Genomic DNA, 72,089 nt, shown 5'->3' on the forward strand with positions numbered 1-72,089 from the left:
TCAATTATATTTACGATTCATGTTTATTATGATTGATCCATCAATCAAATTTCATTATAATTACACCTGTTTTCATTATTGTTTTGGTAAATATGACCTTAAAAGTTTAGTTGAGTTGTGCTTTTAAAGCTTCAATTTGTCCTCCACGCTTTTGAAAGCTTCATGACCATCGGAATCCTTAGGTAAAACCTGGGAAAATTAGAAGGATATTGTCTTTTTAGAAACTATTTAGGAAAATATTATTGTTTTCAAACTATTTGTAAAAATATTATTTTTTTTTTTATAAATAAGTCGAGGGTTCAAAATTCGACTTAGATAAGTCGAATTTTGAACCCTCGACCTTCCTTTCATTACGTCGAACTTTGAACCCTCGACCTTGTCTTTCCTAACCTGCCATTACATGAAAAAAATTTGACGTACCAATTTACGATGTTGATTTGAATCACATGGTTCAAGGATATGAAAACCACGAAACTACCAAAATCAAATTTCTTTGTATCATACAATTCACAAAATTTATTAGCATTTATATTCATAATCTATGATCATGATTTTCCGAAACCAGCAGCAACCTTCCTTGTTCTAAAGTTCTCTATTCTTTCAGGACTTGGTAATCCAGTTTTATCTTCGTACTTCTTTTCTAGGGCCTGCATCAATAGTAAATAAAGAACACCTTTAGCTCAATTCATTTTCAATCTGGAAAAAGCACTTTTCAAATTTTATTTTTGAAGTTTATTAAAATTGTGATCGAGTGACTTGTAAAGAAAAGTGTCATTCTACTTCTAAAACGACAAGATAAGAGTACTAGTTAGGGGTATATAGGTAAGATTAGTATGATATTAGTAAGGGTAGAGTAGTAATTAGCTAGGAGTGTTTTGGTTATTAATAGAGGATGCTAGAAACCTTGCCACTCCCTATTGTTCAAGGACGTTTCTTTGGATCAGAAAGAAGATGAAACAATGGGCAGGGGTTCACTCACCTGCAGCTGAGGGCGAATGGTATCAAGTACTTCATCCGTCATTCTGTCAAAAAACAAAATTCCCTGCAAATTTAACGGTGCTCTTAGAAAAAGAAAAATGTGAGCTAACCCAACTGCTTAGTGGATATTATCACAGGATTCACACCAACATAATCATGCACTGCTAGAATGCCACTTGAGCAATGTTGCTTAAAACAGAGTTATGAGGAAGAATGTGTGTGACACGGTTACATTAAACATTGTGAAAGGGAATGTTATAATAACTGAAATCTTGTACTAATCAATGGACCTGTAAATGGTCAAATTCATGCTGGAAAACTCTTGCAGGAAGCCCTGACAAGTTGAACATGAACCTTGTACCACTAATGTCTCGTGCATCAATCTTAACTGATTCTGGTCTCTGCAATTTCCAAAGAATGAAGTAGCCTCATCACAATCACAACTCAAAGAATAAAGAAAAGAATTTGGTAGCTATAAAGTGTATGGTCCTTAAAAGCAAGCATTGTTTCGCAACTAGAGAAACAGTATTAAAATTTCAATTCCAAAAAAGCATTTGAAGAACAGCTAATTGACCAGTATTAAATACAGGTTAAAGTATAAGTTTAGTTTGTAAAGTTTCAAGGTTGTGTCTAATAGGTTCTTGAACTTTAAAAATATCTAATATATCTCTAAATTTTCAATTGTGTATAAGTCAAACTTTCAATCTTTGTCTAATAGGTCTCTCAACCTTCAATCATGCATAGAAAAAGTCTCTGACCTATTGGACAATTTTTAGAACACCTCAGCATATAAGCCACAAATTGAATTTTCTATCTAATAAAGCTGGCCTATTAGTTCTGCGTTTGAGAGGCATGTGAATTATTATAAATGTCTACGAAATCTATTCGACACAATTAAAAGTTCAGAGACAAACACTTCCGAAGTTCAATGACCTATTAGAAAGACACTTTTTAAAGTTACTAAAGGAGAACATGTTGTAAGTTTTAGACGGAGGAAGCAGTAAAAGAGAATTTAAGCCAAATACTCAGCAAATTGGAATTTAAATTAGCCAAGAGAACGTTATATCAGGGTGGGGTCAGAAAAAGATACTCGGCACCATCCTTAATAAGCATTAAACTAGAAAGAGTAGGCTCTGGGCAGTGAGAGATAAGAGCCAATATACAACAATACCTCTACATCAGCATATATCATTGGGAAGGATAAGCAACCTTCATTAAAGAGTACAGTTTTCTTGGAATATCTGTAAACTCTAGGGTTCACAAGAACAATTTCCTCCCCTTCACCACGTTCACCGACTGGATTAAATACCATTAGTTGAACATTAACTCCCACTTGAGGTGCTGAGAGCCCAATACCATCAGTTCTGTGGACAATGAAGCCAACAAGTATTGTTCACTATCCTGTAAATAACAATGTAATAATGGCGCTAACTCAGAAATCATGATTCATGCATGGTAAAAGCTTTTCATAGATCACCCAGTAAGAACAGATTCAGCTAACAATAAAAGATCATGGTAAAATTATTGAAAAAGATTGAACATGTTTTTGCCTGTTAGCTTATAAAATGTTAGAGAGTGATTTTTCTTTTCTTTTATTTGTGAGTGTCTAGGCGCACCTCAACTAATCTCACGAGTCAACCTGCTTGACCCTACAGTAGAGTATAAATCCTAGGTAGTTGACAACCATTTGAGAGTGATTTTGAACAATACTTGGTCATGTCATTCTAACCAATGTGGGACAAAGGCATCCCATACTACTTGGTTCCTAACACAAACATGTTTTGAATCATTCAAAATCAATTTTAGTTGTATGAAAATGGTGTTTAAAAGTGTAAACCTAAACATTCAATGACCATAAAAAAATCACTTGCAAAACAGATCATCTTTACTATAATCACTATTTACAAAATCACTCCAAAATATGTCCCAAGTCTTTTGGTTTAAAAATAGTCTAACATGGTCTTAGTAGTAGTTTCTGTGTTCATATCTTGTAAATGTGTCGGTAGTCTACTGGTTGGATTTCGTGCTAATTTTGAAGCTCACAAGTGAAGGAGAAGAGTGTTAGGAACAATTTTAGAACTTTTATCCTTAAACTGAAGATTTCATCATTCTTTCATGAAATGATAAAAGTACAGACACTCAACTACCTGAGGCAATGAAGATGAAAGAAGAAGAAATTGGAACAAAAAAATAATTCAGAAACTTACTTATACATTACATCAAACATTTCGCGCACTAACTTCTTCAGATTATCATCAAAGGAATCAATACGCTTATTCTTTGCTCTAAGTATTTTGTCCGGATATTCCACAATTTTGAGCGGAGCCTCAAATTCAAGATCAACAGCTAAAAAACCACAATCTTATTAGCTAAATTAAATAAACCTATGTGAAAAAAATTGAAGAAATGACAATAGAAAAGAGATAGCACTACAAGTTGCAAAACGAAAATTGAAGTTTGAGCTTACACTTGGCTACATCGTCTTCTTTGGCAGAGAAGCCTCGCTTGGCCTGTGCGTAAACTACAGTCGACGGAGGCCTGAATTTACTCCAATGGGAGAAGAACTTGCCGGTTAAGGGAAAACCGCTCAGCCGGCGGAAAACAGCGGGAAGAGACAACCGGCGGGATACAGTAGGAAGAAGAGCGTGTTGGAGAGAAAGGTGTAATCGGGTAGTGTACTCCATGGCGGCCGTAGGAAATTGGCCGGAACGGCCGCGGACGGTGGACCGGTGAGGAGCAAACCTGAGCCAAGGGAGGCGTACTGTTGAATAACGATCTCACAAACTTTCGTGAAGGAGAAGGCTGTGGCTGAAAGTTGTGCCGTAATGTGTAATTTTGCTGAAGATTAGAGAAACAAATTGGAATTATTTTAGGGGTTTAATTGCAAAAGCAAGAAAATAATGAGACGAAAATGGAAAACCAAGATAAAAGAAAAGGGGCTGCCGCTAATGAATATAACGCCCAAATGAAATTTGTCTTGCTTTTTTAAAATGAGATTTTTTTTGACCATTGACACTCTATGACTTTAAATTCGGATAAAATTACTCAAATGAATTTGCACAGGTAGAAAAGCTTGTCTTATTTGAAGGAATCGAATTTTCGTAGAAGAGTGTGAATGCCTTGCATTTAGAAATCTGATTTTTAAAGAAACAAAAATAATAAAATAAAACATGTAATTTTAGGATAAACGTTCAAAGAAAACATAGGCATGCTTGAAAAAGTAAGAATAGGAGAAATCACAACTTACCTTTGTTGATTCCTCTAGTTTTATTCTTCCACCGTTGTCAATAATCTCGAACTTCTCCAACGTAGAAGGACACTACCAACAAGATTACCTTGCTATTCTCTAGTATTCAAAGAACTTGAAAGAAGTCTCCAAAAACTTTGAGGAGAAAAGATCGAGAATTCTTGAGAGAAGTAAGAGAGAAGGTAAAGGCTAGTTTTTTGTGTGATATAAAAAAAATTACCTAAAATGACTATAAGAATGTATTTATATGGAGAAAGATTAACCTCTTCTAAAAAATTTTCTTTTATGCCCTTAGTACTAATTAATTAAATAATCCTTATTTAATTAATTGACACATTAATTAAATAACCATATATTAAATCCTATTTAATACACATTTAATTAATTATCATAAATATCATATATTTATGCTAACATCTGATCTCCATTATTTCTTAATCAATTAATTAACAATTAATTAAGTAATTAAGTAATTATATTAAATTATATTTAATATGAAGTTAATTACACATATTTATATGTATACATTTTTTTATGAATCTAATTCATATGTATCCAATATTTGAATCTTATTCAAATATATCTCACTTACATACTTTGGATTATAGATCATATCTATAATTAACCATTATATATTAATCTCATTAATATAAAATTCCCTCATTTGATTTGAACAATTCAAATCATTCCTCGTTACTATCCTTTGTAAGCTAGTAAAGGGACCTTATGGACCTACATATTAGAAACATGAATGATATGAGATCAATCGATTAAACTCCTTTAATCCAATTAATCAATATTCATTTAACTACCGATCACTCCACGGATAGTGCACTCTTCAATATATTTCTGTGTCCATGGATATAACCACTCAATAGAGCGATGACCCTTCACAAATGCTCATAACTACAATTGAGTCAAAATATCGTTTTGCCCCTGTAGTTACATTTAACTTCTTAAGTACCACTGATTCCTCTAATTAACAAACAATTTATGCTCCAGTTATAAACTAACACCTCTCGAATCAATGAGAGGCTGAGGTCTCATTGTTCAAGACCCAGAACCAGCTATTAAAGGAGCAATTTATCTACTTTCCCAAGAGATGAGAAGGAGTGAATTCCCTCTTGTGTAGTTATGTTCCCAACTCCTTAATCAAACAAATTCCCAAAATGGTAGCTTATTGAGGCGACTATCATGGCCATGAAGGGAACTTGACATGAGGAGATCCTTGAGTGGAAGCGGATTGTCCAAATTCTATTAATTATTGAATACAAAATTTACAGTAAACATACAAGAGATGTGCATTTAACATTAAATTACAGCATGCTTTAAACAAGAAACAAGTAAGAGATATTACCTTTGAAGAACCTTTCTTCACGAATCCCTCGAATAATCACGAACGAAACTCCTTCCTCACGGATCTCCTTCTTCTCGCATGGACACTACCAGTTGAGAACCCTCTATATTCTCTTTTGGGATAAAAAGATTCAAACATGAATTGTGGGCTTTACTTGAATCCTTGGTAGAGGGAAGGAGAAGGAGAGGATGAGATTTTTCTTAGAGAACTCTTCTCTTAAACCGAGAACACTGGAAGGAGATGATCTCTCTACAACCAATTTGAAAAACACATTAGTTATCTTGAGAGAATGTGGGAGGGTATTATAACTCCTTCCCTTTTATTAATTTCAAATAAATTGATAAAATGGAATATATAATAACTACTTTATTATATATACACTATATGTTATATCAAATATAATATATAGCCTATAGTTTTATATTGCATCAAATACAACATAAACTACCAATTTTATTCTCTTTTAACTATACGTGACATTTAATATAAATCTCATTTATATTAAATCTATTTATATGAATCTCATCCATATAAATGATATTTGGATCATATCCAAATATTTTATTCTTCTCAATATAAATCATATTTATATTTAATTACATGAATCTCATTCATATAATTGGTATTTGAATCATATTCAAATTTCTCTCATAATATATTAAATACATTATAATTAATTTATCATATATAATTAATACTCTCAATTAATTTAAACACTTCAAATTAATCCAAATATTAAATCCTTGTAGATATATTTTCGTGTTCATTGGATATAATCAATCAACAGTGCGATGACCCTTCACAAAGACCCTTCACAAATTGCTCATAAGTACAGTTGGGCCAAAATACCATTTTGCCCTATAGTTACATCTAACTTGTACCACTGATTCCTCTAATGAATAATAAGTCATAATCCCACTATGACCAAGTCCCAGGAGAGGGTGTGGCCATTATATTCAAGACTTGGAATCGCCTTTAACGGAATAATTTATCTATTTGCCCTTGTTGGGATTGATGCCCTAAATCTTGTAGGGTCTTGTAGTTTGTAAACACTGTATAAACAAACACTTTGTGATTTATGCTATATGATATTTTATTCACTTCAGTCTATGAAATATTTGATATTTTAGTTGCATTAACCACAAACCAATAAACTAAGATCCATGATTATCGTTGTAACTTAAAACATGTATGTGGAGACATACAAGTGGATCGTGTTTTAAGTGATAACCTAAATGGTCTGTAAGTATATGGATAAGGAGGGATACCTTATCCTAGTGACACTACGAGTATGATCCGGTTTGTAGGTGTTACAAATGTTGTAAAGTGCTACAAATAATCTGATTTCGATCATTCATGTATTAGACATGCGAGCAAGGATATTCTATACAAAGGAGTTTGTATAAGACCGGACCATAAAATGTTTAGTCTCGTTATATATCTCGTTCATAATTGAGACTTTCATTTTACTAGGATGACCATAGGTAACATAACCTTAATCCTAAGTTAGTTGTGAACTCCTACCTATGAGGGCGGTCTTTTGATTTGCATGGGTGAGAGTGGCCAGATCGCCGACTCAACAAGCCTACCATTTTGGGGATTCATTTGATTGGGAAGTTGGGAACTCAACTACACAAAATGAAATTTACTCCTTCCCCGAAGCAGGGGTAAGTAGATAAATTACTCCCTTAAGGGCTAATTTCGGGGCTTGAACAATGTGACGCCACACCCTCTCCTGGCTCGAGAGGGGTTTAGTCATAGTGGGACTATAATCTATTGTTCATTAGAGGAATCAATGGTACTTAGATGTAACTATAGGGGCAAAACGATAATTTGGCCAAGTTGTACTTATGAGCGATTTGTGAAGGGTCATCGTACTATTGATTGGTTATATCCAATTGTCACATAAATATATCTGTAGTGTGAAGAGTGCAGTTGTCAGTCTTTAGTGGAATGCCTGGCAGTTAACGGATGGTGGATAATGTGATTAAAGAGTTTCAGTTATTCACGTACCGTTAGAGCTTCAAGCTATAGGTCCATAAGGTTCCCTTAGTAGCTCAATGTATTCAAGTTGATAATCAGTTTTTGGATTAGTTTGAAATGTTCAAATTAATAAAAGGAAATTTGATTATATATATGATATAATTAAATTAATTCAATTATATATGATACAATTGATATAATGTATTTGATACATTATTGTTTGATTAGAGGAACTAATATTTGAATATGATTCAAATATAATTTCCATGAATTAGATTCATAGTCATTAAATTTAATATAAATCAATAAATATGATTTATATTAAATGCCATAAAAAGAGAAAAAGAACTATGGTTTATGTATTGTATATGATGCAATATTAAAACTATAGGTTATAAATATAATATGATAAGTTAGTTATTGTATTTTTTATAATTTATTAATTATATGATAATGAAATTTTTTTTCCTCCAATAACTACCTTTAGTGGGTGGTTACACGATTTTTTGGCAAATTGAGATAAAAGAAAATTTGATTTCAAAATCTCAAAAAACTGAGATTACTAACTATCGAGTGACTATACGATGGCATCGAGTTTACTATACGATAGTGCTCTTAACTAAACGATCGAGCATTGATGCTATACGATAGACTTCCATCTTCTACACGATAATGTTGCCCATTACTCGATCATCTCCTCTTCCTCTCTAAAACCTTCCCTCAAACCAATATAAGCCAGAGCTCACAACTCCTGGATTCTCACACCGAGAATACCAAGAAAATCTCATGGTTGTGTCTGATTGTTCGAGGATCGAGTTATTACTCATTGGTGTTTGAGGGAGTTCGAGTTGCTCGTTGCATTCGAGTTTGATCGAGGGATACACTTGAAGAAAGGTTCTTCAAAGTTATTGTTTTCTTGATCCTTGTATTTAATTCAAAGCATGTTGTAATTTATGATTAATGCATAATATGTTTAGTATGACTGTGAATGTATGTGTTCTTTCACAATGGAGTTTGAATGATCCACTTTCGTTCATAGGTTCTCTGTAATTAGAGTTCCTTCGGCCCCTGCATCGGGGAAGGAGTAAATTTTGTCTTATGTAGCTGAGTTCCCAGCTCTCCAGTTAGACGATTCCCCAAAATGATAGGCTTGTTGAGTTGGCAATCTAGCCACTCTCATCCATACAAATCAAAGGACCACCTTCATGATCAGAAATTCATAACTCACTCAGGATTCAGGTCATGTCACCTATGATCATCCTAGTGAAATGTAAGTCTCTATTATTAACGATGTTATATAAAGAGACTAATTATTTCGTGGTCCGGTCTTATATAAACTCTTTGTATAGGATACATCTACTCGCATGTCTCCATATGAATGATCATTATGAGATCATTTGTAGCACTTTACAACATTTGTAACACCTACAAAGCGGGCCGTATCCGTAGTGTCACTAGGATAAGGTACCCAGCTTTATCCATCTATTACAGACCATTTATGTTATTGTTTAAACAAGATCCACTTGTATGTCTCTACATACTTGTTCAAATTACATGAAATAACCTCGGATCTTAGTTTATTGGATTGAGTATATGCTTATTTTATTAGATTAATGGTGTGTAGTAAATGTTAACAATAAAATAACATTTATTTTATTGGATTTAGTATATGCTTATAAAATAACATTTATTTTATTAACAATAATATGTTTATATAGAGTTTACAAACTACGAGATTACAAGGAGATTTAGGACACCGTTCCCAACAGCCACTCTTACCCATATAGATCAAAGGACTGTCGTCATAAATAGGAGTTCATAACTCACTCAAAATTAAGGTCAAGTCTCAATGGTCATCCTAGTGAAATATTAGTTTTTTCAAGTAACGGTGTTATAAAGAAAAACTAATTATTTCGCGGTCCGGTCTATGTATAAACTCATTTATACTGGATACACCCACTGACATGTCTTTACATGAACAATATGATTCATATTTTTTTTTTATAACACTTACATCTCATGTAACAATTACAAAGTAGGTCGTATCGCAGTCTTACCAAGATAAGACACCCAACCTTCATCCATTTACTACAGACCTTTTAGGTTATTACTTGAACGTGAACCACCTGTATGTAAACCACATATTGTTTAAGTGACATCATATAACCTTGGATCTTAGTTTTTTGAATTGAATTAATGTGGTCTAAATGTCAAATACCTCTAATTTTATTAGATAAATAATTTGTGTTAACAAAAACAACAAACCACTATATATACTAGATTTAGGACACCAATCCCAACGTTGTTCTCTTGCTTCCTTTTCGCTCTTGCTATCATGCTCTCTTCTCTCTCAATGTATTTATGTGAACCCTTAAACTTTTTTTACTAGCTAATTATGTTGAAGTCCTCTTAATTATGTATTTAAGCTCTTGTAATATGTATTTATAATATTGTATTAGTAACAATGTATGGAAGGCCTAATGTATATGTATGTAGGATTGAATGAGGGAAAATATGCTAAGTATGGAATGTCAAGTACTCAGGTGAAGTAGAAAGAAGTTAGCACTTAGAGGAAAGTCGAGAATTTTATGCGTTGGAGCTATGACACGCCATGCGACCTGTTTTTTTAAACTATGCGGCCAAAAGTCCAAGAAGAGGACATTATGGCTAAGAATAGCTATGTGGTATGTGGAAGGCCATGGAAAAGGTAAGATGGCTCTTGGATGAGGAGGAATAGAACAACTTCGAATACAAATGTTGAGGGCTGAGTTGGAAAAGGAGATGGTTGCGGACCAATGCATCGAAGGTGTCGATCAAAAGATGTGGCAATGGTTAGAAGTATGTGATGACCAAGAAAGGGCTTAAGTGGTTGTAAGTCCATGCGATGGAGTTAAGTTGGAGAGTTCAACTTAATCAACCAATGAGTGGGCTAGATGGCAGTCTTAGGAATGTTAATTGAGGATTAAGATGCCATGTGGCATTTAATTAAGTTAGCTGACTCATGCAAATCCACATATAAATAGAAGTTGAAAAGGGAAATGTTTTGCCAAAATTTTCCTATGCTTAAGAGAAAGGGTTGCTACCATCTGAAGCTCAGAAAGAGTTAAAGAACTCTCGGGCAAGTTTGAGAGAGTTGGGGATTTCCAACCGATCTAAAGGAATTTGATGCTCAAATTCTAAGGTAAGATAGTTAAGATGTCTGTGAGCGAATTCATTAAAGGGAATCTAATTAGTTAATGGCTGCAATTAGAACTATGGAACCTGGAAGATTGAAATCTGAAATCTGAAATGATATTGTGGATGAATAAGCAAGTAGCTGCACATGGAAAACAAACAAGCAGCTGACCAGCCGATGATATGCGTTGATGCATGTAAGTATTAACAAAGTATTCACAGTTAAGGTGCGTTGAATGCATCACAGAGTAGACGCTCATCACATAGGCTAAGAGGGGTGTTCCAGTGCCTACCCGAGCATCGTGAGAGAGGGTTGCCATTTTTCGGCTAAGTTATAAGGTAAAATGACTAGGTGTAGTTGATGCGATGAGATGGGTTAGATACGATGAACTTAGTCACGATGCGATGAAGTTAAGTTTATGCGCTAAGCTCAAAAGGAAGCTAATTATACTAACCAAGGGACCTTTCCTTATTTCAGGGCTGACTTACAGACCCTTGGATAAATAGCTTAAGACAGTGAGCGACAATTTTTTATAAATGTTTTCTAATGACCATTTCTGCATATGATTTCCAACGCATAATCGATTCAACATGCAGTTTTAAAACCATGATTTCTATGACGAATGCTTTACTCATTATTGGATGCATGACCCATGTTTTCAAATAAATGGAATTTCATATGTGAGTTTAGCATGTGATTTCAGTAAGTTTATGCCTATGATTTATACTTAATATTTCCAAGGTACTATGCAATGACATGAAATTTATGAAGTATGGTTAACTTACATGAGTATTTTGTTATTACATTTTAATATGTTTTAAATGTTTAAATCCCTTGTATAAATCCTACTCCAATGTTGGTACCAAAGGCATGGTAAGGTACCCAAATTTCAATTACACTAGGAATCCTCGACACCGAAGGTATGGTAAGGTGGTCAGGACCAAATCCAGCTCTATGTACATGTATAACCCATATTATCGACGTTAATGAGAGTCAAGCAAAATGACTCTCTCTCAACTAAGGTTATGAAGGGTTGAGCAAAATGACTCTCCAATATGCTCAGAAAGAGGAGTAGAGGTGGTTTACAGGTTAATAATGAGCTCCAATTTAGGGTTTAATATATGATATGCTTTCATGTTTCCAGTTTTAATTATAAACTTTGGAAGTGATCATGTAAATATTTTATGAGAAGTCATGTCTATGCTATTTATGTTAAAACATGCTTTATTTTAAATAGTCACTCATTGAGCATTTTAAGCTCATACTTTTAAATGCTTTATCTCCCCAAGTAGCGGTCGACGTCTCGAAGTTGAGTAGATTTACCAATCAATCTCTATCAAAATTCTTCAATAATTTGAAGTTTATGTGGTTTACTTGTCATGTTTTAAATCCTAATTTTATATGCACACGTCTTGGGTTTCGAGGTAGAATTTTGGAGTCAAAAGTCGTATTTATAAATATTTGATATTTGGATGACTATAATATAATGGATATATTCTGAATGGTAGCACTGTGTAGTTAAATGATATATGAGAGTATGTATGTAATTATTATAGGATTTTCAATTGCTATTAGGTCAACAGGTGCTAGGAATACAGGTTCATTAGTACAGGTTGGATAATAGTTGCCATAAGAGAGTTGTCAACTGATGTCTTCACATCCCTTCTCAGGTTAAGAGGGCAATTTGGGAGGGGTTGACAGTTTGGCTCACAAACATGAGTTGAGTTGATATAATATACTAACTCAATGTTTGGCCCACCAACTTTAAATGTTGGTGGAGTTGGGTTGGTATATTTCATCAACTCACTACAACTCTCCGTTCTTCTAATATTTTCAATGACTCCACCCATTTTCCATTACTACTCTCCGGAAACCAACTTTAGGCTTCGACAACCACTTCTAATGACAACTTTAGTAACCAACTCCAACAACTAATTTTTGACTTTGACAATCACCTCCAATGACAACTCTGACGACCAATTTTGGGCTCCGGCCAACAACCACCTCCGAAAACAAACTTCGATGACCAACTCTGACAACCACCTTTGTAGTCTGACTACAAACTCCAACGAAAATCACTTTCGATGATCAAATATTAGAAATTTAATCTATATCAAATATGTAAAACAACATTTAATTTATTAATTATAACAAAGAGAGAAAAATTGACATACCTTTAGAACCTATCTTTACGAGGAAAACGATAGAAGCTCATGCTGATAACGTGTTGTAAACTTGAGGAGCACAACAGGAACACGGATACCAATAAAATATAATATTAAAATTAATATAATATACTATAATAATAAAATAAATAAATATTAAAATAAATTAAACATAATATATAAATATATGAAATTAAAAAAAAGTAAATAAAATAAAAAAAGATGGATTTCTCCACTTTCTCCAATCTTTTTGGATTTTGCCTAACGTGTGTATTTCAAAATCCACCAAATGCCACTATTTATAGACAATTTGGCTCTACTGGAAACCTTTCTTGTCAGCTACCAATTTGATCTTTGATTTGACTTCTACTACCTATGCATCATGTCACCTTCTCTTTCTTCTATTGCATGAGTCTGTGCATCTCCAGTTATGCGATTTCAATATTGACGTCAGGAATTTCCTCCGCGATGAATTGTTGATCGCATGATAGGATTTTTGTATTTCAAAAAGGATAATTTCATAACTTTTAAGAGTTATGAGATAATATACACATGAAATCATGAATTTCTTACCAATTATGTCGCATTATCCATGAGTGTTCGGACAAACTTTGAATATTCATGAGCATCCGAACCAATTTACATACACTTGGACTAATCTCATGAGACAACCTGTCTGACGCTGCTTGATTAAAGAAGGGATAAAACAGTAAAAGTAGAATTATTTTCTTACCTCATTCATAAAACTCTTGCAACAGACCAAAGCTCTGACTTGCTGATCCAGATACAAAATCCATGACGTTTATACACTGTTCACTACAATCACGGGTCACTGCTGATGAGTGATGAGATATATAAGCATCAATATACGAATCCATCGTTTCTTTATACACCCCAGTCTATAATAAAGCTTGATAGTTTGTAAGCTTGAGAGCCTTGAAGCCACTAGCGACCCCAAGAAAAACCACCAACCCAGTTACAATAAAAGAGCTAGAACTGAGATGTAGATCTAGGTAGAATAGAGAGAGAAACATTAATTTCACGAGTATAGAAACAAAGATATCCAAGAGCAACTAATGAGTTGTGGTCGAGTTGAGAAGTCTGAAGGGCCACATTATATATTATGAAGAATCTCAAGCCATATTGGATCAAGATCAACAATAGAAATTAGGTTTCCTTTGATCCAAAGCCTTCCACGAAACTTTATAAACCTGTTCCTTGAAAAGCTAAACTACAGACTTGTTTCAAGAATTAAACTTGACCTGACATAAGCACCCGACTACTTTAAGAACTTATAGAACAGTATTAATTCTCTAAGAAATAGTGAATTACTTGCGTTCGCTGAGCACTAATTTAACAAACAGGCCCAGTAAAAAACTAAAAGCTTACAGGACAACAAAACAGTTCCACTTTTGTTGCATAACAGGGAGCAATTCATTACAGAGGAACGATCTGAGGAAGCTCGGTCTGATTTGGCAGGAAGAAAATTTGCAATCATATCAAGTAATGCTTCCTGACCACCTCTCATATCAAGCTGCAAAAAACACGTCTCATTTCCTTCAGCCTTCAGGAACAAAGAATATTTTGCAGACGATATGCTTGTGGTACCTTCTCACAGAAAGCCCTGTTTCTAAGTTGCTTTGATAAAACAACGCAAAGAAAAATTACAGGAAAAGCTGTACCACCGTGCATACACTAATTTTGCGAAGCTTAAAAGCACCCACGCCTTTCCACTGACCATTGTACGATAATTAAACTGACCAATCATTTTTGACAGGATTAGTGATAATAAGGTGGTACAAGCTGAAAACGCTATGTTATGTCTGATCAATTACGTACTTTTTGAAGAGGCAAATGCACGTTACAGCTATATTCTGTCACTGTTGCCACCCATATTGCTGGTTTCTGTTTCCACCCATCACATTGGAGCCACGGCCAGTACCAGAACTACCAGCATATGGACCATTCTGTGGGTAACTTGAAGCTCCCACACCATAACCACCACCTCCAGCCCCACCTCGGGGACCAGCACCAGAAATGTTACCAGATCCATATGGTGCACCTCGTCCTTGAGTATATTGTGTGTTGCCATAACCACCCACACCTTGACCACCACGACTCGGGTGGTTGTATCCAGAAGAAGGATTTCCACCTGAGGGATACCTACCAGGACCTGGGGGTCCACGAGGCTTCCCCCCAAAATGATGGCTAGGCCCTGCGGCAATTGGAGGTTGAGACCCATGAATAGGCTGGTTAGCTACTGGTCGCATCTGCGCATGAGCTTGCCCCGACTGCTGAATAGGTGGAAGACGTCCACCATGCTGTGCGTGTTGTAACTTCTGTCGCTTTGCAGTTTCTTCATGGTGTCGTTGCTGTTGACGCTTCTTCTTTGTCTGGAACTCGTGCGATGCTTCATACTTGGGTAAACTGGATATGATTGGAAGACTTTTAAAAATATATTGAAAATTAAATGGAACTGATGTCACATCAAATAGAGAAGTAAAATAAATAAAAGTTTACCTCTTAGGGTCGCAAGGTAATGGATCTGTCCAAAAATACTCTGCATCTAGGGCATCCTTCGCAGCAATTCTCTACATTTAATGTGAAGAGGAAGAACACGAGTCTGAATGCAGCTTAAGAATCCAGAATATGGGTTAAGTAAATACTAGATACGAGGGTATATTTGAATTACCGTTTCCAAACCCCCAAAATGGAACATACTGGGACATTTTTAGTTGAATATAATGTAATCTCTGGATCTTTACCCAAATGGATATTTTTATCCCCCATGAAAATAAAAAGGTTTTGGGTATAAGTTAATCGATTACCACTGATAAAAACATAGAAAATCATAGTTACTCACACTTGAATGTTTCATGTTTTGTCCCTTCGAGGACATCCAATAAAATTAAATGTTTCATGTTTTATTTCCCATTCAATCTAAAAATGCATATTTCTATCCACATGGCATGAGAGTTACATTACCTCCATTTTTTCCCTCTGAGGCCGGCACCACAATCATACTGAACTTCTTATTCTAGTTATTCTTTTGTCAACGCAAGGGCCAAATAACCATGCGCAATCATTAGTTCCACCCAACATCCCACAAATTCATGGTGCCTTAGCCCCAAAACCCAACAATTCACGTTGCAACTAGGATTTTATTTTATTTTTTAATTTTCTCACGTCAAAATTTTTCTTCTCCTCGACCCCGTCCCAACTTCTTTTCCAACTTTTAATATATATATAGATAGACAGACAAATAGATAGATAAGAAACCCTCAATTTAAATTTTGATAAAATATAATTTTGGTTTTAGTAGGAAGTTCAGTAATTTTCTATTTAATACAAATTAGGAATTAACTATTTAAATGAAGATTTTTCAAAATAATTTATTTTATTTTATTTAATTAAGATTATAATAATAGTAATAAAAAAAATTCCCATGGGAAATCAGATTCCACAAAATTAAACAGAAAATTTTGCAAGCCAGAGAATTAAATGAGGGCAGGGATGAGGATGGGGACGGAAAATTCATCCCCATCATGGACATCCCTACAAGCAGTAGTCGCCAGGCTGATCCTAGCTACACCCCCACGGCCCAACCATGCAACCATGGAGGGCGATGCAGGATGACATACTAAATCGTAAGAGCATGTTTTGCATTTATGATTTATTCCAAACATATAATGAGCTGAAAGGCATTCAATATCTAGACAAAAAAGAAAGATTTTTTTCTGACAAGAAATGCAGATAGATCAAAGCGATACCTGAGAAGGATCAAGAGTGAGCATCTTCTCCAACAATTCTAAAGCATGACGATCAAAACTACATATGAAATATATATTAAAGACATGAAAATAAAAGGCTGCTGATAAGAACTGCAGTGGACCAAAAGAAGGTAAAGACCAGCGGAACTTACTGCCTGAAAACTTCTCTAAGACGTCTCTTCATCGGCCTTGTGGGTTTCAAATTGTTGTACCAAGGGATTTTTGAAACCCCAGGCCAATTGACCTCATCTGGAGCACCACATAGCTCAAAGATCTTATTCAATTGCTCCGGCTACAATAATTTACGAAAAGGCTTCAGGATGCCTGTTCAACAAACTCATAATAAAAGGCTTTCAAGTCTAATATTTGTTTGAGCCGCATTATATTCCTACGAGCACTGATAAACAAGTTTAAGTACCAGAAGTTTTTTTCACCCATTTGGATGAAGAATCGATCACCAGTTTGGATTCTCCATTTCAAATTATAAACATTTCCCCTATTATATTTTGATGCACAAAATATTCATATCTCTGACCAGAAAAAAGGGGGTTGCAGATAACAATTGCTCCGGGCGAAATTTTCACAGCTTGTTAGTCACATTAATCAATGAACATAAAATCAAGAAACAAATTACTTTTGACTAAAATAAAAATCGAAAGCCCAAACTAATTAATTATATTTGCTAGTATAGATATTTGCAGTCTGATTAAAGAAACATGTGAGGTATACTAAGAATTACATGCACAAGTAAAAATGACTTTATAAATATCTCTTTCTAGTTCAAGAATTGCAGAGGTAAGGGATCAAACAGACCTTTGGAGTGATCATAGGTCTCTTATCCATTAAGCAATGGCTCATATTGGTAAATAACCTTATACATATTATTGATGTACATGATTGAATTCAAGTTGTGGAGGATCAAAATGCTTATCTTGTTTTTTCAGACACAGAGTTCAGCACTCAATAATACAATCATGAGGGCATTACAAATTTATTTAGGGATTTCGATAATACAATCATGAGGGCATTACAAATTTATTTAGGGATTTTCAACTCAGGCAGATGATACAGACACCACACCACATAAATTAATGAAAACAGGAGACCACAGATACTACAAAATCTAAAAACTAAAATATAATGGATTGCAAATCTAGTCAATTGAAGATAGTTTTGTCCAATACAAAATGAAAAAGGATAATTCATGACAAGAGACTATAGTGCAATGTGACAGTCTGAACCTGGTGTAAATATAATAGAGGTGTAAATATAGCTTCTTAAGACAATATTGCGCCCCATTTCACAGGAAAACCCCTACCTCGTCCTTGCCAGGGAATATTGGCTTCCCATGTAGAAGCTCTGCAAAAATACAACCAACAGACCACATGTCTACAGCTGGACCATATTTTGTTGACCCAAGCAGCAACTCAGGCGGTCTGTAAACTGATGATGGTCAAAACTATGTGTAATCAAGATCCTTTTATATTCATTTCACACTTCTAATAATTGAAAGAAGAGTTAGCTACATACGGGAAAAAAATGTGGATAACTGTACTAAGCAATATACCTGTACCATAAGGTAATGACGCGATTTGTTAGATTTGCATTGTGATCATTAGAAAACGACCGGGCAAGCCCAAAATCTGCAAGCTTCAGATTTCCATCATTGTCAATAAGCAAATTTGAGCCTGCAGAACAAACATAAAAACAATAAACCAAACAGCAAAAAGGAAGAAGAAAGAAGGAATATGCATGAATAATGACTTCTTAATTACCTTTTATATCCCTATGCAGTACTTGATTTACATGACAATAGTGAAGCCCTGTGAGAAGCTGCCTCATGTAGCACTGTCAAGAAAAGACACGCAACCACAATTCTCAGAGACCAAAATAGCTATTGAACAATAAAAAGGACACATGCACCGTTTTGTAAATACCTTGATTTGGGGAACTGAAAACCTCATCTCTGGACGATCAGCAAGACCTGTCAAATCATGGTCCATGTACTCGAAAACCATGTAGATGCCACCTTTATACTTGTTACCATCTGCACATCCAGACAAGCTATATAATAAGAAAAACTCATTCCATGCATTCTAAAATACAATTTAAAAAGGAAAGTTTGCAGTAATGCAACTAAATTCTACTAAAATGAAAAAGGACAATTATATGGCATTGAATGCAAATGCTACAAATGAAGACAGAACATGCCTGGCTTCCCTTGTTCATCCTGCTCAGGACCTGAAAACACACACCATAACTTACTAAAGTGTAGAAAACAAGCAAAAACCAAATAGTCACAACAAAACAAATGTAATATCAAAATGATACCTGGAGATGTCACGATCTCTTTCAACTTGATTACATTTTCATGATGGAGCTTCTTTAGAATTTTGATTTCTCGAATGGCAGTAATAGGGAACTACATGGACAAATGAACTGAATGTTACATCACATAACAAGCTTTTGGCTTAAATAGAAGTATTACACTAACATTATATTTTCCATGGCAGGTAGTGTCATACTGTAACAGAGCATATTAAGGCTCCAACTTAAATTTGAGCTATCATACAACTTTCAGAATTTCAAGTCTATAACCAGTACCGGCTACTCTGGTATTCTCAAATGATGGCAGGGTAAACTACACTGCTTACTACCCAAGTAAGCTAGATGGTGAAAAGATTGAGTGAATGAGAAACATACCCCCTCCCTCTCATTATCCATTCGTATTTTCTTCAGTGCAACAATTTCACCTGTTTTTAATTCTCTGGCCATGTAAACTTGACTGCAAGCGGAAAAGCACGTAGATACAAATTACTCCATGCATTATTGCAACTAAATTGACATTTAACTACTAACAAGAGATATACTATCCAGTGTTTTTAAATACCCAAGGCGCCTTAAGGCGCAATGGCTCTTTGGAGCCTAGGCGCAAGGCGCACAAAAAAGCGCGGGCTTTTTTTTGTGAGGCACACTATATATAAAAATATTACATTAAAAAGAGAGAGTATAATTGAAGTGGAAATATGGAAAAAAAAGGGACCCAAAACACAAGAAATTTTGCATTTAGGTTTTGTAAACTTGATCCTTTTAGTTAATAAAGAAGGAAAATCCTTAATTATTACTATGTTTTAAAAATAATTGAAAAGCCCCAAGGCGCAGGGCTTTGATCCTTGGGGCTTCACAAAAGGCGCGCGCCTAAGGCGTGCCTTATTTTGTGAGCCTCGCTTTTCCAAGGCGAGGCGCCAGACCTGCGCCTTGGGCCTAGGCGTGCCTAGGCGCGTGCCCGAGAGGGCTTTTTAAAACACTGATACTATCATCAACCTTGTGCAAGAAAGTAATTAAAATCTTTGATGTAAGGTAAGGGGAAATTCTCATATTACCACGAACATTAATCAGAAGCATGCATATAAACCGTATCAAAGTGAGCAACCTACCTTAGTAGCAACTGCAGCATGCATGGAGCATGAGCTATGACTAAAATAGTAAAGGAAGTGGACGTGGATAGGGGGACTAAAAGGAACAACATTACTATTGGTTTTTAAGTTCATGTGATCTTGGCTCATCGATGAAAAGAAACTCTTCTATTTAGAGGCAAAAAAAATTGTCCAAATATGTCGCAGCATCTTTCCCAATCCCAACAAACATTCTTCTCATTCAGAAGCATTAATTCATTGAAAATGCAATTAATGTGGAAAGAAGAAACTTTGACATGGGACACTGAGAAAAACAGGTGTTACAAACTTGAGCTTGGTTCCATATTTATGTGATAACTCAAATGTTGTTACACGTGAATTCAAATAAATTCTTGTCCACGTAAAACATAGAGGAATAGATCAGTAAAGCATATGGTTTATTAAATTGAAAAGAAATATTTTCCCAGCAAACAATAACTACTGCAGCGGATAATTAAAATAAGGTGGGGAAGGGTATACTTAAAGGCACAAATATCATACCCATAAGTGCCTTCGCCAATCTGCTCCAGTTTTTCAAAGCAATCGACGCTTCTAGATCCCCACGAAGGGGACTCATTAACATTGAGCTGCCCTGGGGCCGTTATAGCCATAGTCTTGCCTTAGGACCCTACTGCAGGATCGAATAACCAGCCATCCAAATGTAACATTAGAGCGTAGACAACAACTGATAACACAAATCGTTTCAACAAAATATTTAAAAAAAGGGAACTCCAATCCAAGCTTTATGAAGGAAAGAAAAGAGAAATCATCTGAATTGGGAATTGTGGTTAGGAACAGAGGGAGTAGCTGGAGAGCTGTAGATTAAAGACGATATGGACAGTTCCATTTTTACCAAGGTGCATTGATATTCACACTACTTACCTGTCAAGACATGAATTCATCTGACCTCTTTTCTCATAGTCTCACCAGAATGCACAAATCATACATCATACTTTTACACTTCATACTCTTAGCAACCAATCTCGACATACAACATCCTTAACATCAATAAATCACGACAAACATCTCAGCATGCTCAACATATAAAAATATATGACGATTAAAAAGTAGCATTCATATCAATTATAATTACGCACAAATAAGGCATAGAACATGCTACCGTACAAGAAACATATTCAACAAGAAGAACAAGATTTAGAGGTTAGAACTCAGTTTGGAATCCTTAATCGAAACTGAAAGGATATTGAGGGTTTCGACAGGGGTTATCAACTAATACTTTACCTAAAGCCAATCTAAAACGCCTTTACAACTTGGCTCAACAGTCCAAGACTACAAACAAGGGAGTTATGGGTGTTTGAAACCAATTCATAACACTTAGAAAGTTCGAAAGGGTGTAACCTGATTGTTACTGCCTCAATCTTGCTGAAAATAACTCCTTGCTTGAAAGTGTTCGAAGGAACCCAATCTTGCAGATCTGAAGTCGTCGGGTCGTGGGTGTTAATATCTGAGATCGATCACAGTGTAAGCCACAGAAAAAGATCGCCAAATATGGAAAATTGCACTGCTATTCAAATGGTTCAGTCACCGTCACGCCGCTATGAGCCTAAACGCGCCGGCTAGGGCCGAAACACGCTGCCGCCGCCGCGATAGATGAGGAGATGGGTCGCGAATCACCGTCGTGGGTACTGCTTCGCCACTTGCGCACGGTACGCCGGAGAAGAAGACGCGCTGTTACGGTCGCAAACCGTCGGACACTGCTGCTCCTGCGTGCTGCAACCGTCGCCGGATAAGAAACAAGAGAGAGTGTCAGAGGGAGAGCAAAATTATCTCTTTCCGGTAAAAAAAAAAAATATCCACAACTATTATTTTTTATTTTAATTAACCCTGGAGTTTAGAGTTAAAAATTCCCTTTTAATTTTGTTTTTACTGATATTGAAAACCAAATTAATTGCATTATATATGTAATTTTTCGGGTAAAATAGGAGTGAGGGGATTTGAACCATATCTTTTGATCGAGAGCACATGTTATATGTTAGTTGAACTACGTGTTATACACATCTATTTTATTCTAATATTTTAAAAGAGACACTCTAAACAAAGGGCAAGATTTCTCTATATATAAACATTTTGAAGGGAATTTATATATATATACCACATTTTAAGTATCATTTGACACAAGGAGTGTTTGGTTCCCAATGTTTCAAAATATACATTTCTAGTTCCCGAGGTTTTAATAACAATATTAAAAGGTCCCTAAAAGGGTGAGTTGAGAGGGACGGTAAGTCTTGGCATTGACGAAATTTGCCTAGGGAGTAAAGATGAAAGAACGAAAAAGAAAATTCCGAGATTGCATGTACCATCATAAAAAAAAACTAGACAAAATATCAATTAATATATACCCTAAAATTTGGAAATTGTATCCATTAAAATTATAAAATTTATATTTGTATTAATTTAAACCTTTAAATTTCATAAATATATTGATTTATACTATCATTTTTTATGTTTCATATGGATACAAATTGTTTGAGATTTGTAATGCTTTCAATTAACTCCTAAATTTTTATATCGTTGATTTTCTTTGAAAATCACACACTATTCTAATGAAAAAAATCTATGCATTTATAAGAACATATGCATTTGATGATTTTCAAAGTTAATGTTAATAATGTGTCTAACTTGATTTAGACATGAAACTTTGAGAGTTTAATCGAAATACTTATAAGTTCCACGCGATAATTTTCAAATAAAATCCAAATAAGATTGTAAATTAAATTCATGATTTAAATCGATATAATTATTAGTTCAAAGTTCTAATAACACAAAATTTATGGATATACATTGATATTTTCCATAATTATCGTGTGTACAATATTCCTGCTAGTCTATAGTTAAAAAATATCTATTCAAAGTTATGATATGAGACTTTGTTCTAAACTTCGAATACTACAAATCTTTTTTCTAAAAAAAAAAAATTGCAAATACTCATTTAAAACTTTAACTAAATAGATGACCAAAAATGTATTCAGCCCAAAATTAAAAAATATGTTACATTCCCCTATTTTAGGGAGTTGATTTCAATTTTACCGTATCATTCTTAGAGTTTCATTTTCACCAGCAAAGTGTGGAGTTTGTCTCAAGAATTCATGTTTGTATTTATTTCGACAAATCTAAACTCAAACTCGAAAAAGAATATAACAAAAGACACATGTCACATACATAAACTACACCCGTTATCATCCTACCCCTTTCAATCCAATGCCCAAATTCTTATATTATTTTCTCTACGATTATTTCATTAACTCAAATTCTAAATTGATTTTTTATATGTTTACATTCATTCACTTGTAGCAACACATAATATCCATCGATGAATTTGATGTAAAGACTTTAAAAAATTGTTTTTTAAAAAAAAAAAAAATTAAAACTTCATTGTTAAACTTCAAACTAGGGGTGAGCATGATAGACCGACCAAAACTGATCGAATCAAAGATGATCGGTCAGAGAAGAGGAGAGACTCGGTCGGTGTCGGTTTGATAAAAATTCAAACAATAAAACCGACCGATCGATTGACAATCAATTTGTATTTCTTAACAGTCAAGGTCAGTTTGAACATTTATTGAACTCACATCAATTCAGTAACGATATGATTGAAAAAACGACTCTAATAGACCATTATACACCCTACTTTAAACTTAAAAAGTTAGATTTTTTTTTTAAAAAATGTAAGTTCCAATTGAAAGTTGAAACAAGCTCCCTAGTTGAGAGTATTTATGATAATTTTATTTAACCTAAGTTCCTAAATTTATATTTGAACGAAAAAACTTGAAGGAAAAAGGGTAAAAAAAATAAAGCCACTATAAGAAAGGAAAAAGGCTTGCGGTACGATCTTGTGATCCCTTTCCCTTCAGATCTGTCTCCTGAAAGCCCCAAATTCGAGAGGTAACCTACTCTGGCTCCATTTTTGCTTCAATCTTCAACTTTCGAATTCCATTCTATACAAACCTTTCTTGCAGATCTCAATTGATCTTTAATCCATTTCATTTGATTCATTTGCTCGTACATTGCTAAATCTTTTCGATCTTCTTCATTGTTGGTTGGTAAAGCAAAATTTGAATTTCACACTTGTTCAGTTTAAATTTCTCATTGCGTGATTTGAATGTCATCAGGAGGCACAAAGTGTTTTGGGAAAGTGAAGTTTTATGATGGTTGTTTGTGGTTCACTGCCTTTTGTGTGTCCTTGTTAGGTCGTAATTTTCTATTTATGACAATCGCTAGGAGTTTTTCTTGGAAGATCTTTTAAATCTATGTTAAGACAAGCTGAAAATTATTTTCAAATCTTCGAGTTTCTAATTTTGAATGTTTTTGCTCGCCAGTCCTGTGATTGTTGCCCATAAAAGGAAGCAGAAATGGGGTTGACCTTCACGAAGCTCTTTAGCAGGCTCTTTTCTAAGAAAGAGATGCGCATTTTGATGGTGGGTCTCGATGCTGCTGGTAAGACGACGATATTGTACAAGTTAAAGCTCGGAGAAATTGTTACCACCATCCCCACTATCGGTAAGTATCTGTATAAAGTGCAGATTTAGTTGCAACCATTTTGAATTTCTTCTTTAATTCATTGATATTGTTGTTGAGATTTTTAAACAGAGAGGATTTAAGTGGCAAAGTTAGGTAAAACGAATTACATCATTGTTTAATGACCTCGTTTAGAGAACAGAGCTCATTATTTAATTTCTTTAACTTTGTCTCCACCTCTCTTTAATGAGGAGCTACTAAGGTCTTTATTTTCTGAGGTACTCCCACCGTGCATCAATTTGTTGTTTGCCAGCAAATAGTATTCTAATCAGACCTCGGAGTCCTTCTAACCTTTTTGATCAGTCCTCGGGGAAGCTATAAGATTATCATTTCTCTTGCTGCTTAGCTCCTCATCGATCTCTAAATATGAATACCTTGTTTGAAATTTCCTCTATCCCCAAACATCCTTCTTCCATTCCCTTTTTCCTGAAAACTTTGAAATTTCCAAGATTGAGCTGCAGTTGGAGAATGTGCCTTGTATCCAACCAATGACCGAAGGGAAGTTCAAGTTTTATAGAAATGACAACCTTGATCCGTATCCATTTTTACCCCTAAAGCCAACTGAGAAGAACTGCTGTTCAATTCCACTCTTAACACGTGAAAGAGCAAACGTCATTAGAAAAAATCCCAATAGCTTTCTAACTGCAATAGTTTAGAATTTAGATCACTGAGAGCTAGGGAGAGAATGTGAACATTTTTTTTTTAATTTAATTTTATTATTGCAAATAATTACTTGCAATAGTTAAGTTAATAGGGATGAGTGACGTTTTTCTTCAAAGCATTACAGTTGCTGCATTAAGATTCTCACCAAACCATTACCTAAATTTTTGTTAGGTACTTAAGCACGTTGGAGAACCACACCCCAAAAGCTAGCTATTGGGGTGGGAGAGCCAAGCCACTTAAGTACCACATTGGTCATTTTATTCTAACCAATGTGGGACAAAAGCATTCCATACTACCTTGGTTCCTAACAAGACCCCCATTCTCGGAAAGCCGACGTCCTAGCGGCTACTCCGACGGTACTTCACTCAGCCATACCCGGTCAAAATCCTCCACCGGTTGCACTCCGGAACGTCAACAATTGGCTCTGATACTGTTGTTAGGTACTTAAGCACCTTGGAGAACCACACCCTAAAAGCTAGCTATTGGGATGGGAGAGCCAAGCCACTAAAATACCACATTGGTCGTCCCATTCTAACCAATGTGGAACAAAGGCATCCCAAACTACCTTGGTTCCTAACAATATCCCATCTTTGAAAAGCCGACGTCCTAGCGGTTACTCCGACGGTACTTCACTCAGCCATACTTGGTCAAAACCCTCCACCGGTTGCACTCCGGAACATCAACAATTGGCTCTGATACCGTTGTTAGGTACTTAAGCACCTTGGAGAACCACATCCCAAAAGCTAGCTATTGGGGTGGGAGAACCAAGCCACTTAAGTACTACATTGGTCATCCCATTCTAACGAATGTGGAAGGCATCTCATACTACCTTGGTTCCTAACAATACCCCATCCTCGGAAAGCCGACGTCTCGATAGCTACTTCGGCGGTACTTTACTCAACCAGATCTAGTCAGAACCCGCTGCCGGTTCCATGTGGGTTATTTGGGCATGCTGTTTGGTAGACTTCATCAATTTGGGTGGTTGGCAGTGGGCTGGCTCTAATGAGTCAATGTAGGCCCATTTGTTCACACAGAAAGAAATGATGGTTATGATATTAACATTAGTTTTTGGCTGTTTTTTAGTAATTTAAAAAAAAAAGTATCTTTTGTTTGTACCCACACCTTGAGGACAAGGTGTGTTTTAGGGGCCGGTAATGATAGGATTGGTATTAAGGGTACATTAGTAATTAGTTAGGGAGCTGGTTAGGGAAGTTGGGGTTAGGGAAGTTGGTTGGGGTGGGGGTGGGGGTGGCGGTGGGGGCCAGGAAAGAAAGGTAAGCAATATTTTGGGTGAATGATTCAGGACTTGAGAGTTATCTCAAGATTGGGAGGGTCCAAGTACCTCAACATTTGGTTTATCTTGTATTTCTTTATCGTTTATATTTCAATATATTCGGGTTCTATCAATTTCACCAATATACGCATTAATTGATTTTTTTCTTTAGGATTTAATGTGGAGACTGTAGAGTACAAGAACATCAGCTTTACCGTTTGGGATGTTGGTGGTCAGGACAAGGTATGCATTTCTCTCTCCCCTACCTTCCTTTCTATGTGTGAGGCTGAAAAGAGAAATAGTTAATTTATTTTGAGATTGGCTTTCCCTGTTTTTATATTTTAAAATATACAGAAGTAGTTGATTTAATTGCTATGTCAAGTGTGAAGCACAAAAACTTTAGTTTGGGCGATGCATACATTATCTCGTTTCAGACACTCACACTCCAATGCTTGTTAGAAATGTTGTAACTTGTTATAAAGGATAATAAGTAAACCATTGTGGATTGACTTAGTGGTAAAAAGGAGACATAGTCTCAATAAATGACTAAGAGGTCAAAGATTCAATTCATGGTGACCACCTATCTAGGAATTAATTTCCTATGAGTTCTTTTGACACCCAAATGTTGTAGGGTCAGGCGGGCTGTCACATGGGATTAGTCAAGGTGTGCGTAAGATGACCCAACGCTCACATATATTAAGAAAAAGGACAATAAGTACATGTTTACTCTTGTTGAACAAATTGAATATAACTACACAAGTTTGACATATGACGAGCATTGTACAATAAGCACCATAACAGCATGTTGAAGACTCTTTTGACATTGACAAACAAAGTGCTCAAACTTTTCTTTTTCCTTGTTCTTTCGACAATTATAGCATGTCGGTTATATCTCATTCTTATGAACAAAAGAGGAGGATTGGTATTCACGTAAATGTCCTAGGGTTTGCACCATCTGTTGATTGATCAAATTAAAAAAATGATTGGCATTTTTTGCAATTTCTTTATCCTTTTTTACATGAGTTTTGTATAGTATTAAGTGAGGGTAAAATACGTTTTCCTCCCTCCACTAAATGGATACACAGTATGCTTAATGTTCTTATTCTATTAGACGTTAAATTATACATTTCTAGCATTTTCAAGAATAAGATACATATATATGTGCAGTATATAAAGAATTATGCATCGTAAGTGCCCACTTTAATTGTGTCATTTTAGGCCTTTGCGCTTTATATATTTGTGAGGGAAAAAAAATTGTCCAGAAATGTTATGATTCTTTAAGTTTGACTGTGGCTTCTTTTTTTGTAAAGATCCGTCCACTTTGGAGGCACTATTTCCAGAATACACAGGGCCTCATTTTTGTTGTGGATAGCAATGATAGGGACCGAGTTGTTGAGGCAAGAGATGAGTTACACAGGATGTTGAATGAGGTATGTTAATACTTGTATATATCTTTCCACTCTACATGTTAATACTGCATGAGTTAATTTCTATTTATACTTTCACTCTAACTTTGATAGTCTATTGCTGTTTGTACTTTGTTCTTACTATATCCTTATTCATCAGTATATTGGCCCTACATTTTAGTTCTTGTAACCTTATCTCTCAAGGGGGGAGTGAATAGAGTTTCTACAATAATTGCATAGCGGGTTCAGCTCATATGAGTATGTTTAGTATAGTTTCAAGCTTCCAAATGGAATAGTTTTGTACATGAGATTCACAAGTGTATCATAAATCAACGCAGTTTGAGAGAGAAGTGTGGTAGGGTTGGGTGTTGGTATTTGTCATAGCAGTAGTTGCTGCAGCTACTGTAGCAGTGGGATTAATGGTTGGAGTAGCAGCAGTGGACTGGCCAATGGTAGCTGGTTTCACCTGCAACCAGTTGATGTTCTGTTGCCGAGTTGGGGTGAGAAAGGAAAGACAGGCTGGCACTGATATTTTGGAGGCTCAATGATCATGGAGTGAGAAAAGGAATGATTTATATATGCGTCAAAGTACTAACCTAGAGAGCAATGAGAAGATATGAGAGATGGTGGTCAGTATATGAGCCTTTATGTGTACAGACTTACAGTGATGAAGGAGCGTAGAGTTACAACTTACAATTAATTCATGAACTAGCACATAAAGATCAATGTATCTGTTGCCTAAAATTAAACAATTCGATTCATACCGTTATGTTTTCCTGTATGGCTGTATCATTATGCATTTTTTGTTTCATAAGTATAGCCGGATGGTGGTGGTATTATTGTTATACATTCCAATTGTTGCAGGATGAGCTTAGAGATGCTGTTTTGCTTGTATTTGCTAACAAGCAAGATCTTCCTAATGCCATGAATGCTGCAGAAATAACTGACAAACTTGGTCTTCACTCTCTTCGTCAACGCCACTGGTAAATTACTTGCTCTTGTTTCCTGTGAGACATCTTCATTGATTAGATCTGGTGAACAGTATTTCTTTTGTTAAAGTCTGTTACATTAAGCAAACCTCGAAAGCTTGCTTGAAAGATGGTCTAAATTTTCGTTTAAATATATACCATTTTCCCTAGTCAATTGCTTTATAATTTCTTATCCTGAAGTTGGAAAAGTGAAATGGCCAAGCCTCAAAATGTTGCTCCAACTCTGTCAGGAAACTGTAGAAAGTTGAGATAAAAGTTGCTTGCACTGCGATTAATATACTTATTCTACATTGTGTTTTGTTCCAGGTACATTCAGAGCACATGCGCGACATCTGGTGAGGGTTTGTACGAAGGTCTAGACTGGCTTTCCAACAACATTGCTGGCAAGGTAAATGCTTCTTGAATTAGATACAAAAAGTAATTGTTTTGCTGGGTTTTGAGTTTAGTTGCATTTAGCTTCTAATTTCTTCACATTTCTTTTTTGTTCTTTCTAATCACACGAAACCAACAAAAAGGATTTTTGGGGGCGTGGATATATATTTGATTTGTTTTCCTTCTTTTAACTTGTTGAAACCCTGTACTCCTCAGGCCTGAAGCGGTAAATGATTTTGATGGATGTTCAAGAATTTGTTCAGAGTTTTCATCATTCTGGGACCAATAGTTTCGTTTAATTTCAGTGATAGTTGGGAAACATTTGGCTATACCTTAAAATGTACTCCAAGTTGTTAATTGCTTCTTTAAGCTTAAACTCCTTAGCTCCTAGAAGTCCATTATTGTACTGTTTTCCATTTAATACCCAATTTTTATCTGATCAATTTGATTATTATGAAATGTCATTATTCGATGTGCCACATGGATCATTTATTTGGTTCTGGAAAGACCAAATTCTCCCTCATATAGAAAGGATTTCCATCTCCTTTGTGAGCCTGAAACGTTTAGATCACTCGTTAACCCTTGTAGTAGAGAGGGAATGACACTTTGAACTGGTGGAGATCTTTTTGAGAGCCTTCCAGATTTTTTCTTTCTTTCATTTTTTGTTTTGTTTTGTTTGGGGGTTTGTTATGACTTGTGAGATCTTGCATTTTTAGTCTGATTTGACAGAGATGTTTTAGGGTAGTTTTTGAATTATATGAAGGATTAGCTGAGTAGAAATTTGGTAAGGGACGTTCTTACCAAGAAAACATTGCCTATAGTGGTAGAGGTTATATAAAATGACAATCATTCCTTTACGCTTACTCCTTTTAGTTTCTTCAAGCAAATAAAATACGGAAGTGAATACTTTGTGGTTTTTGGTGTCAGATTTTGTGTTAGAATCTTGTGTTCAAAAAGTTATTTCTAGAGTATACTTTATCAAGTTTGTTATGAAATATGTTTTAGTCATGCTCTTGCAATAGAGGATGGGTGATGACTTCATTTGTGAAGTGGTTGAAAGTGGGAAAATGTTGCTTGAAGACAATAGATTGGCAAGTTCAGATATTTACTTTTGAGATATATCAAAGCCGGTTCCTTTTAAGTTCATGTCTTGGTCGATGATACATGTCTAAATCAATTTTTTAATTTGTATTATTTATTTTCCCTTTCTAAGTTCAATAACTTGTATTATTTATTTTCCCTTTCTAAGTTCAATAACGACAAGAGAATTTGAACCAAAGACTCTGTTGCTGACATATTCACATGATAGCTTACTATATGCCTAAATCAGTTAAAGCTATACTAAGTTGGCATGCTCAAAACTAGTAGAAATATGAAGATATTGGAAGAGTATTAAAAAAATAATAAAATGATGCTTTTTTTTTTAAAGGAAGAAATAATATTCCTCATTTTATAGGTAATAATAATTTTATTTTTAAATTTAAGATGACTAGCCTTGAAGAAGTATGGGATTCTATCGAATTCTTTGAATCCATCCGGTGTTTCCTTTTCTAGTCTTTTATTTTTCTTTTCTTTTTTCATTATGTTCTTATGCAAGTTTAACACATTTTCAAGTTACTGATATGAATATAGTTTAATTGGCATTAAGCTTGTTACATTAGTATAGTTCAAGGGGATAATTGTTAATGTTACTTAGTCAAAATTAAGTTGTCACCTATATTGTTAAAATTTTTCTGAAGTGTTTTGAAATACATTCAATAGAATCAAACGTTTGGTGCCAATGTTAGCGATGTGAAAAAAAAAAAAAAAAATCATGCAAGATTTCGACACATAGCATTAGGAATGTTTTCTTAGAATAGTAGCAATTTGGGAGCCATGTGAATGGACTTGTAATCTCAAGTATTTATTTTCATCAAACTTATAAACCAATTAATGTTAAGCTCCAAATAGGGAAAAAGAAATGCATGCTTGATCTATAATATGGGATTGTCTATTAAATTTTGTTCATATTTATAGACACCCTAATCACTTATTAACCACAAATGGTTTATGTGGTTGGGGTTCTTTAATTATTAACATTAATTTTTCTTTGCTATTCTTTTCTACCGATAAAAGCCTTTTATGAAGCCACCTTCTCCCTCTCATATTTGAGGTTATTATTAGTTTTAGGCACATGGTAGTGCTTAAACATCCAAAGATAATACATATTCAAAGTGGGGACAAAAGATAAGGGTAAAAGAGAGGAAAATTTGTGGCCATTAATCTTCAATTAGCATAGCCCAAAGCATTAAGCTTTCTTTTCAACTTTCATTATTTGGAAGAAGACTACAAATATTTTACCATTTAAGGTAAGGATTACAATGTTTAGTTGGCCTATAATCAATTCTAGATAGTAAACACATGTGATTGATTGTGTATTTGTCTTGTAATGATGCCTAGCTTAGGCTAATGAAATCATAATTCATTGTATAGAATTTTTTTTTTCTTTGAAAGTTATTATTAGAGTTAGATCCTCATTGTGTGGTGTGGTATAGAGAACAGATAGGATACCCAAAAAGTTGTTCATAGAAAAATATTTTTTAGATTTTATTTGTCTCCAAAATTTATTGTTCTGTTTACTTTGCTCCATATTATATTTTCGAAATACAAATTGTCGTTTTGATCTCTATTTGCCAAATTCTAACACAAGTTTTATACTCAACAAAACACTTTATAATTCAACCATGACAATATTTCAAGAAATGTGTTATGCATAATGTCGTGTTGAAAAAAAAAAGCGAAAAACAAATAGTTACCAATATTGTTATTTGATTAAGTAATATATGCCTATATAGACAAGTGTTTAAAGCTACATATAATTGATCAGGTTTCCTAATAAATTTGAAAATTGTTAAATAATTAATGATAAAACTAAAATATTGGCGTTACCTTTTAGTGGAAAATACATTTGTTTTTTTACTTGTGTTTGATAATCATTTGATTTTTTGTTTATATTTTTGAAAATTAAGTCTATAAACATTAGTTCCACCTCTAAATTTCTTCTTTTGTTATCTACTTATTACTAATGACTTAAAAAAATAAGCCAAAATCCAAAAACTAAAAAAAGTACTTTTTAAAAACTCATTTTTGTTTATGAAATTTGGCTAAGAATTCAACCATTATACTTAAATATGTAAATTATTGTAAGAAACGGCGAGAAAATAGACTTAATTTTAAAAAACGAAAACAAAAAACGAAATGGTTACTAAATTTGGACTTAAATATTAGCCATGATCTATAACCATTTGACTTTGGGTTTTTGGTTTTTGATAAATAAACTTATAATTACAACTTCACCCATAAATTTCTTTATCTCCCATCAAACAATATTTTCAAAATCCATGCTAATTTTTGAAAATCCAAAAAGTAATTTTTATTTTTAGAATTTAACTAAAGATTCAAATGTTACTTCAAATAAAGATATGAATTATTATAAATAAATGATGAGAAAATAAACATCATTTAAGGAGAAAAAATAGTTATCAATTTTGTCCTTAACTATCAAAATTGAAATAAGAACTTGTTTAAAACGACTTTTTTTCAATTACCTCGAAAAAGTGTTTAGGAGTCAAAAAAGTGTTTAAGCAATTGAAACTAATTTCAAACAAACCTAAATATATCACATGAAAATTAAAAATTGTTTAAGCAATTGAAACTAATTTTCAACAAGCCTAAATATATAGTATGAAAACTAAAAAGTGTTTAAGCAATTGAAACTAATTTCAAACCAGCCTAAATATTTAATATGAAAATTGAGACAATTAAGACTAGAAAAGAAAATTAAATAACTCTTAATTGAAGAGAAAAGGTTAGAGTTTGGTGTATAGTTGTGGTGCTATTGGATGTGCAAATCATGAGTGTAGTCATCATAAACATTGGTCCCAACCAACAAAGTTTTTTTCTTCTCTCTTTTTCAGCTTCTATAACAAGTATTTCTTCCACCTGGCTTTCCCTTAAGTGATTAATAATTTTGTATTATAGTTAAAGCAATTTTAGAAAAAGAAAAAGAAAAGAAAGAACAACTTTTTTTTTTTTTTTTTGATAAAACTATTATTGTTCTTATTTTTTTTTTAATAATTCTTTCAACTCAACTCATAAATGAGTGGCTAATATTTGCTTGGATTTAAACATGTTAGGAATTTGTCTTTTAATTTAGATTCATTAGTATTTTAGACTAAACCCAATATCATGCCTTTCCTCTTCTTGCATTTAGAGTTTTCATTTCATTTATGTCACCCCAAAGTGTGTGGATCTCACTTCTTAACCCCATCACACCTAATTCTATTTATTTGTGGTCTTCAATTTCTTTGATTTTTATTTGTATTTCCCTTCAAATTATCCTTAAAAGATATTGAGTATATAAGTAAGAACTATAACTTTATTTGTATGAGATATTTTCGAGTCGATTATGCCTATTTTTTCACTTGACTCACTCCTGGTTTATTTAACAATAACATACCATCATAGTAGAGATAAAAGATTAAGAACTCGTAATTCGTGATTTTTTACCATAGTTTGATAAATGAAAGGAAAGAAAAGAAAAGAAAAGAAAATGAACCCTAATGCCTTTTTTGCTTTTGGATTGCCCTCTTCTTCCCCCTTGTTTATGTGTTGTCCATTTCATACTCACAATTAGTACTAAGCATCATTGTACCCTATACAGTCTCTTGTTGAAGATTTCAATTTGTCTTGAAAACTCATTATGTGAAAAGGGGCTTGTGGATTTTCTTTTTCTCTTTCATGGTTTTATTGTCTACTTTTTTATTTTTCTATTGTTTATTATTGTTTGGTTAAAATACCATTTTAATTTCTATACTTTGAAGTTTGTTCTTTAGGGTTTGTACATTTTTACGTGCTTAATTTAAAAAATAAATCATTTTGAAAGAAATTGGAGGGTTCGATAACTACTTAAAGTAGTTTTTCAAGTATATTTTAATCACTTTTTATTAAAACTATTTAAATAAATAATGAGTTTTTTTTTTAAAAAAATATATTTTCTTTTTCTCAAATCAATTCAAACAGGCTCTTAGTTGCTGTAGTTTCAATTGTCCAATTTTAATTTCTATTCTTCAATAAATCTTAAATTTAATCCCAATTGGCCGTAGTTTATTGTTGATTTTTATTTTTTTTTGTTATCTATTTGTACTATTACTATAAATTTTGAAACATATTCGCATTTTTTTTATTTTATTGCATGAAAGTTATTATTATTTAACAAATTTCGGTAAAAAAGAATTTTATGAAACTAAATTTAAGAATGATAACGTACATGGAGTAAAATTGGACCGTTGAAAGTATAAGGACTAAAATTGAACAAACTTCTAAATATAGAGACTAAAGTGGTATTTTAATATTTTTTTTTTTTTTTTTACAACGAGTCATTACAAGATTTGTCATACTCCCTCCCAAGCCTTGTCTTCCAGACCCGGAAGAAGACGTGAAGACAGCTGATACCACCCTTGTGATACCAACTCCCCAACTTCATAACATTCCACAACTAGCTAATAAATAAAAACTTAATTTATTTTTAAAGAGCAGTTCAAAGTTTGTACTATTATACAATATTAGCTTTAACAATCTTAATAACTTTCAAAGGTAACCCCAATCCGAGTCTCGCACTGTGAGAGAGTAGCAGTTCCAGACCTTGGGTGACTTTTCTCATAACGTTTTGCTATCTGCTACCTAGGAGGAGGAGGAGGGGAGTAAAACATTGGAAAACGTGAGCTAGAAAGCCCAATGAGTGGTACCTTTTAAGAACATATAAAAACAAGTTTGATTTAAGGAACACATTTATGGGAAAACAATTTTTACACAAGATAACCATCACAATAACAATGCAATCCTTCTAGAACTGGATAACCCTGGCATGATCATATATCTCCCCAGGTATTCCCATGAAATTCTGATATAAATGATGTGGAAACAATTCCAGTACCTTTATAGCCCGTCGAATGTGCACATGTTGACATTATCCCGCTAGACGTGCTGTGGGCACGCTAGCAATTTCTCCAGGGTACAATCCCAATTTCCACTGCAAATTACAACAACAATATATCATGAATGTAAGTCAACCAATAAAATCCAAGAAAACACATTTCCCGATCATGCTAATTTTCCAAACAATATATAATAACATATATATATGGAATTCAACATAACAAAATAATAAAAACCACTCACAATCCTCCTGTTTATCCTTCAAGATTTTTCCTATCACAACTCCTGGCCCGATTTCCTTGAATTTCACTTCTTTTCAAGAAATCCCAAATTAGTCCAAGAATTCCTCCCATAATTCTATTTTAATTAAAAAAAAAAACTTAAAAATAGAATAACCAGCTTACTCCTTTAAGTAATTTAGGATTTCACATTTACCACCTCCTTAAAAAAAATTTCGTCATCGAAATTTATCGAACAAAGATACACACACTTGAAACAAAAACTTTTTATTTACTAACAAAGTTTAATTACAAAGCATATCTCTATACTATTCCTCTAGATTCTTACCCTTGCTTCTTCTAACATCGGGCATCTTCTCATCCTGGGTAAAAGTATACAGTTTTCCCTGTGGTCGGTTGTGCTCTCCGGTCTCATTTTTCGTTGTGCCACCAACATGTCCTCCTCCTGAACCTGAGAGTTTGATCCCTTGATTTATAGTTTGTGACACATTTCCCTCTTCACGACCCACTACTTGGGGACACTCCCTCTTAAAATGTCCTAGTTGTCCACACCTATAGCAAGTAAGTACTTGCTCTAGATATACCAAGTAAACATCGGGGTATTTGGTGGCTACCTATAGCAAGTAAACATCGGGATCTTTGGTTAGCACTTGCCACAAATTCTCTTAATTGATCCAGATAGGGTTGTCCAAATGTTTTCCACATTTGGCTTACTCTTTCGGAGCTTGATCCTGATTTTAGGGTTCCCTTCCATTTAAACAAATTTTCATTTCCTACTGATACCAAAATATGAAATCCAGAATTTCACCTAAGTGATTTGGGTTGGAACTTGATTAATAAGGAAATTTGTAGAGTAATAAAAGAGAAGGAAAATGCCTTAAGTATTGGAAATTGGACCTTAAAGGCTAAAACTTAAGTTGTGGTTAAGTGAAGATTTAGGTGACAAAAGTTTGACTAAGTGTTGAACACATGAAGGCTTAGATAACAAGGTTGGATGCATACACCACGCATTGGTAAGAGTTGCACAACCAAGCTAGGACAGCAAGCATTGAGGCATGGTGCTTGACAAGGTAAGGATTTGAGCATCAAGTAGACACCATGCGTGAACGAGGAGGCGCTGGTCGAAGGGCATGTGGCCAGGTGTGGCGTTGGTAGACGCACACGAGCAAATCAGTAAACGCCAAGCGATGCACGCTAGGTTGCACGCAAGGCGCTGAACGCGGGAGCATTGAGATGTGCGTTGAGGCCTGCGGCTGGTGAGCTATGCGATGCTAAGACCATGTAGTGTCGGAGAGCTATGCGATGAGGCTGGTGAGCTGTGCGATGCCAAGGCTGTTAAGCTATTTGTTGATGTAGGCGTTGGTGTGAAGCTTGTGGCCAAGACATCAAATAAGGGTTATTGTGCTTGGCAAGACCATGGTGGACACATGGTGTGGGTGGCCGAGAGAAAGGACAAGGCATTGGCCAAGGTAATTAAAAGTTGATCACATGAGGAAGGCAAGACAATGCCTATGCGTTGAAACCATGCGATGGCTTGGTCATTGAGAGGTTAGGGAAGGCTCATGGATGCATGTGACAAGGTTGGCCTAGGCAAAGAGGTGTGCATGCGTTGGTGGTGTTGTATATGTTGGAGAACCATGTGATGGCTTAAGTATGGTTGATGAGCGCATGGGGATACGTTGGCCAAGGAGGGCATGCACCAAGGGAAAGTCATTCGTGGGGAAAGAGAGTATGACCAAGAGAGGTTATGCGATAGACTTGAGGTAGGTGAGGGCCAAGGAAGAATCAAGCGTTGGAGATGAGACCATGTGATCAAGGAAGTATGCGATCATTTGGTTGAAGTGTTCGTTGACAAGTTATATCTTGGAAAGCAAGGCTAAGTTGACAACTCATTTCGACATGTGGCTGAACAAGGGAGAGTTAGGATTAAGCCAAAGCTAGGTGGAGGCTTAAGAGGGGTGCAAAGTTGGGATTTTGCGTTGGCTAAAGGAGATGAAGTCTCTTTAGGACAACAGTGGCAAGGGTAGGCATTAGTAGCACAAGAGGAAGGCACATAACATGCAAAGAAGCTTGAGGTGTCAAGAAGAGGGGAGTTTTGGACACTTATAAATAGGGCAGGTTGGGAAGTTTAGTTCTCACAATTTACTTGTTCCTTTTGAGTGATTCTAGTGTGAGAGTATCCCAAAGGGAGTTAAGTGAAAGGCCCGGGCTTCCATTTGAGTTGGAGTTGTGAGGAAAGAGGATTTGGCGTTGGAAGGCTGAAGGCATGGTCAGATGCACAGCACAGTGCAACGCCCATCACTTGACACCGTGCTTGTGTACGAGTGTCCAACAGCCCATCGCCTAGCCCTGCCCATGCATCATCGCCAACGCGCAGACGCTTCACGCCAGGCGTGCATAGACATCCCAACGCACACTTGCGCGCGTCCCACCGCTAACCTTGCGCGCGCAATCGACCAGGTGCACACCTAGCCCAGCGCTGACGCCTAGCGCTGCGTCTCTTCCCACCCTGTGCAATGCCTAACGCCCACCTTGCAGCCCCAACGCTCGTGACTTGGCAAAATAACCTCCAAATGCTGTTTTTTGGGAAATTTAGGCCCATTTTGGTATTTTTAAAGAGGGTAAGCTGATTATTCTATTTTAAGTTATTTTTGGATTAAAATAGAATTATGGGAGTAGTTTTTGGACTAATTTGGGATTTCTTGAAACGGAGTGAAATTCAAGGAAACCGGGCCAAGAGCTATGCTAGGCAAAATCTTGAAGGATAAACAAAAGGATTGTGAGTGATTTTTATTATTTTGTTATGCTGAATTCTATATATATGTAAAGTTTGGAAAATTGGCATGATAGGGAGATGTGTTTTCTTGGATTTTATTGGTTGACTTACATTCATGATATATTGTTGTTGTGATTTGCATTGGAAACTGGGATTATACCCTGGAGAAATTGTTAGCGTGCCTACAACACGTCTAGCGGGATAATGTCGACATGTGCACATTCGGCGGGCTATAAGGGTACTGTCACATCATTCATATCTGGAATTCACGAGAATACCCGGGGAGATATATGATCATGCCAGGGTTATCCAGTTATCAGGCTGGAAAGGTTGCATTGTTGTTGTGATGGTTATCTTGTGTGAAAATTGTTTTCCCACAAATATGTTCTTTAAATCAAACTTGTTTTCATATGTTCTTAAAAGGTACCACTAATTGGGTTTTCTAGCTCACGTCTTCCAATGTTTTACTCATCCCCTCTAGGTAGCGGATAGCGGAACGTTCTGAGGAAAGCCACTCAAGATCTGGAACTGCTACTCTCTCACAGTGCGAGACTCGAATTGGGGTTATTTTTGAAAGTCATTAAGATTGTTAAAGCTAATATTGTATAATAGTACAGACCTTATAATTGTTCTTTAAAAATTAATTAAGTTCTCATTTATTAGCTTGTTGTGGAAAGAATGTTATGAAGTTGGGCAGTTGTATCACAAGGATGGTATTAGTTGCCTTCATGTCTCCTTCCGGGTCTGGGAGACAAGGCTCGGGAGAGAGTATGACAAGATTTATCTTAATAGTTGAATGTGAAGCATTCGAAGTAAGAAAAGTTCGTGTCCAACTTATTTTACTCATCATTTTAGTAAATATATATATAGAGAGTCTCAACCTCAGCACATTGTGTGAAAATGAGCTTAACTAAGTGGTAATTGACTTGTGTTTCATTCTTTAAAAACAACGGTGCAATCTCTCATTCTACAGTTGTTTAAAAAAGAAAAAAAAATCAGGCTATTATATTTTTATTTATCCATCATTTGTATAATTTAATTTAAAATTAAAATACCATTTTGGTGCATGCACGAAGTTTTATTCTATTTTGATATTTGCACTTTCAATTGCTCAATTTTTGTCCATGTATTTTCAATGAGTCTTAGATTTAGTTCTTCAAATTTAATTTCTACCAAAGTTAGTTACATAATAGTAATAATTTTCATGTAAGGGAACACTTATAATGTTTTTTTTTTTTTATAGAAAAAAATCAACAAAAAAACTAACTACAATGACTCTTTTTAAGATATATGAACTAATTAAAATTGAATAATTGAAAGTGAAAAGACTAAAATAGAATAAAAACCAAAGTACAATGATGAAAATAGTAATTTTAACCTCAATTTAACATTGTTGTAAGTATATTTATTTATTTATTATTTACTAAGACCCCATTTGACTACCATTTGACTAATACCCACGTAAATATCCCGTCAAAAGTCGATCTAGCAGGAGTTTAATTAAGTTCCCTAACAGGAGGTATATACGATCGTTTCCATCTTTGACTTTCAATTTTTTTAAATAAGCGTATATACTCTTCTTCCACCCAAGTTATTGAAAACTAAAAATAAGCACTTTTCAGAATGTTGTTTTGTTTTTAGAATTTGACTAGAAATTCGAATGTTTAGAAATTAATAATTGAAAAGACGAAAAGAAAACAAACATAAATTTAAAAAATAAAAACGAAATAGTTATCGAACGAAATTTTCACTTGCGATTTTTATATTAAATAATACTTATTCTTGTAAGGATGTTGTAAATAAATATTGTACCTTAACTTTATTTATCTATTTTTTTCCAGGAAGAAAATCTCAAGAAAATAAAAAAGATCAGCTCAATAATGGTAGACTTTTGAGATAAATGTTTGTGCGAACTTATTATAATCAATGTGACATCATTCTCATGATATTTTCAGGATATCAACGTCTTAAAAGGCTGGTTTAATAAAGTGTGTCACTTCTAATCTTATCTAAATGGAATTTAAGCACATAACTTTCAATGGTACAAAAAATAGAGTACAATGTCACTATTTTTACTCTAAATAATTCTATAATTGGAGTCGAGTTTGCATTCTCATTTTTTTAAATAAAAAATCTTTTTCGCAGAAAAGGGCATTTATTTACCATTTCCATTAAGTACAATATTAAGCCTTAATTTATATTATCCATTTATATCCTATTTTAATTTCCGAATTTTAAATCTGATTTTATTTTAATTCATAAATTTAAAAGTGCTTACTTTGGTCATTGTTATTAAAATTCTGTTAACTCTTAAATATGAGGGTGAGATGACTTATATTTTTAAATGATTAGACTGTCAAATAAATTAGATATACTAAAAATTCATTTTGAATTAGGTGGTAAAACGATTTTCTATACGAGATCTCAAAAGTAATTTTGTCTTCAAAATTTTGGCAGTTCACTATTTTAGCACATTGGTTGTTGATGTTTTATTTTATTTTCATCTTGCTCAACCTATTCTAGATGTAATTTCATGCCTAAACAGATTTCATCTTTAAAGAGAACATTATCTTAACAGTAGAGATCAAAATAAACACACTTTTAAAAGTTCAGAAACTAAAACAGACGTTATTGAAAGTTAAAGACCAAAATATAGAATAAGGTTCAAAATTTAGAGACCAAAATAGGATTTAAACCTATATTATATCTAGATTAAGATCAATGAGAACAAAAGTGACATTTCTTATGTGAATCATGTATAATATAATTACTGAAATACCCTTTTCCCATTCGAATGTCATATTTAATTAAAAGTGACAAATCACGCTGCATGTATGTCAATATGATAATACAAATTATTCAAAGTAACACAATAAGAAATAAATACAAATGATTGTTGAAAAGGTACAATTGTAATTCACAACTATTATAGTATAATCTAAAAATTGTAACATATGGGCAGTTGATATATTATTGTAAATTTGTAATTATTACATAAAAATAGGGCTTCATCTTAAAAGTAATTAGCAACGAATCAAATAGTATAGGAGTCATTTAGTTATTGAAAAGGATGACGAGACTCTTTCATCCATTAATTTCTTAACGGGTGACATCTTTCGATTAACAACTCTATGATTATTTCAATGATTCAAGAATATCAGACGCTTGCTTTACAAATTGGGTGTCCCAAAGAAACTTAGATTCCAAACTTTGGGGTTTCTAATTTTTTGAATTGGCTAACGGCAATTATGGATTGTGATTGGTTTCTTTTTTAAAAAAACAAAGCATTAGAGGGTAAGATTAGTATGTACACCTAGGCAACTCAACTAGGTTGAGACACCCCTGCATGTCCTCATCATGCCCCGGTTCCAAAAGTGTTGTATAGATATAAATATATGAACAGAGAAACACAGAACTTAGAGTTTTGATCTAGAGCTCCAATGCCCAACGGATATAAAATATCCTCCCAAAGGTGTGTCTAGCATGTTTATCCTCGTCTTGGAACGTCCTATTGTTCCTCTTCGACCAAATGCACCATGGACAAGTCACTATCAAGTTACTCCATAATATCTTCTTTCTAGAATTTTGCTGAATATGAGTATGAACATAAAGAAGTTCGGGCAGGGTGGTAGATAAAGGGTGAGCAATCACGTCATTAAGAGTAGATCATATATTAATGTGTTCAGCTATTTCACCATGATTTTTACGAAAAATGCACCACTGTGAATTAAGAAGATGATTTGTAGAGCGGGTTTGACACTTGTTATTGGTTATGAGACCGTTACTTGAACAAGATCATGATCGATTTCTTGATTTTGTTTTTCGAGTTTGTAGTTTAAAAAAAATAATGAGAAAAGTAATTCATATGAATTCTCTTCATTTTTCAACGTGGAATCAATATAATGTTCCTTCAAATAGACAAAAATTTTATAAATAAAAAATATATAAAAAATCGATTCTTCTTCCGATGGTAGCATGATATTTCTCAAATCTCAAAAAATATCTTAATCTAAATAAAGTAATATTTTTAGAAATTTCATGTTCAACAATATCACAAATATACGAGAAAAGATAAATAGCTTAAGACCTCATTATTTAGAGATATAAAATTTATTGATTTTTTCCCTTATAAATGAAAGCATGTAATAAAGAGAAAGGAAAATGCCGTAGAAGAATTCAATTATTATTAAAATTCCTATGGCTATTTCGCATGAATATCAATGCATGTGCATTAAACCCTAATTTCTCCTATTCCCACACGCGTGTTTTCATCACACACGTGCAAATCCTTACACACGCACTAAAAAAAAAAAAAGGAAAATAAATGAGAAGCTAATATTAAAAGAATATTTTTAGATAATATCAGTAAAATATCTCCGGTATTATTGTAATTATATACTTTTTTTTTTAGAAAATATTATTGTAATCCTATTCTTTTACTATCGATATTAATTAAATAAAGTGTATAAACCTAAAATGACCAAAATAAAGCTTCAAATATTGTCGAAAAATAAAATAAAACATCAAATTTTTGGTGCATGAATAATGTTAGAATAAATGGTATGTGATTATTCGTGTAAAGTTGCATTATTTTATAAATGAATATGTCTTTTTCGTAATTAACCAACTTGAAGAAGAAACATGACTGTTTGAATAACCACTAATAGTCTATAAATATATGTCTCTTATTCAAATTGCATTGAACAACTTTTTCATAAGCATTTTTCTCTCATAAAACCTCTCTCCCTTTTTATAAATTTTTGCAAGTTCGTTTTATTTCCACAAAATATAGTTTTTTGGATCTTGTGGACGGAGTGCTACTTCCATAAGAAAGTTAATATTTTCTACCTTGGAAGACAATTACTCATGAAACTCAAGCACGAGAGTGAGTAAAATTGTTTGAAGGAGACAACAATAAGTCATTTGGCTTAGATTTTCTTCGATATACCAGATTCTGTATTTTCTGATTTTTGGTGATACCATTTATATAACAAATAGTAATTGAAAATATATTATTGATACTATATGATTAAAATTGAATTAGTTAATAACTTTAAATAATTATTTTCAAATACAACTTTTTCTCCAAGTTTTCATTTATATGAATATGATCAGACGTCTTTCTAAGATAATATATATATTTCTACATTGTAAAAATGAAAGATCTCACAATCTTTATAAGATAGATTGAACTTTTATTTTCATTGTTAATTGGTTTTAAGATAGAGTCTCATATTATCTAACATGATATCAAAATCTCGTAAAGTCCAAATGAATATTTAATTAAAAAAATTAAAATTAAAATTCAATGACCAAACCAAATCGATACCTTGTTGCGATCAAAACATATATAAATGAATTGATCTAAATATTAGCATTGACCTTCTTATTCTTAATGGCTATTAGTTTGAATCTTCACCCCAATGTTTTGAATGATAATATAAAAATGGTTAAATTATTACTCGTTTAGTCACTTAAACTTTCAAATTTATATTTTAATTTATTTGGTTGAGAAAATTTAAAAAGTGTATAATATAAGTCTTTAAACTTTATCTATGATCTATAAACTAAAAAAAAAAAAATCCTACTAGGTCCTTAAACAACATTGAAAGTTTAGAATTCCTATGGACAAAAACTTTAATCTTATATATAATAAATCAATCCATTATTAATTTTTAATATCTCAGACATCTATTAAAAATAAAATTAAAAATTTATAGACCTACTAAATATTTTATAAAGCTCAGATACCGGTTAAACTACTTAAAAGTTTAAACGCGAAAACTTATAATTCAACCTCTATATATATGAGAAAAAGAAAGAAAGGAAAAGAAAAACTCATACCTTGCTCTAATTAATTAATTATAAGATCTAACTAATTAATAAATAACACTTTGTGTTTTTAAAAATATTTGAGATAATTAAATGTATGTGTGTTGAAAATCTTACACCGAAAAATCAAGAGACACCACAAATATTTATAAGATAGATAGACTATTCCTCCCAGTCACATAAGTATTTGCCAACGTCATATAAATGAGTTATGTATATATATATCACATCATCATTATAAAGAATATAAGAGAGAAGTAAAAGTATGATAGCATGTACTTACAAAGCTCAATATTAGTAACAAGCATCTAATCTTATTTGGCTTCTCTATAAAAACCCTAGCAACCCCTTTATCTTATTAACTCTTCATCTCTCTCTATCTTCCATCTTTTTCTCTCTTTCTTTCATTTCTCTCTCTCTTTGAGGAGAGATATTATAGAAAAAAATATGGATAAAAGAGCATGCAACAATAATAATAATAATAATTCACCACAAGATGTGGAGGTTAGAAAAGGGCCATGGACTATGGAAGAAGATTTGATTCTCATCAACTACATAGCCAATCATGGTGAAGGTGTTTGGAACTCTCTTGCTAAATCTGCTGGTAATAATAATCTAACTCTCTCCCTCTTTTCCTCAAAGTTTCTTTAAAAAAACCCTAATTTTTTCCTTCTTCTTCTCCTCGATAAAACGTCGTTCCAGGTCTAAAACGTACCGGGAAGAGTTGTCGACTCCGGTGGCTGAACTACCTACGTCCCGATGTCCGACGAGGCAACATCACCCCGGAGGAACAACTGTTGATTATGGAACTGCATGCAAAATGGGGAAACAAGTAAGTTTTTTTTTTTTTTTTTTTTGGGAAGTCTTTACGTATAAATAGTATTAATATAAATATGTATTTTCAAATATGACATCAAATTCCAATTCGAACTAATATACATTATATCTTTTTTTTAATATATAGTTTAACGTGTAGAAGTAAAGGGAGAATTTAAATATTGGACATATAATCGATATAGTTATAAAGAAAAAAAAATGTTATAAGATTTTATCAGGTCTAAAAACCGAAAATTAATCAATTTTTATTGAGAAAAGGAGGATCGATGACAATTTTTTTCTTCTCCGGTTACCAGCCGACCGGCCGACCGGCGGAATTGGGGTGAGATTTTGGAGTCTCATTTTAAAGGATTTGTAGGGGAGAGAGAGAGATGTTTGGTAGGAAGAATACTTTGAGGCTTCCATGGCCACGAAAAAGATTTGCAATTGNTGTTTTAGATTCATGGCCACCAAAATTCTGATTTACCTATATATATATATATATATATTTAGATTCTCATTTTTCAGCACGTTTTTTTTTTTGTTAATTTTTCTATTATCTACTTGAGAGAATTGAAAGAAAAAAAAGATTTTGCATGGGGTATGTAATAATTTTGATTTTTAACTTTTTTTTTATTCTCTAAGAATGAACAAATATTTCTTTTCCCAATTCATATTTTTCGTCGGAAGTTTATTTTATTTTGTTGTGTTTATTATTTTTCTAGATTTTCTCACGTATCTTCCTTCTTTCTATTTTAGATTATTTTTGTTAAAAAAAGTCTAACTATGTGTTAAAAAATATTACATGTATATTTTTTTATAATTAATTTATATTTTCTAAGAGATCAAGGTTGGTTCTTTATTACTCTTTTTTTCTTCAAAGATTTTAAAGTTTATCTTTAAGAAATCCAAGCCAATATATTAGTACTATTTAATGAGATTTAATTATCAAAAGTAGAAAAAATAATGATTATATTGAATGAGATCTTTACATAAAAGGTAGAGAGAAGAAAGAAAGAAGAGCAATTAAGTCCTCTTAATTAAACAATGATTAGGTGTAACTACACATTTTCATATAACCAATTTTAATTACATAGTAAAAAGACAATCCAATTATCTTTTCTTAAAAGAATATTTGTCATGTGGTAAAATTTAACTGCACAACTAGATGGACTTGTACGATTTTTCCTAAATTAGAAAAATATAATAAAAGGTCCATAATTTAATTTATTATTACTATTATTTTAAATTAACGTCATCCCTACTAACCGTTTTAATAATTAAAAAACTATATATAGTTCAAAAGTAAAGTTTTACTGTTCTCTATGTCGCGAGCATAGCTCAACTAGCATATAATATTTATTAGCAATCCATAGTTTGAATTTTTCGTCTTTATTGTTTTTTTAAAAATACATATATAATATACATGCACATATGCACGTACCTCATATATCAATATATGTATATAAATACTAAAAGAAAATTAGTAAAAAATTATATTGAAAAAGGAAATTAAGTTATACATTTATTTGAAGAAAAATATGTGTTTATAATTACAGCTGGTGGGAATATAAGGAAAAAGAGAGGACATTTTGCAATAAAAGTTTTCCATTTTTAGCTAAACCCACAGCACTTAGCCACATGGATATTCCTTTTTATTCATAAGCAAAAAGAAAAGGAAATTAAAAAAAGACAATAATTTTAGAAACAAACAAACAGCCACCATTTTCTTTGTCTTGATATGACCCAATACCCTTTTACCAAAATTAAAAAAAAAAAATAAAAAATAAAAATCCATAACTTTTGTTTTTGGCTCTACCCATTGATATGGCTAAAATTATAATAAATAAATAATGCAAAAAACAATTATTAATATTTTCCAAAACTTGTTGATCATCATTACTCATCTAATTAACAATCTAAAACTAAATAAAACTATATTTTCTACTGATGTTTTGAACATTCAGGAACTAAAATGATTGAAAGTTAAGAATTTCCATACTAAAAAATATGTTTGAAATTTTAAGATACCAAAAGTGATTTATTCAATAAAAAGATTATTTTTAAATTTTTAAATTTTTAATTATTATTATTATTATTANATACCAAAAGTGATTTATTCAATAAAAAGATTATTTTTAAATTTTTAAATTTTTAATTATTATTATTATTATTATTTTTAAATAGAGAGTTGAAAAAAGTTGTGAGGGGGAAAATGAATATTCTTTCAGCAGCCATTTTGAAGAACACTACCTGAGATTCAGCATTGTCTTCTCAAGTTGGAAACTTGAAAATGAATCTGACATATATATATATTTTTTTTTGGATTTGATTTTGTGAACTTTTTTACAAAATCCTTACAAGATCTTGGGATCTTTAGACTCCTTTAAATACAAGAAGTCATATGTGGAGGAGATTGATTTTCAGCCATAGAACATGACCAATCAAATTTAACCCACAAATATATGAAATACATAAAATAAAAATAAATAATTGCCTCATATTTTCATGGCTATAAATGCATTTCATTTTATCTCAATTCAAACATGTGTGTAAATATATATTATTATTGCACATTTTCTGATTTCCATCTATTCTTGTCTTGGTTGTTGATGATTATTCTTGTTGTCCCATTGTCATTTTCCCTATATTTATTATTTATATCATCAATAATATATGACGGTTATTTCAAAACTTTTATCACTTTTTAAATTATAAATATCACTTTTATCAGGTTCAAAATTATTCCAAAATACGTCTTTAATCTTTCAAAATTAATTATATATTTTTTAATAGAATATTAACAAAATGATTTTAACCATTTTGAAATTGTCAAAGTTAGTTACTAGCTAACATGAGCATAGACTCAACTAACATAAACTTGTAATATCATCCTCACCTCAACCTTGGGGTTCAAGGTTCGATTGCCCACTTTATATATTGTCAAAAAAATAAAAATAAAAAATAAGGGTTTGTTTTGACAAGATTATATTATGAGATAAACATGAGTTTTTATCTCAAAGTCAATTGACAATGAGATGGATAACTTAATTATTTTTTGTTAGGACCGAATGTCTGTTTAATTTGGACTTCTTGAATGTCTTTGATATCATATTAGATAAACATGAAGTTTCATCTCAAAACCAACTAACAGTGAGGAGAAGTGATAACTCATGTCGTATCTTATGAAGATGTTTCTCCATCTTTCTAATGTATACGTTATGTTTGAATATATTCGTATAGGTGGTCAAAAATAGCAAAGCATCTTCCGGGAAGGACCGATAACGAGATAAAAAACTATTGGAGGACGAGAATTCAAAAACACATAAAGCAATCCCATGTGTTCCACACTCCAAGCAGCACAAATATATTACTATCTCAAGATCATCAAATAAATGAACAAGCTGCAAGTTCAAGTAGTTGCCAAATTTCATACACAATGGATCCAATGGAAACCTATTCTCCTCCAACATACTCTCAAAACATTGATGCTTTTTCAGTGCCTTTGCCCCCAACTGATAATTCCAATGACAATTATTGGAGCATGGAGGATCTCTGGTCTATGCAACTTCTCAATGCTGAATAAAATCAAATAAATTAAAAAAAATATATATTTGGATGATATTTTGAACTTAAAATATTTCATTATTTTGGTTCAATATATCATTAGGGTTGTCTATATATAGTTTGGAAAAAATATATATGTATATTTTTCCAGTTATATTATATATATATATATATATAAGTAGACTAAAGCATATATATGGCTTTTGTGTTTAAAAATTTGCATATTTTCTCTCTTATATTTATATATATATATATCCAAATATGAGTATCATTTCCCCTTGATGTACATCTCTCTCTTCTATCATGCCTTATAATATTAGGGCTATATTGTGCTAGCTACCTTATTGCATAGTGTTCGTCTGTTAATTGGTTTAAATTATAATATATATATATATATATAACTGTTAGGTTAAGGTCTCTAAACTTTAAAATTTGTGTTGTGTAGATATCTAAGCTTTAGAAATGTTTAATAATAGGTTTTTAAATTTTCAATTTTGTTATAATAGTCTCTGTACATTCAAAACTAGTAAAAATTAATTGATAAATTAGATACAATACAAAATTAAACTTTATGTCTAATAATATAATCCTAAACTTTCAATATCAATTATATATTTTTTGAAAGTTTAGAGATCAAATAAACACAAATCTGAAAGTTCAAGGACCTATTAGATATTTTAAAGTTCAAAGACCAAATATATGTAAATTTAAAATGGTTGGAAATGACTTTTGGACTTAGGCTTATAGGAAAAGTTAAGGGGAGTAGGGAGCTTTGTCCCACATGTATAGATTTGGAATTGCTTAGAAAGTATAAATACCAAGGCATTCTAGATGAGCATCCAAAGTGTGTTGGTGACGGAAGTATAACCTTTCACCACATGTGTGTGTCGCTATTGTCCATCTAGGCAGGTTTAGGCAATCGCACTTGTGCAAAAAAAACCAACTTTTTTTTATTATTACTTAATTATTTAATTTTTTTTAATACTGTTCTTTTGTCCCGGCTGTTCATTTGTCTGTTTATGAATGTTTATATGACCGTTCATCATCTACTTATTGTCTCTTCTACTATTTAATAGAGATCACACATGAGAGAGGAGACACACAACTGATTGTTTCTTACTTCCTCTTCTGTTTTCATCAAATTGTTCTTCTGTTTTGAGCAACCTTCTCATTGATTCTAGTCCATTTTTTCGACGAGTGCACGCCTGAAAATTTGGAGGCTGCGTTAATCTTGGGAGCCAACCGACATAGCGATTAGCACCGAGGTCACACTATAATTGCTTTCAAGGCATGATTTCTCCATGGCGTAGCAACCTTTCGTGACATTTGTTCTAACCAAAACTTCATAGACTAAACTTATTTTAACTTTTTTTTTTTTTTTTGGAGTTTCCAAAATGTTCACATATGTGATAACTTGAAAATGGTAATGGAGTAGGATTTAAGTGCTTCAAAGTAATTCGCTTTCTTTGAAGTAAAAGTTCATAAAACCATTTATTTTCTTTCACGAAACCATGTATGGCCAAAAGTTATGGGGAGGATTTGAGAATATGGAATAGGAATCTAAAGTCTAACTTAATATTATTCTAGCTCAACCATCAATGTCATGACTATTGTAAAATATTTGGTCAATTTCTAAAAGAGTTTGAGGAAGAATTCATCTTCATTATTCATGCAAGTTGCAATCCATTTTTGAGAAAGCAAAAGGGTTGGTCATAGATAGTGACATGAATATCATTTTTTTTTTTTAATATTGCGGTGGAAAAATAAATGATTTGACTTCAAAATCGATAATTCTCGTCAATTGAGCTATATTCATGTTGATAATATTATTATCACTCTAAAATTTAATACATGCACGTACTTTCCCACCATGTGATTAATCCTAATTCTACTATTTAAACGATATCTTGTTTTTCAATATTATATTTTAATTAGAGAGAAAATATTCAAACCTTAAACCATAAATACGTACTATTTGATCAGTTATGGTTAAGTTGGGGTTTTAATTTCTTTCTTATAATGGCAATTTATTTATAATCTAATAATTATCTAGATATCTCACTCTCTACCACTCTCAATAATTTAGGATAAAATAACTTTTTCAAACCAATTTAGACAATAATATAAATGAAAAGGCATAACAATCTTTATTACCAAATAATTAATAAGAGATTGCTTTTTTAAAAATGATGCTCAAAACAACTTGAAAACAAGTGGTTTCTTTTTTTTTTTCCCCCCTATTTTTAATTTAATAAATGAAGCTTTATAATTATTGCTTACCAAACTAAAGCCACAAGAAATTGACACGTAATGAAAGAGAAATCAAATCCATACATAATTCTTGTCGAGCAAGTGAAGCCTTTTTTCCTCCTCATCTTTCACATAAATACATATCCCATTCTCTTGCATGGCCATGCAACCTTGAAAGATCGACGTGAGCCTAACTCTTGCATTGCTCAATTTTGAAGCAAATTAAAAGTCTTTCACATGTGATTCCCTACATTCATGTCCACTCGTTTTAACATGTTATCACATGTCGAGTATTATCGTAATCTCACACCATCTTTCTTTCATTCAAAAGTAATATTTTAGTGCAATCTAGACTACACTAAGCTTCATATTCATTATGTTTTAATCACATAATGAAACAAAAAGTTTTTCATGTGACAAACATTTGATTGGATAACTGAGACGTGGGTCAGGATGTGTTAAATCACTAATTGACCCACAAGTTTAAATTGTGATGAGTTATGGTAAATTTAATTGTATTAACTTGTGGGTTTGAAAATTTGTAAAAGACCTAACAAATAGAAATTAATAATAATTGGGGAAGAAATGACATTGAGTTCAAACACATGGCCTCCTCCTTTGATACTAAATTAAATTACTGAATACCCGTTTGAAATTAACCAATTAGTTTTGAAATGGATCTCCATGTTATCTAATATGGTAACAAACTCATAAAGCCTAAACGAGTATTTAGTCACAAAAAAAAAAAAAAAAATCGAGTTTGATCCAAAAGTGATCAACCTAAAGAGACATCCATCTTGAGAGGGCATGTTGAGGATCTCACACTGAAAAATTTAAGGGACTTCAGAATCTTTATAAGATACATGAGCTACTCCTATCATTGTCAATTAATTTTAAGATGTAATTTCATGTTAAAGCTGCACAAAGATGAGTGTGACTCATGATGCACCCAAGAATATTTCTTTAACAAAATGCTCCCATGTCGATATCATAGTAGTTATGTTTTGGTTGTTCGTCATTTGTATTTCACAAAAAAAAAACATGATAGTGTTGAGATTTTTTTCATGATGAGTTGTTAATTTGTTATCATTTGATTTAGGTTTTGTGATTGGAGTTATTGTAAAAGTTTTAATTAAAAAATATGAAGTAATTAATTAAATAAAATCTCATCATTTGTGATGAGGTTTCTTAAATAAAAGCTAGCACACACATGTATATTTTCTATTGAGAACTAGGAATGTATGTAGGGTTAAAATATTTAGGTAAGGTGTATGGGTAAAATTGTAATACACATTAGGAAAAATTTAACATGACATCATACTATAACTATTTTAGCCTTGATACGGTACATACCTCTAAATCCATTTTCTATAACTAACTTGATCGATAAATCTTATATGTTATAATCTATTGACATGATCGTTTTCTAACTTTTTTCTATCAAAGTTTGAATTTTAAAAGTCATTCTCATCGATTGATTTCTTTGGAGTTAGGTATTCCAATATGGATTGAAATAATTATTGGTGAAACAATACGTTTTAAAATGTGTTTAGTATAAACTTCGTATATATAGGTTTTTGAATGATTTCAAATAATCAAAAGTGTCATTTTAAGAAATAAAAAGCTTAATAATTAAATAAAAAAAGACTTTTAAAAAATTTAACTAATTAAAAAAAATTATCTTTGGAGAAACCCTTTAAGAGATACATCTAAAAATGACTTTTGAATTAATCCAAGTTTTGAAAAGTACTTTTTATTGTTAAAAGTTTTTTTGAAAGAAAAAATTATGATAATCTAAAATCATTTCAAGAAGTAATTATACACAATTTAAATTATTGATTTTTCTAAAGGTACTTATAGAATTTATTTTGTTTGGAAAACATTTCTTTTCACACGTGCAAACACCACCCTACTAATTAAGCTGGGGGGCAGTCAACCCTAAAAATTACAAGTTTGTTAACTGATATTTAAAATCATCCCAAATTCAACTTTAAACAAATTATTTGAAAGTATATATGGATACTAGTTGGAATTCACATGACTAAATAATTCATTTTAGAAAATATATTTTTTTAAAATAGTTAAATCTCTATTAAGAAATACCGATGTGTTAATTATAAAATTAATTTGTCTCACAAAATGTCAAAATAAAAATGGTACTGTAGAAAATCTAAACTCACCTGATCTCTCTATGATATCTTAAAAAGAGGTACAACATGAGGACTTCCCAAGTGGTTTCCCAACTTAGTACTACTCTCGTCCAAACACGCTTAGCTACGGAGTTTTGATAGGATCTGATGCATTAATGCTGGTATGATCGCACCCAACATGAACTCTCTATGATATCATGTTAGTTTGATTATCACCACCCGACTTAAAAGCTTAAGAAATTTTATATGTATAATAAAAAATGACATAATAATAAGATGAGAAAACATTAGGTACAAAAATTAGGTAGAAAGGATAATAATGGGAGGTTGCAATTTAGAGAGTACCAAACTCACAACTTTACATCCAACTCCTTATTCAAACAAAAGATTGGAAAAGAACCCTAAATGAGAAGTTTGTTGTTTCATGCACTATCTTTTATAAGAAAGTTTTTGAAAACAAATAGACATATTTTGTTATGGAGGCTTTGGCCTTTGCCTTTATTTTGCCTTTGAGAAAGTGATATCTCTTATTTTATCAGCCACTCATTTTTCTTTTTCTTCACATGTTTTTTGTGCTAATTAATTAATAATAAAATATAATGTGTTATGAAGAAGATTATTCAATTGCAATTTCCATCCCATGTGAAATTTGAATAACTCTCACATGTTGGGTCGGCCATGAGAAAGAGTGAAAACAAAACCATATATTTAATTACTAGCTTTCATGGCTTTCCTTTTTCTTTATATTCGAATATTTCAAAACAAAACGAAAGCGGTTAGAAACGGATAAAACAAGATACAACTAATTTATATGAAACCTAAATTAATCGAATAGATTTGAACGCAATGATATCTTGCTTTGAAACTTAACTAAATCTTTGTTGAGTTTAATACTCTCATCCTATAGTTTTACTAATGCAACAAATGTTTCTAATATGTCTAAGGTTCTAAAAAATCGATCTGAATCCTAAACCTAAGGCATTACAACTAATTAACAGCAAAATAATAACAATAACAATAACTAGGAGAACTGAATATTAGAATGATCCTTCAACTTCTTGTGATAGTATTATCATTAAATTAGACTAAAAAGATAAAATCGATCAATTTAAGTAAATTTATGTCTTTTTAATACAGTCATAATCTTATCTAATATGATATTAGTATTTAATTAAAAAAATGTAAATTTTGAAAAGTAATATTGTTATTTGCAATTTATAGGAGTTTGAATATTCAACCTCGCTTAACTTTAAAAATTTAAATCACCATTAACTTTAAGTGTTTAAATTGTTAAGTTAAAAAAATATATTTTTTCATTTTTTTTACATACTCTAAACAGTGTCGGTATGCATGTGTGTGTATGTCCCTTCAATTTTCATACAAATATATGTGTAGTACGTTTGTATCTATAACAGGTAGAATATTATAGTTAAATTGCAATATATATATATATATATTTAAAAAAAAAATTCCCCATACTTCTTCATTTATGTCTAAAGAAATGTTAATCTTTTTTCCATAATCCTTAAGTTATTTTATTATTTCTTTTTTCTTTTTTTATTATGGTTAAATATTTATAAAATTTTTAATGCAGATGTATTAAAATATTCTTTTGAAGTAATGGTTTCAAATTAATAAATGATTTAAATGCAAAATTGAAAGATATATGATTTTATTATTTTAATATGCTTTATGAAAAATATAAAGCTAAAAAAATGTAATTCTTGACTGCACACATATTTTAGTCCGTTAAGAATAGTGTCTGCAAGAGTAATGACGATGCTTAACCGATTAAGCTATATGGTAAATTTCATTATTTGATAACTTATGTTTTTTCGTTTGAAATTATGTTCTAAATTAGTTTTTAAATTTAACTTCTCTTAAAACATTCCATCTTTTCTAACTAAATTAAAAACGAAATCATATCTATTATTCCATGTCTTTTAATATCAACAAATTCGATTCACTTTTTCTATAAGTACAATTTGCTCAAGCTTATAGTTTATTTAAAAATATAATTATCATATCTTATAATAAATTTAATATTCAATATCAATTTAAAATTGTCAAGGGAGAACAAATTGCCTCGTCAGCAGAAGGAGCCATGTAGAAGCTGATATGAATGCTCTCGCTGGTATCGCTAGTGTGTATGCTCTCGCTGGTGTCACTGGTGTGTATGCTCTCGCTGGTGTCGTTGGTGTATATACTCTCGCTGATGCTGATGTGTATGCTCTCCTAACAACATCTGCCATATAATTATTCTTTACCAGCTATACAAAAGATTCGTTAGTTATTTTTTGTCCTTATTCTAAAACTTAAGTGTATATATCTATACATCACTACCCTGTATTATGTGCAGGGAAAAGATTTAATATACGAAATCAAATATACAGTAAAGGAAAGAGAAATTGCTTTCTTAGATCTTCATCTTCTATTGCAACTTTTTCTTCTTCAAGCTTAGCTTATACAATTGCTGGAATAAAATAATTGAAATAATATATTTTATTACAACAATCTAGTTTTAATACTAAATTACAACAATCTAGTATTAAATTTTCAAACACCATAATATAAGTTTTAAATATAAAATTGAAATTTATTGGCACTATTCTTACTTCATGTCAAACCTTATTTTTCAAAAGTATACAACTGTCAACATTATTTTAAAAGCTAAAATAGTTTTAAACTAAACTTTATTCTCATCATCATTAGTGCGAGTAATAATATCACTACTTTTTTTTAAGGATGAAATTCTTTTACTGTTTTTGTCACTATTTTTAACGATGAACTATTCTTAATAATGTTACTATGGATAATTTTAGGATGTATTTAGTTTAACTTTTCAAATATTTAATTTTAAAAATAATTTATTTTAAAAAAATTGAAGTGTTTGACAATTATTCAAAATAATTCTTGAAATACTTTTAAAGTTTATTTTAAACTGTTTTTATCAAAAAATTTTAATAAAAAATGACATTTTAAAAAAATATTTTTTTTTCTCTAATAGGAAAATTTTATAGAAATGATATAAATAAGGCCTTAGTTTATTATCACTAGATTATCTAATAGGAAAATTTCAACCGATAGAAAAAATGTCAAACTATTTATAGAAATGATAAAAAAAAAAAGAAAAAAAAAACACTTATATACACTGATAGACTTCTATCAGTATCTATCAATGATAGATTTTTATCAGTTAGTCTATCACTGATAGACATTGATAGATTTCTATCAACCTTGATAAAAAAAAAGATTAAATAGACACAGTTTCAAAAAAGTTTCAGAATGGAATATGATTAATTACGTATCTACTATTATTTGGGAGAAATGAGTCATTTCTCGTGAGATCGAAGTTAAGGTATACTCCTTTCTATGCTTAACTTCATTTCTTGTGAGATCGAAGTTAAGATATACTCCTTTCTGTACTTAGCTTCATTTCTCGTGAGATCGAAGTTAAGGTATACTTCTTCTATGCTTAACTTTCTATCTTTTCCTCCTACTAGTTAAAAGACTCTACCCTAAAGAAATTCTATGGATCGGATTCCCTTTTCCAAATAGGACATTTATCTCAATTCCCTCTGTTTATCGAGATTTAATTTATACTATATAGTTATGTCAATGTGACAATTTGATGAACCTATTAATTGTATTTCTTTTAAACATAAACTAATGTCCTACAGAGCATATTTTACATCTCTATAACAAGGTGAGATCAAAATCATCACATGTTCTCATGATAGCTAATTATCTATTTACTCTATTGAGACTTGAGATTTAAGGAATTTCTATCATCTTTAATTCTAAGTCGCTATATAACATGTTTAGTGTGAAAACACTTTGATTTTATATATTGTTCTTGGAGGGAGGATAAATTTTTCCTGGTCGAGCTGGTGGTTCATATCTTAGGTTCTTCTTTACATCGATGATTTAAGGAGATGTCTATTTCAAGATAACACAGTTATGTTGGAAAACAAACCAACAATAGGTTTTTTAGTACTACATGGAAGGAAAATTCAAACAAGTCAAAAACTTATCGCCAAGACACTATATGTCAATTCAGCTAGGCTCATTTTTAGATTTTCTTTTAGTATGTTTAGCTCTTTGAATTCTGTTTCATTGATTATTTTCATGTTTATTTTCAAGGCATTTAAAAAATATATAAAAAGTAGTAATTACAAATATCGCAATCATTTTTTTCTAGTTTGCAAATATATTGGAAAAATAAAGGTCTAACTTAAAAGAAAACTTTAACGAATTATTTTTATATGAGTAACATATCTACTAAAAGATTTGTTATATATTTTAAGTTATTTTAGAATGACTAAAGAAAAAAGTATTTATTTAAAAAAATCATTTTTATTTAAATACTTTAAAAGTTTTTCAAAAGTTGCTAAACACTACAATTTTTTTTTTTCAAAATGAGTCATTTTCAAAATTATACACTTAAAAAGTTAAACCAAACATACTCTAAATATATTGGTAATAGTATTATTTCACTGGTATATATAGTTACATATTTAATCACAAATATTATAACATCATCTTTTCTATTTTGCAAATATAGCAAAAAAAAAAAAAAAAAGTTCAGCCTAAAGAAAATGTGAAAAATTAAATTATACCAAACCCTAATATTAAATATACTTAAAATTATAAATTAGTATATTCACTCTTATACTCATAATCAGTATAAAGTATATTCACTTATATATTTCATATTAGATAAACATGAATTTTTCATCTCAAAGTTAATAATCAATAATAAAAAAAGGAGAATTATCAATGATGTTGATTTTTTTTTATCTTTTTGATGTGAGATCTTCAATCTAAAATAAACAAGTTCGGGACTTTTTTTTTTTCCTATTTCAATGGACTCGATCTCAAATAGTGAGATGCTCTGTCCTTTTATACATACGTACGTATTCAATTTGAAAAAAGAGGGTATTTTAAAATTTATATCGGTATAAAATTAAGAAAATTTTAAAGTCCAATCAATTATGGAAATACCATCATGGTGCCCATTTGGGAGATGTAATGGAATTGCATATAGAAAAAAAAAAGTTTTAATGGTAATTCATGATGATATGGATGGACCATGCTTTATTCCATTATATATGATACTTATCGAATCCATTTTGATTTATAAAAATTATTAAAATTTATCAAAAATTTTATATTGTCGTGAACATAATTTAATTGGTTAAAAAATATATTATCAATTAAAAGACCGCAAAAAGTATTTGATAAATTACATTTGAACTACTAATCCAAACATAATACATTGGATAAGACTCCAAACATCAATAGTAAAGATTCATGGTTCAATCTCCTGACAAAGTAAATTTGTTGAACTTGAGAAAGTAAAAAATATAACTGAGTTGAGTCATATTCACATTAAGTGATTTTAAATTTTTGCATAGTATATCGATTATGGGAGTACATTTGAAAAGAGACCATTTAGAATTATCATGGAAATGATTATCTAGTGTTTAAATCTAAAATTAAGAAATCAATTCAAGTTCTTAGAACAAGAAAAAAAAATCATTGTACGTACATATCTTCACAATTATATGCTATTATCTATTTTGAGTATAATTTCTTGTAACTTTGTTTTTTGTTTCATTCAAAAGGTCTCTTAGTAATGAAGATGTTGTCCCTCACTTACATATGTATGATTTCCTTTATCGAACTAATATGAAACTTTATAGTCGTGCTCCCAAAAGATTCAATAGTGTCCTAGGCCTAGTTTAATTACCATTATTTAACATTGTTATCGTATGAATGAAATGACTTAGATCATGCAGCAAAAACACTATTGTTTATCACTCGTACAAACATCCACAACGAGTCAGTGGCTCAGTGGCGGATCTAGTATGCATCCAAGGGGACTCAAGTCCCCTCCCCTCCAACTTTATGCTCTCTCTATATATATACACCGACATATAGTATCAAAACCATTAACTAGTCCAATTATAAATTTGTCTTTCAATTTCTTATAGACTTAGGTTTCAAATCCTACTCATTATATTTATTTCTACTAAATTATATAAAATCTCTGTCAATAAAATTTCTAGATCTGCTATTGGTGGCTCTAGCCTTTCAAAATGGAGTGTTATTCTTAATAGATATAGTATTATTTTTCCAGAGGATAGATATAATAGCAAGATTATTATTAGTACGAGTTACTTAAAAAACATAGTTGAACTACTTAAAATCATCACTTGATTAAAATTTACTAGTGGATGATAGATGAATAAATACTTTTTTTTCTTAATTATTAAGAGAGAGTTTTTTTTTTTTTTTTTTTTTCCATTTTTTTATCGATATATTTGAATTGAGGCAAGTGCATACAATCATTAAGGACCCGTTTGATAATATTCTCATTTTCTGTTTCATTTTTTCCATTCCTTGTTTCTGTTTTCTATTTCTTGTTTCTTCTTTTTTGAGAACAAGAAACAGGAATATGTTTGATAACTATTTATATTTCATATTTTCTGTTTCCTGAAAAAAAAAAAAAACAGAAACAAAAGCTTATTTGATAACTGTTTCTTGTTTCCTATTTCTTATTTCTTTTTTTTTTAATAATATAATATAAAAAAGATGTCCTACATTAAACATCATAATAGAAATTATCAAAAGTTTATATTATTTAATACAAACAAGTCTTGTTGCACAACTAAAAACAATAACAAAATTATATCTATCCTTCAAATGTTGCCCAAATTTGATCGACAATATCATCTCTCACTCGAGCCATTTGTCTTAGATGATGTCCACTTACATCTAATTCAATTATATCACTCTGCAAATTGTTTGACAAACTGTGTATCTTCAACGATCATTGATTCATTGCTAAAGTCATTGAATAGATCATCTTGATGATCATTCAATCTAATATAATTGTGAATTGTGCAACATGCTATCAGTATATATTTTTGTGTGTTGATTGGGTAAGGAGGCAGGCTCGCCAAATATACGTTCAATGACATTTCGCAGTGAAAAATGTCAATAGTTAAACACTTCTTCTCTACCTCGAGGGTGATGTCTCCTTTCTCTAAAATCTCGTAAATGATATTTTTGACTGTGAAATGGTGATAAAAATCCAGGTATATTTGAATATCCCGAATCGACAAGATAGTATTGATATGCATAAAATAAATAAATAAATAAATAATTATTGTGAAGTCAAATGTTGAATTAAAGTACTAAAACACATAATTATATACCTCTTTTAAGCATAGGAAATTTATTGATGCTCGATACATTCTAAGAGTATGCAAGAATCATTTGCTGATCCTTCCTAACCAGACATGACATACATGAATAACATATCAAATGAACAAACACACATTATATTCCACGTTGTGTTAGTTTGATTAGAATAAATATAGCAACTTTTTCTTGAATGGTGAGATATCTAGATGATACCTTATGCATGTAGCTATTTTCATTCTAAAACAATCAAAACCTCATCTATCGTTTCCATTTAACAACTCGATCACATAATGTCCTCTTAGTGTAGAGGTTCTTCATGGTTGTCTAGAAGATTGTGTCTTATGAAAGCCAACGTACAATAAATTGAAAAAGATGTACATGACATCATCATCGTCATCAGAATCAAAATCCTCAAAATCATTGTCTTGAATCAAATCCATCTCACTTCAATAGTATATCCTTAAAACAACGTGAGAAAAGAAATTTGGAACATAAATCAAATCCATCTCATAAATCAAACATAAACATAATATATTCCTAAATTCCAAAAGGAATCGATTCAAAATATTCGTGTTCAAATAACACAAAACCACAAAATCAAACAACAAAATTGATGTTTAAATTTAATATGAAGAAATAAATGACATAAAACTAAAACATTCCTAAGTAACATCTAGATACTATTTATGAAATCTTTCTTCCTTGAATCAGGCATGAGTAAAAATAATTTTCTCCAAGCAATCTCCATATCGAAGTTTTACTGCTTCATAGGAATTCATATCCATTTTAACAAGGTCTTGATCTAAACTTTCTTGGTATAGAATCGAATTAAGTTAGGAATCGTTTTTAGATTATATTAAAAAGAACAAGGAAGAAGAATAAAAATGTGAATCAAATCAATTGGACAATAAATACTTTGTGGTAATAATTTCAACCAAAATTAACTAAGCAATCTGATCATCCATTGCTTTTCCATAATTAAACAGAAAAAAACAAAAAAACAAAAAAATCAAATATATTTATATTGTTCTAAAATTTCTGTATAACTTGCTTTCATCATCTTAACCTGTGTGGACAAGCAATGGATGTAATTGGCTTTAGCTAATTGTAATTGGTGGTACCTCACATTCTCTACCAAAAGAATGGTTAGTTCTTTCCAGTTTATTGTAGTATTCAAAATAAGATCCACAAGAGGATGGGACCTAAAGAGCAATCAAAGCCATAAACAACTTCAAATAATTATGTCCATGACATTGAATAACTCGACCATAATTGTTAAAATGAATAAGGGAACTGGAACTCTAGCAGTAATAACAAAGCTACCACAACTATATCCACCTCCTTGCCATCCTAGTGCCAAAACTATGTAGATGTAAGCATGTTTGTAAGTACTTAAAATTGTTTGGATACAATTACAATGATGACATGTTAACAGAGCATTCAGTTTTGGGTCAAGGATATGTTTAAAGAGTAGTTGAGAGTCATGAAGGAAATGCATATAAAATAAACTTAGCAAGAAAGTTGGGGTATCTTAGCTTATGCAATCTGTTCTTCCCATCATTACCAACTCATATACATTTTTCTTCCCTTAATCCATCTTACTTGCTTTGAAGAAGAAAGCCTCTCTTAACTTCTGATAGAAACAACGACCCTCAAATTATCTCCACAATGATATGATATTATCCACTTTGGACTAAACCCTCGTGGCTTTGTTTTTTGTTTCACCCCAAACGGCCTCATACCAATAGAGATAGTCATCCTTATTTATATATCCATGATCCTCCACTTATCTAACCAATGTGGGACTTTGGTCGCATTCCCAACAACTTCTCTCTCCCTCTCATGCATGGACTGCAGTTCGCCTACCAAAATTTGAACCAACAAACAATTATATAAAAAGAAACAATTGTAGAACAACAAGTACTGCTTCTACTTCAGCTGATTGTTTGTATTCTATTTCTTTCTATGTTTCTAAGAAAACATACCAAAAGGTTTTCTATGCAATGAAGTAAGAAGATGAACTTGACTTCATACCTCCCCTGTAATTAAGACTTGAAATGTTGTAGTATTTATTTTATCAAATTCTGGATTAGTGTAAACCAAAGCCCTAACTTTCCTCTAATGCTAACAGATCAAATCTTACTAAATTGGAGTCTAGAGATATTCTTACAGTCAATTCAGTTTAAACCCAGTGATTGGCTCAAATCCTTGAGGTAGCATAGTCCTAGCAAACACAAGACACGAAACTTGCATTCATACATATCCTTCAACCTCATCCAATCGAATTCTGAAAACGGCTAAACCCCCAACCCTTACATTTACACTTGGGAATGATAATGTTTTTCGCTGGCTGAGAAGATGGTTTTGAGCATTTTTTGTAATCGAAGGGGGCAAATTTTGATACACCTAACACATACCCAAACCCAACAAAACACCAACATATGAACTTAAATTCGACAGAGAAAAACGAAAAATCGAAGAGAATTTACAGCTGAAGAACCAGAATACTCGAGGAAATTTCTAAATATTCATTCGAATGATCAAATGCACAAAAGTACAGGGAAACATAACGAAAAAGAAAGAAACCCAGGTCCAGAACAAGGGAAAAGCGAATTGGATAGAAGAACCCATACAAACCCATCATTCTTGAACAGAAATCGCAAGCTCGGAAATACCTATGTGCGTGCCCCAGCTTGAGAGAAGGAGAGAGTAGTTGTTGATGAAATTTGAGTTTTAAGAAACAAAAATGACTTTTTGAGAATCCCACGTCGTTAGGAAGTGAATTCTCCTTCATACGATCGTCGATTCTTGATCGTTCGTTGATGTCAAGTTTCGTTTGCCAATTATTATGGTTGGACGGACGTGGCGAGGCGAGACGCGTGTGTGATTATTTTTTTTTTGAAAAAAAATTACTATTATTAATGATTTTTTATTTAATTTCATTATTATTTTTTCAACACTCCACATGTCGCGATGAGCATAGTCAAGTCTTCAGCGAGCAGGCCGAGCGCTGTTTGCGTCTTTTCCTCAACAATCCTCCCTCTATGTCGAAGTTCCCTCAACACTTAAAGTGGAAATGACCTACTAGATGAACCAACTTCAACAAACTCTTGTTGAAGACTTAATAGTTTTCTTGGAAAGTTGATTCAACACAATCTTATTACAGGGCTTATGCTCCTTTATATGGTTCTCCTCTAGAAATGTAGCATTTGTTGACATAAACACTTTATTTTTGTTAGGATCGTAAAAGTAACCACCTCTCATTCCTTTAGTGTAGTCTACAAATAGACACAATTAAATTGAGGTTCCAGTTTCTTAGGATTTGCCTCAAGCACATATGTTGGGCAACTCGAGAACCTGGAATGGCATAAACTACCTTTACGACCATTCCATAGTTCCAAAGGTATTCTCATAATCTAGTTCAAAATATAAGTTGTAGTCTGTACTGCATAACCACAAAACGAGTTCGGTAGGAATTCATAACTCATCATAGATCAAACCATGTTCAACAAGGTTCGATTTCTCCTTTCCGTTACACGTACCATGTGCTGAGAGTTGGAATACAATTCCATGTTCTATCAAATAATTTTGGAATGTAAGATCCAAAAACTCTCCACCTCGATCAGATTGAAATGTTTTAATTGTTTTATTTATTGCATTTTTAACTTTAGCCTTAAACTCTTTGAACTTTCAAAGGCTTCAGACTTCTGTTGCATTAAATAAACATACCCATATCTTGAATAATCATTAGTAAAAGTGATGAAATATTCAAAGCCTCCTCTTGAACATTCATCGAACCATAGAGGTCTAAATATACAAACTCCAAGGGTTCTTTGGCCCTATGGCCTTTTCCAGTAAAAGATCTTTTAATCATTTTGCCTTCAAGGTATGACTCACATGCAGGTAAAGAATTTTTTTAAAACTCGCTTAGAAGTCCATTCTCAACCAATCTCTCAATCCTATTGAGATTGATTTGTCCTAATCTTAGGTGCCAAAGAAGGGCATTTTTTTTAGGAGAAATTTTTAGTATTTTATTTTGAGGTACCACAGCTCTAAATATTTCAATGTTAGGGAGGGCTTTAGTTGCTAACAGTTTTGGCACATATAAATTATCTCCCAGCTTAGCAAAACAAATATTGATACCATCTTTGCAAATAAACATTTTATTTACATTAAAAGAAATAGTATAATTATGTTCCAATAAACACTTTACAGAAATTAAGTTCCTCTTTAATTCAAGAACAAGAAATACATTTTCTAACAAAATATATATATTCTGTAAAGTAAGTCGGAGTCCTCCCACTGCCACAGCTGAGACGACGTGCCCAGTTCCAACGGGCTTTGTCATCTCCCTAGCCTCTAATTGCCACCAGGAACTAATTCCCTAAAATGAAGAAGAAACATGGTTAGTGGCACCGGAATTAATTATCCAGGCCGAATCATCATTCTCCATTAAACAAGTCTCCAATACAAGTAAATCAGGTTTACCTTGCTTGGCCTTCTTTTTTTCTGCCAAATATTTGGGACAAATCCTCTTCTAATGTCCCTTGTGGTTGCAATGAAAATAGATTCTCTTTGCAGCCTTGACCTTCTAGCCCTTCTGGGTAGCAGCTGGTGGGTAAGCTTTCCCCTTTTCCTCTTTCTTCTTCTTTCACTTTTTGGTGTTGGACTAAAAAGGTACAGACTTAGTTCCAGAGGACGATCCTCTGTAGAACTTCTTAGAGGACGAGGCAACATTTGCCTCTCCCTTTTATTCCTTGCTTTTCATCAAGGACTTCCACTTATTATTATTTGCTTTTCACCTCTGGAACCAAGTCTGTACCCTCTTCTTTCGACACCAAAAGGTGGAAGAAGAAGAAGGGAGATCAGGGGAAAGTTAACTCACCAGTTGCTGCCCAAAAAGGCAAAAAGGCCAAGATTGCAAAGGGAATCTATTTCCATTACAACCAAGAGAGACATTGGAAGAGAAATTGTCCCAAATACTTGGTAGAAAAGAAGAAGGCCAAGTAAGGTTAATATGATTTACTCTTGAAACATCTTTAATGGAGAATAATGATTTAGTTTGGATAATTGATTCAGGCATCACTAACCACGTTTGTTCTTCATTTTAGGGAATTGATTCTTGGCGGCAGTTGGAAACTGGTGAGATGACGATACGTGTTGGAACTGAGCACGTCGTCTTAGTGAAGGGAGTGGGAGGACTCCGACTTAACTTACAGAAATCTTATATTTTGTTAGAAAATGTATAGATTGTTCTTGATTTGAAAAGGAACAGGATTTTTGTAAAGTATTTATTGGAACAAAATTACTCTATTAACTTTTATGTAAATAAAGTATTTATTTGCAAAAATAGTGTTGAGATTTGTTCTATTGAGTTAGAAAATAACCTTTATGTGCTAAGGCCATTAGCAACAAAGGCCCTCATTAATACTGAACTGTTTAAAATTGCGTTGACTCAAAATAAAAGAAAGAAAATTTCTCCTAAAGAAAATGGCCATCTTTGGCATGTAAGATTAGGTCACATAAATCTCAGTAGGATTGAGAGATTGGTTAAGAATGGATTTCTAAGTGAGTTAAAGGAAAATTCTTTACCTGTGTGTGAGTCATGCCTTGAAGGCAAAATGACTAAGAGACCTTTTACTGGAAAAGGTCACAAAGCTAAAGAACCCTTAGAACTTGTATATTCAGATCTCTGTGGTCCCATGAATATTAAGGCAAGAGGAGGGTTTGAATATTTCATCATCTTCACTAATGATTATTCAAGATATGGGTATGTTTACTTAATGCAATACAAGTCTGAAGCCCTTGAAAAGTTCAAGGAGTATAAGGTTAAAGTTAAAAATGATTTAAGCAAAACAATTAAAATACTTCGATCTGATCGAGGTGGAGAATATATGGATCTAAAATTCCATAATTATTTTATAGAACATGGATTTGTGTCTCAACTCTCAGCACCCAGTACACCTCAGCAGAATGATGTATTAGAAAGGAGAAATCGAACCTTATTGGATATGGTTTGGTTTATGATGGTTTGGATATGGGATTATGCAGTACAAACTACAACCTACATTTTGAATTATGTTCCATCTAAGAGTTTTACTAAAACACCTTTGAAGTTATGGAATGGCCACAAAGGTAGTTTACGCTATTTCAGGATCTGGGGTTGCCCAACATACGTGTTTAAGGTTAATCCTAAAAAATTGGAACCTCATTCTAAATTGTGCCTATTTTTAGGTTACCTCAAAGGAATAAGATGTGGTTACTTCTATGATCCTAAAGATAATAAAGTTTTTATGTCAATAAACGCTACTTTTTTAGAAGAGGACCACATTAGGGAGCACAAACCATGCAGTAAGATAGTATTAAATGAACTTTCTAACAAAATTACTGAATCTTCAATAAGAGTTGTTGAAGAGCCAAGTACATCAACAAGAGGTGTTGATATTAGTTCATCTAGTAGGTCATATCCACCTCAATTATTGAGGGAAGCTCAACGTAGTGGGTGAAGGGATCGAATCTCGCAGCAGAAGCATTTTTGTGAGAACACCTTGCATCCCGCAATTTGATTTTTACATAAACAAATTCATTATACTAAAACAGAATATAAACATGTAAATTACCATGCTTTGGGAAAAGATTAGAACCATTCTTACCTTTTTAGATTGCCAAGCTTTACGAACAATCCTCTCGAAGTTCCAATGAATGAATCCTCCAACGATCTTGATCATGAACGATTTATCGAACAATCTAGAACACTACTACGAGAATAACCTTGATATTCTTTAGGATTTCAATAGAAGTATAGGTGGTATCCAACTATTGGGAGAGGGAGAGGAGAAAAGAGTTTTGAAGAATAAAGAGGATTCTCTTTGTGGCTTAGGAAAATTTTTGCAAAATAACACTTGTGTGTTGTGTATTGTCAGTTTCTGTGTCTCCCAAAGGGGCCATAAGCAGGTCTTTATATAGAGAAGGATCAAGCACTTTTCCTATTTCCTTTTTCCATAATTAATTAATTAAATAAAACATATTTAATTTAATTTGCACATCAATTAAATAACTATTTAATTATCATAAACATCGTATGTACATGTGCAATAACTCTCTATTAATTAATTCTTTGTGAATCTAATTCACTTGAATTAATTAATTGAATCTTATTCAAATATTACTTTCTAATTTATTTGAATTATAGATCATATCCATAATCAATTATATATTAATCACATTAATATATGGTTTCCTTAAATTAACTTGTATGATTCAAATCATTGTTCTTAAATATCCACTAGTGAGCTAACAAGGGAACCTGGTGAACCTGTAGATCAAAAGCTTACATATGAGATTAATTGGCTAAACTCATTAACCAAGTTAATCAATATTCGTTAGCTATGGGTACATTCCACTAAAGACCCACAATTTCACTCTTCTCACTACAAATATATTTCTGTATTCATGGATATAGACCAACAACAGCAAGTTAGTCCTTCACGAGTGTTCATAAATACAACTGGGTTAAATTACTAATTTACCCTAGGGTTACGTCTGACTTCTTAAGTACCAGTGCTCCTCTAATGAACAATCTGTTTATAGTCCAACTAATAAATAGAAGCCCACTCAGGCCAATGAAAGGGTAGGGCTCTTTGTTCAAGTCCCAGAGACACCACTTAAGGGAACACTCATCTACTTACCCTTAAGACGGGAATGAGTGAATTTCATCTTGTATTATTATGTTCCTGGCTCCACACTCCCCAAAATGGTAGACATATTGAGTCAGCAAACAGGCCATCTTCACCCATACAAATAAAAGGACAATCCCTCTTGAACAGGAGTTCATAATATACTTAAGATAAAGACTAAGTTATCTAGGTTCTTCTATTGAAATAGGAACCTAACAAGTTAACCGTGTTAAATCTAGTGGTTACTATTTCACACGCTGGTCTTCTGCAAACTCATTGCATGTGATACCTCCACTCGCATGTCAACTACACAAACGCATTGGATAATTGCGTTTGTATTAAATACAAAGTGGGTTGTATCCATAGTGTTACTAGGATAAGGTACCCAACCTTATCCCTATACTATAGACCCTTCAGGTATCTTGAACATTGATCCCTGTATGTCTCCACATACAGTTCAATACTTATAAGGCAACCTTGGATGTTAGTTTATTGGATTTAGGGTTATTAAAACAAAAATAGACAAACAACACAAATAATAACATTTATTGAGCTAACATCTATAGCTCTTTATTGATGACGATCAATTAATAATATTTACTATCTATGAGTTTTACGGCATAAAACCCAATAGTGGGAGGGTTGCGAACTTGCCTATTTGTTATATGGGTTAAACAGAAACCCTGACCGTCCTATTTGATAGCGACATTGAGGACCTATTGTCCTATTAGAAGGCTATGAAGGATGTTGACAAAAATGAATGAATCAAAACTATAGATCTCAAAATGGAGTCTATGTAATTCAATTAAGTTTGAGAGCTTGTAGATCAAACTGATGGGGTAAAAGCTATAGGTTACAAATGGATCTACAAGAGAAAAAAGGGTACTGATGGGAAGGTGTAAACCGTCAAGGATAGACTTGTGGCAAAGGGTTATACCTAGGTTGAGGGAGTTGACTATGAGAAGACTTTCTCACCTGTGCCATGTTGAAGTCTATCAGATACTCCTATCAATTGCTGCATATTATGACTATGAGATTTGACAAGTAGACGTTAGGACTGCTTTTTTGTATGGCAATCTTAAGGAGACCATTTATATGTTGCAACCTGAGGAATTCATATCCCAAGGTCAAGAGCAAAAGATTTGTAAGCCTAAGTGGTCCATTTATGGATTGAAACAAGCTTTTCGATCTTGGAATACAAGGTTTGGTACTGCGATCAAATCTTATAGCTTTGATCAAAATGTTGATGAGCCTTGTGTTTACAAGAAAATCATCAACCGTTCAATAGCTTTCCTAGTGTTTGTAGTAGATGATATCCTACTCATTGGGAATGATATAGATCTACTAACTAACATCAAATAGTGGCTGGCAGCCCAATTCCAAATGAAATATTTGGAGGAAGGTACAGTTTATTCTAGGTATTCAAATCTATAGCGATCGAAAGGACAAATCGGTAGCCTTGTCTCAGGCATCATACATTGAAAAGATGCTTGTCAGTATTCGATGTAAAATTCCAAGAGGCGCTTGTTACCTTTTAAGAATGAAGTTGCTCTGTCTAAGGAACAATGTCCTAAGACACCCCAAGAAGTTTAGGAGATGAAATGGATCCCTTATACATCAACTGTTGGTATTTTGATGTATGTGATGTTATGTATTAAACCTGAAATTTACTACGCAATGGGGATAGCCAATAGACGTAAGTCTAATCTAGGATTAGATCATTGGACTGCCATTAAAACCATCCTCAAGTATCTTCAGAGAATAAGGGACTATATGCTCGTATATGGGTCTAAGGATTTGATCCTTATAGGATACAAAAACTCTGATTTTCAGACTGATAAAGATGCTAGGAAATTCACTTTAGGATCAATGTTCACTCTTAATAGAAGGTTGTAGTTTGGAGAAGCACCAAACAAGGGTACATTGCTGACTCTACCATGGAAGTAGAGTATGTAGTAGATTGTGAAGCTGCCAAGGAGGGTGTTGAAATTCTTGACTGATCTGGAAGTAGTTCTAGACATGTCAAAGCTCATCACCTTTTATTGTGATAATAGTGGTAGAATGGCAGATTTCAGAGAGCTCAGAAGTCAAAAGCGCAAGAAGAACATAGAGGGGAAGTATCACTTGATACGATATATTGTGCATCAAAGAGACATGATTGTCACACAGATAGATTCGACGCACAATGTTGCTGATCTGTTTACAAAGGCCTCATGGCTAAGGTGTTTGAGGGTCACTTGGAGAGTGTGGGTCTGCAGGACATGCCGCATCTAGTCTAGGACAAGTGAGAGATTTTGTACTGGGCGTGTATTGTATGCTCTAGTTTCTTTTTTTTTTTTGTACTTTTTTTTTGTACTTTTTTTTTGTACTTTTATGATATACACCCTACTAGCTTTAAGACAAGTGGGAGATTTTTTAGGTTGATGCCCTAAATCTCATGGGTTCTGTAATTTGTAATTGTAATGTACAAACAATTTATTTATCGAATAAAATAAGAGGTATTTCATTCGACATTTAGTAGCGTTAACCCACAAAACCAATAAACTAAGATCCAAGGTTATCTTATATAACTTAAACATTTAATTGTAGACATATAGGTGAATCATGTTTAAGAGATAACCTAAATGGTTTGTAGTATATGTATAAGATTGGGTACCTTATCCTGGTGACACTATGAACATGACTTGTTTTTGTAGTTGTTACAATTGTTGAAAGTGCTACAAATGATTTGATCCCAATCATTCATGTGGAGATATATGAGCATGGGTGTTCTTTACAAAGAGTTTGTATAAGACCGGACCATGAAATGAATAGTCTCACTATATAATACCATTGATAGAACAGACTTACATTTCAACAGGATGACCATAAGTGACTTGACTTGAATCCTGAGTAAGTTGTGAACTCCTGCCTGTGAAAGCGGTCTTTTGATCTGCATGGGTGAGAGTGGTCAGTTTCACAGACTCAATATGCCTACTATTTTAGAGATTCGTCTGAATGGGAAGCTGGAAATGTAGCTTCACAAGAAGGAATTCACTTATTCTCTATAGTTAGAGTAAGTAGAGAAATAACTCCCTTAGGGCTAATTCTAGGGCTTGAACATGTGGCGCCACACCCTTTCTTGGCTAAAGAGGGGTTTGGTAGTTGAACTATGACTTATTGTTCATTAAAGAGATCAGTGGTACTTAAGAAGTTAGATGTAACTACAAGGGCAAAACGGTAATTTTAGCCTAGCTGTATTTATGAGCAATTTTTGAAAGGTCCACGTGTCGTTGATTGATTATATCTATGGAGACAGAAACATATCTGTAGTGTGAAGAGTGTAACTGTCGGTCTCTAGTGGAGTGACTGACAGTTAATGGAAGTTGGTTAGTTTAACTTTAACCAAGCACCATTGAAGCTTCAATCTATAGGTCCATAAGGTCTCTTCGGTAGCTCAACTGGGATTATTAAGAATCAAATTAATTTTGGATTAATTTGAATTGTTCAAATTTATTGAAGGAATTAATTATATATGATATAATTAATATAATGTACTTAATTCATTATAATATAAAGTTTTATTTGAGAGAAAATAAATATTTGAATATGATTTAAATATTAATTATATGAATATGATTCATATAAATACTATAGGTTAAATTTAATATGAATTTGATTCATATTAAATACTATATGTTAATTGAGAGAATATTAAACTATAGGTTATATTATATATGATATAATATAAACTATAGGTTATATGTTATATTAGATGTAACATATAGTTGATATATGTTATATATAGTAAACTAATTATATATATAAAATTAAAAATTAGTTTTAAATTTTTTAATTTAAATTAATTAGTTATGCATCGAGTACTTGAACAACATCTTGTCAATGTACGATGCCTAAGACAACGCTAGCACTTTGTTCTTCTGATCCCAAAAGATCTAAATACCAAGAACAAACTGAGCCTCTCCTAAATCTTTCATTTGAAATTGGGTCGCTAGCCAGTTCTTAACTGATGTCAATGGACCTACATCATTCTCAATGAGTAGGATATCGTCTACATACAACATTAGAAAAACTACTGAATTGTTGATAATTTTCTTGTAGACACATGGCTCATCAACGTTTTGGTCAAAGTCGTACGATTTGATCGCAGTATCAAACCGAATGTTCCAAGATCGAGACGTCTGTTTTAGCCCATAAATGGACCGATTAAGTTTGCAAACCTTTTA

The 72,089-nt window shown here is 32.5% G+C and overlaps 4 protein-coding genes and 1 pseudogene across 6 annotated transcripts; 2 read left to right on the forward strand and 3 right to left on the reverse strand.

Annotated features, from left to right (window-relative positions):
* Window positions 1-396: 396 nt before the first annotated feature.
* LOC120090432 (peptide deformylase 1B, chloroplastic) lies at window positions 397-3,906 on the reverse strand. The gene is made up of 6 exons (XM_039048092.1): window positions 3,446-3,906; window positions 3,186-3,324; window positions 2,150-2,342; window positions 1,269-1,379; window positions 980-1,042; window positions 397-647 (listed from the first exon to the last, which is right to left on the reverse strand). Exons 1-6 carry the CDS (start codon window positions 3,660-3,662, stop codon window positions 546-548), a joined length of 825 nt encoding a protein of 274 aa, XP_038904020.1. The 5' UTR covers window positions 3,663-3,906; the 3' UTR covers window positions 397-545.
* Window positions 3,907-13,997: 10,091 nt separating this feature from the next.
* LOC120090431 (cyclin-dependent kinase C-2-like) lies at window positions 13,998-21,985 on the reverse strand. Its single transcript, XM_039048091.1, has 14 exons — window positions 21,677-21,985; window positions 21,490-21,595; window positions 20,632-20,761; window positions 19,379-19,460; window positions 19,007-19,097; window positions 18,887-18,916; window positions 18,613-18,722; window positions 18,451-18,523; window positions 18,243-18,363; window positions 17,994-18,111; window positions 16,828-16,967; window positions 16,676-16,733; window positions 15,426-15,496; window positions 13,998-15,332 (listed from the first exon to the last, which is right to left on the reverse strand). The coding sequence occupies exons 3-14, from the start codon at window positions 20,739-20,741 to the stop codon at window positions 14,783-14,785; spliced, it is 1,554 nt and encodes a 517-aa protein (XP_038904019.1). The 5' UTR covers window positions 20,742-20,761; window positions 21,490-21,595; window positions 21,677-21,985; the 3' UTR covers window positions 13,998-14,782.
* Window positions 21,986-23,886: 1,901 nt separating this feature from the next.
* Window positions 23,887-29,850, forward strand: LOC120090433 (ADP-ribosylation factor 2-B-like). 3 transcript variants are annotated; one of them, XM_039048095.1, is made up of 7 exons: window positions 23,887-24,033; window positions 24,468-24,648; window positions 26,775-26,845; window positions 27,913-28,032; window positions 28,873-28,991; window positions 29,304-29,385; window positions 29,586-29,850. In XM_039048095.1, exons 2-7 carry the CDS (start codon window positions 24,501-24,503, stop codon window positions 29,589-29,591), a joined length of 546 nt encoding a protein of 181 aa, XP_038904023.1. In that variant the 5' UTR covers window positions 23,887-24,033; window positions 24,468-24,500; the 3' UTR covers window positions 29,592-29,850. The 3 variants fall into 3 exon arrangements, with proteins under 3 accessions (XP_038904023.1, XP_038904021.1, XP_038904022.1); XM_039048093.1 differs by lacking the exon at window positions 29,586-29,850 and having other exon boundaries at window positions 29,304-29,415; XM_039048094.1 differs by lacking the exons at window positions 23,887-24,033; window positions 29,586-29,850 and adding an exon at window positions 24,070-24,187 and having other exon boundaries at window positions 29,304-29,415.
* Window positions 29,851-44,404: 14,554 nt separating this feature from the next.
* LOC120090302 (MYB-like transcription factor EOBII) lies at window positions 44,405-48,609 on the forward strand. The gene is made up of 3 exons (XM_039047878.1): window positions 44,405-44,796; window positions 44,895-45,024; window positions 48,252-48,609. The coding sequence occupies exons 1-3, from the start codon at window positions 44,640-44,642 to the stop codon at window positions 48,592-48,594; spliced, it is 630 nt and encodes a 209-aa protein (XP_038903806.1). The 5' UTR covers window positions 44,405-44,639; the 3' UTR covers window positions 48,595-48,609.
* A 4,422-nt stretch (window positions 48,610-53,031) lies between these two features.
* Window positions 53,032-53,150, reverse strand: LOC120092227 (annotated as a pseudogene).
* Between the last annotated feature and the right edge of the window lie 18,939 nt (window positions 53,151-72,089).

Source organism: Benincasa hispida, chromosome 11 (assembly GCF_009727055.1).
Source record: "Benincasa hispida cultivar B227 chromosome 11, ASM972705v1, whole genome shotgun sequence".
NCBI classification, from domain to species: Eukaryota; Viridiplantae; Streptophyta; class Magnoliopsida; order Cucurbitales; family Cucurbitaceae; genus Benincasa; species Benincasa hispida.

Bases quoted from the DNA above. Each gene is read 5' to 3' on its own strand.
- LOC120090432 (XM_039048092.1), bottom strand. From the start codon at position 3,662: ATGGAGTACACTACCCGATTACACCTTTCTCTCCAACACGCTCTTCTT. The intron at 2,343-3,185 runs GTAAGTTTCTGA...CATTGTCCACAG, and splicing joins ATGTTTGATGTAATGTATAA to AACTGATGGTATTGGGCTCT. The intron at 1,043-1,268 runs GTCCATTGATTA...TTAAATTTGCAG, and splicing joins ATGAATTTGACCATTTACAG to GGAATTTTGTTTTTTGACAG.
- LOC120090431 (XM_039048091.1), bottom strand. From the start codon at position 20,741: ATGGCTATAACGGCCCCAGGGCAGCTCAATGTTAATGAGTCCCCTTCG. The intron at 18,917-19,006 runs GTATCATTTTGA...GTGTGTTTTCAG, and splicing joins AGAGATCGTGACATCTCCAG to GTCCTGAGCAGGATGAACAA. The intron at 18,723-18,886 runs GCATGTTCTGTC...CTGGATGTGCAG, and splicing joins GGATGAACAAGGGAAGCCAG to ATGGTAACAAGTATAAAGGT.
- LOC120090433 (XM_039048093.1), top strand. From the start codon at position 24,501: ATGGGGTTGACCTTCACGAAGCTCTTTAGCAGGCTCTTTTCTAAGAAA. The intron at 24,649-26,774 runs GTAAGTATCTGT...TTTTTTCTTTAG, and splicing joins TACCACCATCCCCACTATCG to GATTTAATGTGGAGACTGTA. The intron at 28,992-29,303 runs GTAAATTACTTG...GTTTTGTTCCAG, and splicing joins TCTCTTCGTCAACGCCACTG to GTACATTCAGAGCACATGCG.
- LOC120090302 (XM_039047878.1), top strand. From the start codon at position 44,640: ATGGATAAAAGAGCATGCAACAATAATAATAATAATAATTCACCACAA. The intron at 44,797-44,894 runs GTAATAATAATC...ACGTCGTTCCAG, and splicing joins CTCTCTTGCTAAATCTGCTG to GTCTAAAACGTACCGGGAAG. The intron at 45,025-48,251 runs GTAAGTTTTTTT...ATATTCGTATAG, and splicing joins CATGCAAAATGGGGAAACAA to GTGGTCAAAAATAGCAAAGC.